The sequence below is a fragment of the Peromyscus eremicus genome, chromosome 2, assembly GCF_949786415.1.
Source record: "Peromyscus eremicus chromosome 2, PerEre_H2_v1, whole genome shotgun sequence".
NCBI lineage: Eukaryota > Metazoa > Chordata > Mammalia > Rodentia > Cricetidae > Peromyscus > Peromyscus eremicus.
In genome coordinates, this window is record NC_081417.1 from 99,163,941 (window position 1) to 99,236,029 (window position 72,089).

Here is a 72,089-nt window from a genome sequence, read left to right on the forward strand (position 1 = left end):
GGTTTTTTTTTCACCTAACTAAGCCTTTTAATATAAATTTGAATTGGCATGCGTATCCCTCTCATATTTCAAATATTTTCAGTAATGCTAGAAGAAGGCAAATGTGCCACCCACCTAGTGGCATTCCCAGCAAAAATTACCTGGGCACAGGGACACACAATATATGGTAATGGGTTATTGGCTCTGCCGCCCCCTTTGGGGCCCTGCAGGGTGATGTGTCTTTGTTTCTGGAGTGAGGTGGGGCGGGCCTCCAGATGCCAGGTTCCCACTGATAGTCTGTCTTTGAGACTCTCTTATGATGAGATGCGAAGATTTAATGGGTTAAGAGGGGAAGCTACCTGGTTTGACACACACACACACACACATTTGACACATTCCACACATTCTTGTGCTTGAATAATGCCGCCTGTAGGCTGGCAAGCCGGTGCTTTGCATTGTGGTTACCCTCTTCTTTTCAAAACCATATTGTGGAAAAGAGATCTCAGACATTTCTAAATCAAGTCTGCTGGACTCTACCTTTTGGTTAGCTGGCCCCTCCTGAGACCTTTCCTGAAGAAGATCTCGACAGTGCTTGAGAAGACTCAACTAGAAGAATTATAAATTTACAATAATAATGGTAATCATAATCATAAACTAGGCAGCATTTTGTAGGATGAGCTGTTTTCTTGGTTCCCATATCATCTTGTCTACGGCTCTCAAGCTAATCAAGTAATTCATAATAGCATTTGGAGATACATCCATTAGCTTGTGTCTTCAGACCAAAACCCATGAAGGGCATATTAAAAAAGATTCTATAGGATGATTTGAAGTTCATGTACTTTAATATATTATTGAATATAACATCCAAGTTCACAGATGGCTCCTTGCCCTTCCTGGACCACAGGCATATCTGGGTCTGTCCTCTGTGACCAGACTCTGATTTCTGAACGGAAGATCATTACCTGCTCCGGTCTACACGCACATTCAAAGTTCACTCCAAGTTCTGAGGCTTCATGAGGACTTTCAAGAGTGGTTGCTTTCCGCTAGCGTTTTTTGCTGCCTTGTCTGACTCCCGTTTCTTGTTTCTCTGGGAAAGGTTTCTTTCTTTTGGCATGGCCTTGCAGCTTTCTGTCTCTCTTTGAACACTTTTTGCCTGCTGCCTCTGTGTGCTGCTTTCCCCCTTACAACAGGCTGGAGCAAATGTTTGATATTTTTTTTCAACCAACATTTGTTCAATATCTGCTACGTCAGTCACTGGGCTAGGTGAGGTGTGGATGAGCAGTCTCCCAATCTGATCAGAGTTGAAAATAAACTGTACCACTGCAAAATCTGCTCACCCTGGTCTTTCTTGTGACACGACCAGTGTCCCTCTCGGTTACACAAGCTTATTCTTACCGTCAGTAATTTTATGCCCACGTTGAGGGGGCGACAATCACTGAAAGCAGGGCTCTGGATAGGAGCAGCGAAGAAGAATAATTACAGTTGCAGAGCTACTGTGTCCTCTAACGATCTCCTCCTTCCTCTAGGCCCTCTTGCCCTGTTTCTTTGCAGAACAAAGGGAATTTGTAAAGTACTGAGACTTTGTCTGCAGATGGCTGCATTAGACATGGATTCTTGACCCAAGGTGACCCACTGGGTCTGGAAGCACAGAGACTGTGTGAGTTGTCTCGAGAATTCGATTTGGAAAGGCAAGGGGTTCTGAATAATGAAAGCTACGTTTTGTAGTTTCCACGCCAGGCCAGGTGCGGGTTAAGGAAGGTAGCAGCACAGATCCAAACAAACAAAAATACAACAGGACAAAAGCCACCCCAAACCCCAAATTTATCTTTCTTAATTGGGTTTAAAAAGTGTCTCTTAACTCAACTAGAGTCCCCTGCCTTACTTGGTCCTGGAGTCTGAATTTATGCTATGTATGTGATTCCAGACCAAATGCCTATATGATGTCTAATTTGTTTGTATGGCATTTTATACGTTATTCCCTCAACCCAAGTAACACTAGGTCTCTCCAGATTAAGCCCTTCTGAAGACAAGCTCATTTTCCAAAATTACCAAGCGTGCTCGGAAACAACCTTTTGTGTGCATCATCAGGTAGAGGCTATAGCAGAACTAGATAGAGCCTGAACAACCCCAGTTAACAGACACATTACAATAGGAGGTTTCAATATTCTTAAAATGTTTGCAGGCATAAACTAAGGGGTCAGAAAGGTAATCAATGACTAAGATGCCATGTTTATCGGTTACTTTTCGGTTGCAGTAAAAAGACAACATGGCCAAGGCAACATATAGAGAAAAGGGTTTATCTGGCTGATGGCTCCAGAAAAGTAAGAGTCCACTATGGCTGGGAGGCATGCAGCAGGGGCAGGGACTGGATGCTCCCATCTCAATGGAGAAAATGAGCAGGAAGCAAAGAGAGCAAACTGGGAGTCATGTGAGGCTTTCAAGTCTTAAGGTCCTCAGTCATTACTGTCTCCAGCAAGGCTGTAGTCCCTGAACTTCTCTAAACAGAGCCACCAAACAGAGGCCAAGTGCTCAGATACCTTGAGCTTATAGAGGACATCCTCATTTAAAACACTATACCACGTAAAAGGAAAATACAGCTGAGATTAAAGAAGTTAAACTTTTGGATATGGTAACTATACAGTTATCAATTTTAATGGAGTAGACATGGTTAAGGAAAAAAATCCAGGGGACTGGGAGATCTAATTCTAATTCAGGTAGCATCACAGAAATAAAAACCTAAGAAACCCAAAACAGTACAGAGACCAGGAGAGTTTCAGAAGACAGGAAATGAAGAATAAATACTCTGAGAAAAAGTGGTAATTTTATAACTATTAAAATATAAAAGTATTTAGAAATCACAGAAAGCCATGAACTGAAAAAGTATAAATTCAAACTTTAAATCCATTATAATAAAATTAGAAAACCATGAAGCTAAAAAACTTCTTAAAACAACCATAGAGAAAACTTCCCCTGGAGGAAATCTGATTAGATAGGCAGAACAGTCCTCAGAAGCACTCCCAGAACCCCGAAAGTAATAAGATGATGTGTCCAAAATGCTAATAAAACCCATGTCAAACTTTTAATTCTATATCCAGCTAAAATACCACTCAACAACAACAACAACAACAAAATCAAGTTTTGTTTTCATAAAGACTTTTAGGAAGAAATCACTGAAGTATTTATTTTCAGTAGAAAAATGTTGAACCAAAAGGGAAAGAATGAGATACAAGAAGGAAAATTAAATCTGAACAAGCATTTCCTATAGGAAGTGACAATGTTGGTTATTGTTGGTTATAGAAAGTGAATGAGATATTGGGTACCAAATCAATATCATGGAGATGGGAGGAGACTGGCATTCTGAAGATTTCTAGGTGAAGAGAAATGATTGATACTTTCAAAGTCAAGATGTGTGTTAAAAATATGAGAGCACAAATATACAAATGAGGTGTTAATTACTGATTAATAGAACAAGAGAAGATGAAATAAAGAAAGCTTGGTTTGTTTTTTAAAAGTTTGGAAAAAATAAAGCGAAGTTCCTATGGTGAGGTAAACACAAAATAAGGCAATACAAATAAATCCTAGCACACATGAAATTGGACTCAGTAAACATGCATGAAAAGTTACAATTTATGTGGTTTATTAGAGATTCGCCTAAAACAGAATTACATAAAAAAGAACAAAAGCAGAAGAGTGAAAGAACCCTGTCAGACTAAGACCACAAGAAAGCTGAACACAGGGAAATTTATGCCAGATATAAGGCCAAGTTCATGATTAGGGATAAAGGCTACTTTAAAAAAAATCTAATATATACCATTATTTTGGTACAAAAGGAATTATGGTTTTGGATCGTAATTTTAAGTCATTACAACTAGGCTCAAACATATTTTTATTCATCAAAATAAGAACCATCACAGCCAACACAATTTTTCTCATGGGATATGGGATATATGTTTGTTTATTCCTGTAGCATCAAATCCATGCTTCAGGATTCGATGAAGTCTTCTTGAAAGCCTTTTCTGCATTATGTTGCTTATGGAAGCATTTTTTTTTTTTTTTTCTGAAAAAAAAACTGTTCAGCTGCTTGGGGAAGGGTTAGTCAGTTAATGAGAGGTCAGGTGGATATGTGGTGGATGAGGCGAAATTCCATAGCCTAATCCGTTCAATATTTGAAGCTCTGGTTGGTGGACATAAGGCTGGGAATTGTCATGGAGAACTGGGCCCTTCCCTGCCGGCCACTGCTAGCTACCTGCAGAGCAATCTTTGGTGCATCTCATGCCTTTGCAGAGCACACTTCTCAGATGTAATGGTTTAGCAGAGATTCAAAAAGCTGTAGAGCAGTGGTTCTCAGCCTTCCTAATGCTGAGACCCTTTAATACAGTTCCTCATGTTGTGGTGACCCCCAACCATCAAATTATCTCATTGCTACGTCATCACTGTAATTTTCTAGGGTTGTGACTCATTATGTAAATACCTGATATGCAGATGGTCTTAGGCAACCCCTTTGACCCCCAAAGGGGTGGAGACCCACAGGTTGAGAACCAGTGTTTGGAGGCTCAGACCAGCTATAGACCACCAAACAGTGGCTGTGGCTACCCCTTTCTGGTGCACATTTGGCTTTGGGAAGTACCTCGTCTTCTTCATCTAACCACAGAGCTGGTCATCACTGACTTTCATGAATTTGTTTATGGCACGTCAGTTCAGAAGTGTTTCCTAAGAAAGAATGACCGTTTGAGATAGTGGTTTTGTGTGTGTGTGTGTGTGTGTGGGAGGGTGTCTGCTCATGAGGCACTCACTTATCAAGCTTTTTCATCTTTCCAATTTGCTTCAAATGCTGAATGGCCATTGAATGGTCCATGGTGAGTTCTTTGGCAATTTCTCCTATAGTTAGAGGAGGTTCAGCTTTGAGACTGCTCTGACTTGGTCAGCTATTGCAACTCATGTCTTTAAGACTCTCGTCTCTGGTCAACACTTCCTGAATCATTGCTGGCACTACACGTTCCTCAGGAGTTCCTGGGCCAAAATGCCTTGTCGATGTGAATTGTCCGTGCTTTACAACCCATTTTGAACTCGAGTAAGGAAATTACTCAAATTTGCTTTTTGTCTAATGCCATTTCCATAGTAGCAAATAAATACAAAGTAAACAGCAAAGTAATGAGTCATTAGCCAAAGACACAAAGCAAGAAATGTGCCTTAAAACTATACACACCATAACCACGTTTATTACAAATCTATTCCAATATCAAATGACAAATCTCAACAATGTGAAAACCACAGTTACCTTTGTACCAACCTAATCATGTCACAGCACAAAGAAAGTGCACACTCAAGTCCCAGGAGGAAGTGTCAAATGGCAACCATAGTATATGCTTTAACATCTGTGTCTGTGAGGTAACGTGTGTTTAAAATGTTGTCGAGCCGGGCGGTGGTGGCGCACGCCTTTAATCCCAGCACTCGGGAGGCAGAGCCAGGCGGATCCCTGTGAGTTCAAGGCCAGCCTGGGCTACCAAGTAAGTTCCAGGAAAGGCGCAAAGCTACACAGAGAAACCCTGTCTCGAAAAACCAAAAAAAAAAACCAAAAAAAACCCCAAAATGTTGTCGAGGAAGGTACTTTGAGTACATCAGCTTATGAATGACAATGATAATTGCCCACACAGTGTTTCTGGTTGCAGCAGAGGGCTTGTTTTTGGAATTCCCTTGTTCTTGGAATTCATCTGTGAAGGTAGACTTTCCCGAGGACACTCTTCCACGGGGGAGGGAGCTGGACTCTGTGACCTTCACTCTCACCCGTGCAGGACTCAGGGAGGGGTGATCTGAGCCCGGGAATACTGCTGACTCTTAAGTAACTCAGCTATGGTTTTTCCCCCTTCTGCTTTTTAAATTGATGTGAGCTAGCATGGCCTCAAGATTCGTCGCAGAGCTGAGACAGCAGAAAGTCCCGTGCATTAGTTAGGATGCAGGCTAAACTGCTGTCACAAAGACACTGAGAAATGCCACTGTTCAGATGGGATTGTTTAGGGGAGCGGTGTAGTAGCAGGCGGGCGGCACCCGGCAGGTAGGTGGCACTGCTCCGTTAAGCCACCAGCAGCTTCCTTCTGTGTTGCTCTATCCGCCTAGAGTGTTGATCTCCTCTTGTTTTCCACACCGGCATCCAGCCCACTCAAGGGAAGGACAAACACCTTCTTTCTTTTCGAACACCTCACCTAGAATTTGCACACATGACTTTCACTGCTACGCCTCCCCTTGGAAACTGGTCACGTGGCCACTCTGAGCAGTATGGGAGTTGGGGAATACTGTTTCCCGCTGTACACCGTCTTCTTGTTTGGTATGCTTGTGCTTCTGAGGGTGGTTTGGGAGAGTTCTACTGTCAGGAGGACCAGACTGTGTGACAGAAGGAAATGAGCAGTTTCTGCCATATATTCCTAACCATAGGTCATATGGTACCTGTGAGGGACATCAGAGCCTCTCAGAACCTCAACATCGCCATCTGGAGGACTGTGTATCAGAGGTATTAGGAATAGCAACAAGATGAAGACGGCAGATACAAGGGGTAGCTGGCTTCTCTGTCAGCCCCTTTGTCCTGCGAGCCCTCCTCTGCATAGCCCAGAGGCCCCGGCCAGGCACACTAGCACTTGCAGACCACGGGTCTGAGCCGAGGTGCCCAGCAGTTGGCTCCATCTGCCTCTGGCTGCGGTTCCCGGGGTTCCCTTTCTTCCTCCTGCACCTTCTTCTCATTCCTGCACTTCTTTTGTGGAGAAACTCTGCAGATTGATGGCCTGTCACCTAGAAGACGGAGACAGACCCCAAATCCTGGGTTCTTAAAGCAGAGGATTAATGAGGCCTCGGAGTTGTCTTGGTGCCTGTTTCAGAATGGCCCGTGGCCGGCGGAGAGAGACAGGCGGCTGTGGGGCTTTGGTCGGTCACGCTGCCCTGAGTGTGACCTGTCAGGGTTTGTTTGAGATCTCCGTGCCCAGCGATGCAGGTCACAGTGATGCGGTGCTCCTCCCAGGAATCTGACTGTTTTCAGTTGTGAAGTGCAGGAGCTTGGATCTGTCCGAGCAGAGGGTTAAATCATGGAGTGTTTTACAAGAGCAGCTATAGGGAATGCCGGGTTTTCTCCTTATATGGCTATTTTTCTCAGTCCAAAATCCCAGGGTGTATTTTACGTGGCTGAAATACACAAATGGAGTCACAGTCTTAGCCAAACATGCTATGTGGCTTTAAAATTAACAAGCCTCTCTCTCCTTCTGTACCCTAAACACACCCGTGTGCACAGTTTCTGTTGAGACCGAGGAAAGACTCTTTCCTTTTTAGCAGCTAAAAAATTTTTTGTGAGGGACGAATTTCTCTAATCTCATTGCTTTGTGCATGAGGATATTTCTTTTGTGCAAGCATGTGGGGCAAATCTAAGTGTCGCAATTTCAATGAGTGGCTTCTGTGGGTGTAGCTAGGGGCGCAGTAGTAGAACGGAACACAAGCCTTAAAATACAAGGGGAGATGTTTAGGCCTTCCTAAGCTGACGCTAGTAAGGTCAGGAGCAGCATAAGGTGAGTGAACACTGAGCTTGCCCCAGGTATGAAGAGGAAGGGGGCCGTCACTGCATACTGTACCATCCTGGACAGTTTGTGGGAGACATGGAGATTGTGCTAGCTAAATTTTGTCAAGCAGGTCAGGGAGAACAGGGGAGCATTCTTGGTGCAGGGGAAAAGCCTCAGGGAAAAAAAGGCATAGAGAAGCCACCTGAGACAATTTAGAAGTCAACAAATAACCCCTGTGTCTAGAAAAAAAAATGGTGGAAGAAAAGGAACGTTCCATAGTAGACTGGAAATGTCAGGGTGACTTTAGTGCATATGACTCAGTCCCGGAAAGCCAGGCTGGAGTTAGTTGAATAGGATGATGTTCATATTTTGAAATGAAACGACTGCTTCACTTCCTCTTCCTGTTTCTTTTCTTTTTTGTTGTGTCATCGAACAGTGTCTCATGCAGTCCGTCTGGATTAGAGCTTGCTACGTAGTCGAGGCTGACTGTGAACTAATTCTTCCGCTTCTATCTCTCAAAAGCTAGGACTACAGGTTTGGGCTCCCATGCCCCGCCTCAGAGAAGATTTCTTAGTTGAGTTCTAAATCAGTCAGATAGCAAGACTTGTCTTAAATAAAACAAAACCAAATCAAGACTCCTTATTGAAGTTTCCCTATTGGTGAGAAATGCCGTTTATCGCCGAATATTCTAAAACTCATACTGCAAACCCAGGTTTTTCTGGGAAAGGTGACAAAATTATACTCTTTGTGGACAGGGGGAGAAAAGCAGGGTGACAACTTGGCCTTGGATGGAGATCATTTACAAGCGTGAATAAAAATAAAAAATGTACATTTTGAGCCATTTTGGAAATTTGTGTCTCCAAACATCTACTTTCTGGGTCTCATTATTATCTATAATCCAAGATAGAGCTGAGATTATTGTATCTACTTGGTGAAGGAACAGCTGAAGTGTTAATGACTGTCCCAGACTCACTCAGCTAGTTCGGAGAGAAGTGAGACTTTCTGGAAGCTGGAATTATCCAGCTAGTGTCTTTGGGATAGTGAGCAAGCAGTAGGCAGACTCCAATGAGCTAGAGACACAGCCTGGGCCGAGCCCATCAGAGCCTGGAAGATATGAATTGAGAGCAAGAAGGCTGGGGATGAGGCAAGAGACAGAAAGACCTGTGCAGGCCTGGAGACAAGGTGCTACCAAATTGAGTGGCCGCTCGGAAGGCCACCAAGCAGGGCCAGCTTCTGGGCAGGCCTTCCTGAGTAGTGGTGCTGAAGAGTGCAGGCGGATGGCCTCCCAGGTTCCCTGAGCAAGTCAGTTCACCTATCTGTGCTGTAATTGCTTCCAGGGGAAAAAAACAAGTGGACTACAGCTCCTGCGAGCAAGGTGTGGAGGTTGATCGAGGGGATCTGGAGAGCATGGAGCTCAGTCCCCGCTCAAATTTGGTATGGATCATGTATGGTTGCCACCAAGAACGGCCACTCAGGTGAGTGAGCAATGGAGACCTGCCCTGCCGCTTCTCTACGTGAGGCTGCTGCTGGTGATGAGGACAAAAGGCTCCCAGGGAGGGCTCCGTGGACAAAGAGTCCCTTTATCATCTCTGTGAGTGCACCTTCACTCAGTCACACACGCCAGGTAAAACGGAGAGGTTTCTTTCGGCTACAGATGCACCCTAGGTGAACAAAGCATATCAGAGAAAGTGTCTCCTGGCAGGTGTCCCCCTGTGAGCCTGACAAGGACCACTTGAGACTGCTGTGGCTTTTCCCTATTAAAAACCTCCTGAGATACACCAGGGGGCTCCCACGCTCTCAGGTTGCTTGCATGGGTGTTGAGTGAGTGTTCTAATTGGGAAGTGTGACCACCCAGATCATCTTTGGTGCACAATCAGCTCTGGAGCATTCTGAGGCCACAAACTGATGAAGCTAGAGAGATCGGAGAGAAAAATTGGGATACACGTGGGACTTTAAACTTTTTTCACTATCAAAATACCTAATATATGCAAATGTGAAAGATAATTCATTCTTGCCTCTGGAGAACAAAACCATTATTCTACGTTTCCACACTATTATGAATGCCATCAATGTGTCCTCTAGTTTTTATACCTTGCATGACTCTATAGTTAATTTATGGTGACTGTCATTGGTACTGTATTACCAACGTTTGTTTAAGGGTGTCAAAAAAGCATCAATAAATTATTTTTACAAAACCAGTCACAGACATGAGTCAGTACTGATGTATGAAGTGTAGCCAGCCCTGAGAATGGCAGCCCCTCTCTCTGCGCTATTTGCCAGTGTTCTTCCAGAGTTACATTGAGCTGATTTTTTTTTTTAACCCATACATTTTTGAGTCATGCTTCTAATAAGTGGGGCATGGGTTCATAAAGTCCCATTTCCCTATTTGTCTTGTATTGTTTTTAAATGCATACGAATTGGGGTCAGCACTGTAAGGGCCACATGAATCCGTTTTTCAAAGACCAAAACAGGATCTTTCTGAGGACAGACATTGAGCTGGCCATGCTGGAGATGTCTGAATATCAGATGTAGCTCTGTTCCTGGTGTCTCCTTTCTTGGACCCTTTCTCTAACTTTACTCCCAGAACCTCAGCTAGCTACACATCTCTTACGTGAATTTGAGGGCGCTTTCAAGGAACCAAAACAGACTCTTATAATGGAGCTATTAGGACAGCGAAGGTCTTGCTTGAGGTTTAGAGAACAATGTATTGCTCTGGAATGTAGAACTGTCCATTCTACCCATATTAACCCATGTTCCAGGGTCTAGGAAACTTGGTTAACATGGGTACACCGTGTGTGTGTGTGTGTGTGTGTGTGTGTGTGTGTATGTGTGTGTGTGTGTGTGTGTGTGTGTGTGTGTGTGTGTGTGTGTGTATGTGTGTGGAGAGAGAGAGAGAGTGGGAGCCGTTGCTCCAGGGAAAATGGTGCCATTTATTCTGAGAATGTACAGAGACAGCGTCTGATTGGGAAAAGGCCTTAGGTCATTTATCTCTCACTTGTAAAATGAGGAGATGGGTGTGCTCCCCAGTGGGCTGTCTCCCTTCTGGTCTACAACAATACACCACTTCTTTTCACAGAGAAATGTGCTTCCAACAGGGGAAGGAAGGCAGGGCTGGGAAGGAAGGGGATCAAGCGACTTTCAGTGAAGGATTCATTTTTGATTTAAATATTTTGTTCTAATCTCCAACTTCCTTTTTAACTTGGCAGAATGACCAAAAGAAAAACAATGTTCCTCCCTAGCCCAGTTTACAGTTCACCGGAGCAGAGGATCTGGTTACCGCTTTCAAATTGTATACGTTGGGTCCTTCAATATATTAGGGTTTTTTTTTTTCTTTCTTTTTAAAATCTATTGCTTGTATACACAGGGTTTTATTTTAGTGTCGTGTCAAAGTGGATACGGTGAAAAAACCCAGGAGGAAAAAAATATAGATCAAATATAGCCAGCGATTTAATACCCTTTCTTTCTTTCTTTCTTTCTTTCTTTCTTTCTTTCTTTCTTTCTTTCTTTCTTTCTTTCTTTCTGTCTCTTTCTTTCTTTCTTTCTTTCTTTCTTTCTTTCTTTCTTTCTTTCTTTCTTTCTTTCTTTCTTTCTTTCTTTTTTTCCTTCCTTTCCCTTTTTGTCTCTCTGAGCAGGTCATGGAAGTTCTCAGGAGTGATACATCCTGTAACTGTAAACAGATGTAATCCCCTGGCTGTGACACCAGCAAAAACTCCCCTTCACACTGGACCTATGTGCAGTCGTTTTGTTCTGTGGCACCAGGGTGAAGTGACAGGGAGGAGCTGCTGTGGGAGGGGACTTAGGCACGCCTTCCATGCTCTGCAATGGTTTTCACTTTTTTTTTTCAACTCCCATGCTGTCCTGGGAGTCTCTGGTTGGGAGGAAAAGAAACCAGGGTGCTGCCGCTGGAGGTTTGCCTCTGAGTGGGGCCTCCTCTGAGAGGCCCTAACTTACCACCGCTTCCAGCCTGGGGCTTCACGGTCACTTCGGGACCCAGGATGAGGATGACTGTGTCCAGATTTGGTCCCTGCTCTTTTCAGTGTTCATTACAATGTGTCCTATGAGTCGTGTGTGTTAATCTCAGCCTCTAGAGAAGGAAGCTGAAGCAGAAGGACCACAAGTTCAAGGTCAGTCTGAGCAATTTAGATGTCTCAAAATAAAAAGTAAAAAGAGGATGGGGCAGAGAGCTCAGTGATGGGTATCCTGTGAGATCCCTATCTGTTTCGTATGCAACTGGACTTTCATATTTTGTCTGCAACAATGTAAAAAGTGTATTTAGCTTCATGGTGTGGTTTTCCAGTGTCAATAGGAAATCCCAGACTAGACAATGTCTTGTTCCCATCTCCTGAGAAGCACAGACAGAGATGATGATTGGAGTGCAAGTGGCTCATTTAGGGACGGACAGTCCCAGGAGAGCACAGCAGAAGCCTGGGAACGAGACAAGGAAGGAGAGGAGGCCATTGTGGGCAACTGGGTCTCAATACTGCCAGGAGGATTTCTTGGCCTCGGCACCACTGATGTTTAGACAGAGATAATTCCTTATTGAGGGGCTGTCAGGTAAACTGTGAGAGGCTTAGCCAGCTGTTAGTCCTTAAGTGTGGGTGGTGCCCCCCTTCCTATGCCATGACAATTGAAAGTGTCTCCAGAAAGAATTCTAGGGACGGGCACCATCTTGGGTTCAGAACTACAGGAACCAGGGAGACTCTGGCACGGGCTATCTGCTGGGCATATACCACATGGCAAGGGCCACCAATGAGGCCTGGTGTGTCTACTGCATTTCCTTCTGGAGTTTGGGGAGGCCAAAGAAAGTGTTGGTTGTAGTAGCTGCTAGAATGAGGCAGGCCCCAGTTCAAACCCAGGGAAATCATTGGCTTTGGTGACTCTTCCCTATCGCCGAAAACTCCAGTTAATCTCGTGTTCTCTTACTTTTCACCCAAACGTCCATTCCAAGCAAAGTTTAGATGAGTGCAAGTCTCCCTCCCTGTACTATTTGAAAGGTCCGAGAGAACCTGACCCAGTTGAGACAAAGACAGTCTCCTCAGTGAATGCAGTGAAGTTCTTGTGAACCTATTTTCATGGCGTCTTGGTCATCATCTAGAGACAGCTCAGAGAAGCAGAGAACAGATTTGAAGACAACTTTCCCTGGACCTAGTAAGAAGAGTGGACTTTTTGCCATATGGGTTTACTCACAAAGTTGGGCAGAATGTAGGCAGAAGCATCTTTTTGGGGGATGAATGCTGGAAAAAGCTACAAACAGGCAAAAACAAAAACAAAAACAAAAACAAAACAAAACAAAAAAAAACAACAAAAAACCCCCCAAAAAAACCCAAAAAACCAAATAAGACAAAAAGAAAATAAAAAGTGCACAAACAACATGGAGTCCATTTTGTTTTGGCCAACTATACTGGGCGTGGAGCCTGCCCTGCGGAATGGTTGATATACCCAGTGACACTCCGTTGGAGAAAACTGATTTTCCCTTTGTCCGCAGGAATCAATTACAGACAGCTTCCTGGTTAGGGGTGGGACTTTGTGTTTACTTCTTCATCTCAGTGCTGGGATTTTGTCTGGTTTGTACCTGTCGGGTGTGTGGTGTCATAATCTCTGTGTGTCAGACCTGTTGTGTCTGGAAGATGCTATGTCCTTGGAGTCATTCAGTGCCTCTGACTCTTACAATCTTTCTGCCTCCTCTTCCACATAGAACCCTGAGCCTTGGGAGGCTGGGTTTGAAAAGACAGCCCATCTAAGCCTGAATGCTCCAAAGTCTCCCACTCTCTGTCCGTTGTTGTCCAGTTGTGGGTTTCTTTCTTAATTACTATCTACTGCTAGAAGAAGCTTCTCTGATGAGATCCGAGCAATGTTCTACTCTATGGGCATAGCAATATATCAATAGCAGTCATTTTATAGCTGTATTCTTTTGGCAGAATATTAGTGTTAGGTTTCCCCTAGGCCCATGACCTATCTAGTCTCAGGTTCTCGGCCACTTTAGAAGTGTCATGTATGGATCCATCGCATGGAATAGACCTTAAATTCAATCCAAATGTGGTGGCACTCCCGCAATGTTTGTGTCTTATTGTTCCTTCCAGCTATTCTTTACCATGTCCCTTCTTGTACTCTCCTTCCATCATTTATCTGTACATTTTCTCAATAAGTCCTAAACCTACCCCATTCACTGAGCTCTATCCCACCCACTTCCCACCCCTCAGGTCTCTTTCTGCCCTCAGTGTGGAACTGTCCACTATGTCCTCTTCACCACCTCTTGCCACCCTTCCATGCAGCTTGTATCTGATTAATACCATATCCTCAGAACTGGCCTCCCTGTCTCTCAGCTTCTAATTCTTCATGCCCGACCCATGGCCATGTGGCCAATCTTTTAAAAGGAATTATCATCATACTCCATTTGAAATTTCCAAAGAAGTGCCACTAATTTCATCATTCAACCAGAGATACCAAATCTGTTGTTGCTTGAGGAGTTAGAATATCAGCATGGTTGCAAATTGATCGTACTTGGATCCAAATCCTGGCCCTTCAGATAAATTATTTATCCCTGTTCAACCTCAGTGTGTAATTGGACATTTCCTGTCCTGACCACCCAGTCCCAAATAATCATTCAGAGGCTTTAATATTACTTATAAATGCTTGGTCAATAGCTCAGGCTTGTTACTAGCTAACTCTTACATTTAAATTAACCCATAATTCTTTTAGCCCCATGGCTTGGTACCTTTTCTCAGTACAACATTCTCATCTTACTTCTCTGTGTTTGCCAGCAGCTCTCTGACTCTGCCCTTTTCCTTCCGATTGTCATCCTTAGTTTGGATGCCCCGCCTATACTTCCTGCCTGGGCACTGGCCAATCAGCATTTTATTAAACCAATTCGAGTGACAAATCTTTACAGTGTACAAGAGGACTATTCCACAGCATCAGTGTCTTCAATTGTGGATTAAGATCAACAGTACCTATGCTCAACAGTTTCCCCTCACCCATGCTTTCACTTTTTGTGGTATCTGTTTCTCACAGTCAATCATGGTCCCCAAATATTCCTATAGTACAACAGAAACCAAGAGAGTTCAGAGGGAACGATTCCACTCACGAGACTCTACTACAGTTATTGCAATAATTTCTGTCATTCTTATTTATTTTGTTAATTTCATAGTTTGTTCTGCCTAGTTTATAAATTAAACTCTACCGTAGGTTTGAATGTGTAGGAATACACAGCATACACAGAGGTCAGGGCTGCCTGTGATTTCAGGCCTTCCCTGGAGTCTTGGCACATATCCCTCACAGATACCAGAGGAACTGCTGTAGTTGCATCAACTGAGTGGAGCTCATTAAGATGTCAGTAAGTGTTTTCTGCCATTATTGGAGACTGGCTTCCAGGACTGTCATGGGTATGCTGTGAGTTGGCATTTGTTGAAGAGCCCAACATACACATTTATTATCTGTTCTGGCCTGGGTAGGGGTTTGGGGCCCAGAAAGGGCTAACACATTGCCAGAACCAGCAGGTGGGTTCAGGGAACAGAACCCCAGTTGAAAGGACAGATGAAAGGTGCCCAAGAGGAGAAGGGGTACAAGGCTGTGCTGTGCTGTGCCTGATGATAAGCTCACAGGGAGCCAGACAAAGTACCAATTGATCTGTCAAGATTTGACACTGGCCGCTGAGCTCGGGTTGCTTCCTGTCTAAAACTCATGGCCCTGTCCTGCAAGCCTCCTCGGGAGCATGGTTACAGGGTGCAGAACAGGGCCTCTTAAACTTAATCCACTCAATCCTTTTGAAAATCTGATAAAATTTGTGTGTGTGTGTGTGTGTGTGTGTGTGTGTGTGTATGCATGTGTGTGCCTGTGCCTGTGGAAGCCAGAAGTTGAAGGTGGGTGTTTTTCCTGATTGCACTACATATTTTCTGAGACAGCATCTCTCATTGATCTTGGAGCTTGTTGATCCAGCTAGACTGGGTAGCCAGAAATCTGCAGGGATCCTCTGGTCTCTTCCTCCCCGGTTCTGGAATTACAGTTCCTGCTCAACTTAAACAAGGGTACAGGGGATTTGAACTCAAGTCCTTATGTTTATATGGCAAGTACTTTACCAACTGCATATCTCCTCAGCCCCTTTACCTAAGAAATTTTTATATGGTCTTGGACATAGAGCTATATAAAAGGAATATAAATCAATCATTTACTAATAATAATTTATTCTAAAATAATTCTTTGGTAGATATGTAATTTTATGATTTATTAAAGGTGAAAACAAATTTGCATATTAATGAGATGGATGTGTGCTTTGCTTATTTTTTCCATAAGAATTGAATCATGGCTGAATATTTAATCCTGTACGATCTTTGCTGTTTTTCCCAGAGTTAACTGATATTTTAATTTTATCTTTCATGCTGAGAATGCTACTTTGTACAAATACACAGAACAAAGAGAAGATGTAAGTTCAGGATCATTTCAGAAATTGCTGGAAAATTTGTCCTAATCTTCAGTCAAAATTCTTTTAATGATTTTTTTTTTAAAAAATGAAGTTCAAGTCAAGCCACTCAAATGGAAATTTTTAAAATCAAACATTCTAAGCCAAGGCAACCCAAAGATGAACTAATTTCATGTGTACATGCTGAAGAGTGATGGTAGGAAAATACTAAAAGTTTGTTTTCTATCAATTCTCCATTGCATCTCTGTGAGATTAGAAATCTTAGTATGTACAGCCAAAGCTCTTCAGTTCATCACACACAATAGCCTTATATCTGAGGCATGGCATGCCAGGCTGTGATCTTTGGCATCACTGGGATGTACAGTACGTGCATGGTCTGGAGGAGCCACGTGTTACGTGTTGAACACCGAAGGCAGCGGCAGTAAAGCGACGAAATGCAGCTCAGGTGAGCACTACTAGAATTGCTCCAGCTCTGTTATGCATTGATTGGCAGTGAACGCTTGGTCGTCACTCTTTCAGAAACTTCAGACTATGGGGAAGTCTCTCGTGACCCCACATTCACTAACCTCCTGTGGGGTTGTGCTTCATAGTTAAAGAAGCTGGGATCTAGTGCTTTCCCAGGACATGCTGCCCGAGGAATAGACTGGAGGGAATGTGCAGAGCTCTTACGTATACAGATAGTGGTTTTCACGGCACCAAGGCTGAGCAGGAAAGATGGAAGAACGGCGTATCATAACCAGTGAGTTAGTTACTGCAGGTCCTGTGATCTCATTAACAGCTGCCGCCCCACTCAGTTTCTTTATGTCCTCCTGAAACACTTTAGAGGCCATAACCATAGGTTTGAGGACAAAGTTCCCAGGATGTAAGCCTCAGTTCTGTCTCTGACTAGCCAGATAAACGGTTGTGTGTCCCTGCACCCCAGGTTCCTCCTCTGTGTTGTGGAAGGATTATAGTACCATCTTCCTTACGGGCTGCTCATCAGGACCATCAGCAAGTGAGTGATGGTACATTCAGGCCAAAGACACCTGTGGGTGCATATATACAATACTGTTTTGTTTTCACCTCATGGGGAAGGATTTTTTTTTCTCCCTGTCAGAAATGAGGCCTATTGAGCTAACCAACTGATGTGTGTTCTATATACTGCGGCTTTTCAGATTTTAAAATGAAATTTGCCTCTCAACTCCACTCTCTGAGTCACAGTATTCTTTTTGTTTGTTTTTGTTTTTTGATATTTTATTTTTCCTTTTCGAGACAGGATCTCACTGTGTAGCCCTGGCTGTCCTGGAACTCACTCTGTAGACCAGGCTGGCTTCGAACTCACAGAGATCCATCTGCCTCTGCCTCCCAAGAGCTGGGATTAAAGGTGTGCCCCACTACGCCTGGCCACAGTATTCTTGAGCTAACATTAGCTCTGGGCCCTCCACCCCCAGGACCAGGTTGCTGTGTGGACTGCTCTCCAGGGGTGTTCAGGGGCTCCAGCGCTGAAGTCAGGACCAGGTTGCTGTGTGGACTGCTCTCCAGGGATGTCCAGCGGCTCCAGCACTGAAGTCAGGACCAGGTTGCTGTGTGGACTGCTCTCCAGGGGTGTCCAGGGGCTCCATTTTTGTCACTTTCCTTTTCTTCCTCTCTCTGTTCATGCCACAAATCTTCTGTCTTTATCTGTCCCACCCACACCGCCCCGGTTACATTTTGAAAAGTCCTTAAAATCCAGAGTGAGCAAGCACATCCCATTAAAACCTCCCTTTCAAACAGAGCATGAGCCTTTCCAGACCCACTTTTCTCTCAGCTTGCTGGCCACTCAGCCACATCTAAGTCTGCCGCTGCCGACAGACAGGCCTCTGCTCTTCCTTGATACACTGTCCTGGCCAGGAACATTCTGCGCACACGCTGTTTCTGGAACAGCAACGTTTGCAGAGTCTTAACATTCCTCGTCTTGTGTCTGTGGGAATACTTCTCTACAGAGTCGTAACTGGGCAAATCCTACCCGATGAGTGCAAGTTCCTGAGGTTATAGAATTCAGGCGTGGAGGCCTCTGAGAGGTCTGGGGGCAGCTCGGCTCCAGACAGATGAGAAACCTGAAGCCAGAGACGCTGCGCCCTCAGCTTGAGCCTGGACTTGTGTCTAGACCTGCAGAGCTGACACTTGTTGCATGTCTCTCCTCCTCCTCTTCCTCCTCCTCCTCCTCCTCCTCCTCCTCCTCCTCCTCCTCCTCCTCCTCCTCCTCCTCACCCCCACAGCCTGAGAGGTTTCAGGGCGGTGGAGATTTCTGTGAGCCAGGATTGGGTAGGGTGAGGAGAAAGAGCAGAAACTGAGGCCCCCGTGGTGGTTGAGGGGAGAGAGGATGGTGACTCTACCAAGGTGGTGGAATTGGGAAAGGTAGCCTCTGGGATTTAACAACTAGTCGGGCAGGGACGATCCCAGATCTGCACCCGAGTAAGGCCGTTTTCAGACAAAGGGAAACTTGGGTTACTGCGCCTGTTTGATGGGGAGAATGGGGTAAAATTGCATTTTAGCTTTGAAATGCCTGGAGAAAAGATTCAGACAATTATACACCTCTGGAGTTCAGAGAGGTCCCAGGAAGCAGAGAGAATCTGGGGTCTTCAAGGTTATGAAACTACAGACTTGGCTGGGACAGGTCAGTTGAGGTGAGTATGGTAGGTGGTAGGGCGGGGCCCTGTCACAATGAAGGGAATTAGAGGAACCTGCAGCAGAGAAGAGAATGAGCAGTCAGTTCTGCAGAAGAGGAACCAGCAGGCAGAGGATTCTGGAAGCCTTCTGGAGGACAGTGCCAGGCGCTGTGTGGGCTCTTTGCGTGAGTTCTCCCATAAGCTACTCACAGCAGCCTTGCCAGGCTCGGGGAGTGTGGGGGAATGAAGGCCCCAAGAGGGCCTAATTCTCCAGTTTTAGCTTTTGGCAAATGAAGCCTGTAATTTCATGATGATTCTCTCATTCTGCAGCGTGTTGCTCTGCTTAGCACTGCTGTGCACATCCTGAAGTGGCAGGAGATGGGTGTTATGGTGTGTGAAGACACACATGTGGCTTCTTCCAAGTTCAAGAGCTGAGAGAGGGGAGAGCCACCACCAGGTCAGGCAGGCCCTTCCAGAGCCTGGCACTCCTGGCATGTTCCTGGTAAAAAAGTTGACGTGGAACTTCTGTGGGATGTAGCCATTTCTCCCCCCGCCCTTTAAGCTGGCAAATGCAACCAAATTACAAATTTTACCTTTAGTTTATTTTTTTTTAAATTCATCTACTCTATGTGACTAATAAGATAATGAAACACCCCACATCTCAAAAAAGAGGTTTCTGAAATGTATTGCTTGGTAGTGTTACCGACTCCTGTGAGTCTTACTCATAGGCTAGGACCCGCTTCAAAGGTAAAAAAGGCAGACTATGTAACACTGAATGTTCAATAGATCATGACTATGTTACCCTAACAAAACAAGATGCATTCAGAAAAAAAAAGTGACAAATACCATGAGCAAGCTGACAAAATATTAGTATGGCTTCCACTGGGTCATGTGGGTAACTAAGAACTGTATTTCTTTTACCCAAATGTATGTATTTTCCAGTATTTGTAATGGGGGTAGATTTTCTTTTAGAGCATTGTTGCCCAGTGGAACTCTCTACAATGATGTTAATACTTCTGTCTAATTCACTACTAGTCGCCACACGTGGATTGTGCCAAGTGTGACTGAGGAACTGGAATTTTATTTGTTCTTAACTAGCACCCTACTGACTTTTCCCTAGGATCTGTTTGGTTCTCAGTACCACTCCACCTCCTGAGGAGGACCCTCTTCTGGCCCCTGTGGGCATCTGTGCATACATGGTACTCTCTCTCTCTTCCCCTCCCTCTCTCATGCACAAATGAAAATTAAAAATTAAAATCTGAGTAGCTATTTGGGGCTAGTGACTACTGTATTTGATAAGGTAGTTTAAAAGTAATCATAAATGGCAACAGTAATTATATGTTAATAAAACTGTTAAAATAATGTAAGTATTTGAAATATGGCTTGCTCTTCCAGAGGACCCAAGCTCAAGTCCCGCCGCCTAAATGGTGGCTCACAACTCTGTAATCCCAGACCTAGGGGATCTGATGCCCTCTTCTGGCCTTTTTAAGCATTATACACATATGACGTACAAACATAAATGCAGGTAAAAATAAAACGAAAAGGGTTTTTTTGAAAAGTACTAATTATTTCAAACTTTGAAATTTTATTGTAGTGTGGTAATGTAAAAAAATTTGTAATTTTATTATAATTTAGACTTTATAATAGAGAATATAGACACAACCTAAGCAATCACTGAAGCTTTTCTTTAGCTGATTTTTCTTACATAATAATAAGTGGTCCAGCATTGGGCTTGTTCATATCTGAGTTCAGTTGTGTACTATAAAGAAACAACCTGGATGCTATCCTCATCTGTCAACTCTCACCATTACGCATGATGACTTTTTACACACATGGCCTCTGAGTCTGCGAAGGAGTTTAGAATGGGTAGTATCCCTTGAGGTAGGAACAAAGCATATTGTGGCCATTTTATAGTTGAGAAAAATGAGGTCTGTGGAGGTTCAGTTCACACAGTTGTAAAACAAGAAGCAGAAAATGAAAACCCTCTTAGTCTTGAAGTCCTGGGGGTATTGTTGACCTTTGTAACATGGGGAGAATAATTTCTGAGAGGGTTATATGAAGAGAGCTTTCTGAAGGAACTAGAAAGATGGAAAATTTGCTGATTTTGGTTCAGTCCTTTACCTAGTTCATTTTTGTGAAGATTTACTCGTTGATCTGTTTTTGTCTTCTAGAACAGTCTTAAGACTGATCCTCAGAAGGCATGATGGGTCTGCCCTTGGTTACTTAGCATCATTAGTTAGCGTCTGTATGCTGTCCACGAGAATGCCAGCCAACACCCTCCTCCATCTTTATATGAGAGCTTGCTCTAGGCTCCTTGTCTCACACATCCACCTGGTCCTTTCCTGCGTGGGGCCCCTGGCCAGGTGGAGAGTCAGCTAATGTGATTCCACATTTGAAAACCAACAGGCTCTCCATGGGCCATGTTCCCTGGTCTGCTGGGATGCACCGGACATAGCCTTAGGGAGATGGCCATGGAACAGAGTTGGTGGCCTCCCATGTGCTCTTCACCTCAGTGGCCCTGCTGGTGTGCTCAGAGCAGTGGCAGCTGGGGGGCCCTGCTGGTGTGCTTGGAACAGCAGCAGCTGCCTCTCACACCAGTGAGCCTCTGAGTGTTTTCAAATCTAAACTCTCAATTCTTTCTGATTCAAGTTCTAGGAAGAGGCTGGAGCCAGTTGTGATTTAAAAAAAAAATAAAAATAAAAATTTGGTCCACCTGTCTGTCAGTACCGCCAAGAAATATTCACACAAGTCAGCCCCTCCTGAAAAGGAGGATGGCTGCTTTCTGAGACAGATCTCTGGATCACTCCCCCCCTTGTTCAGAACCACTTCCTTTCCTCAAATCTCACTTTAAAACCTTCCTGTTTGCTTTAGCCTGTGACTGACTCAGGCCCCATTCATCTTTCTCCTCTCTCCCCATGACCACATCCTTCCACCCTCCCCTCACTGTCCACGTGAGAGCACTTGTCTACCTCCTTCATCCCTCCATTTCTCAGCCCCTTCGCCTGTCACCCTGCAGCAACAGCCTAGCACATCCTGGTCCCTTGCTGCTTGTGGGTGCTTTGTCCACAGGGGCGCCTGCTCCTCTCCCTCATTTGTAGGAGGAGGTAAGAGTCCAGTGGTATTCTTGCCTAAAGAGGCGCTTTGCAAGTTGTAGTTCACAAGTTTCAGATTCAGAAACTTGAGACATAGAACACAGAAAGACCTTGTAATAGACCCGCAAAGATTCCAATTCCCATCTGTGCTTTCCCCCGGGAATACTGCAGGTAAAGCCCAAAGGAGAGGTGCAAATAAAACACAGGTCAGGCTAGAGCTGTTGTTCACCTCCAGAATAGAGTTATAATTGTCTCAACTGAGCCTTCTTTTTCCCTGAAGTAATGAGCAAAGTAAATTCCTCCAAAAGTTCTAAGGCTGGATTGACCCTGGGAAAACAATCCCAGCGCAAGCCCAGGTCTTTGAATTCTTTGTGTTCAGGGTGCACACTCAGTACTCACTCTCAGAAGTTTGTGCTTTCAACTCCGTTCTCTGGACAGCGGACAAGCTGTGGGTTTCACCACCATGTATCACTGTGCTTCGTCCCAGGATGGAACTTTCTCCCACAGATGTGCAGGCAGGTCAGTTTGTTTCTGTCTTCTGTCTCCACAGCGTTTCACTATGAGTTAAAAAAAAAAAAAAAAAAAAAAAAAAAAAGGAAATGCTTCCAGAACTAAACAACCCAGATTTTTATCCCACGAAGTGCAAACTTGCCTCATTAAAATGCAATCTTTTTACATTTCTCTCTCTCTCTCTCTCTCTCTCTCTCTCTCTCTCTCTCTCTCTCTCTCTCTGTGTGTGTGTGTGTGTGTGTGTGTGTGTGTGTGTGTGTGTGTGCGCGCGCATGCGCGTGCCTCTTGTGGAGATGAGGGCAACTGTGAGGAGTTGATTCTCTCTTTCCATGGAAAATATGGACTGCTTCATGATTTTGTATGTCATTCTTATGCAGGGCCGTGAGGATCTCAGTGTCATTCCAATTTTAGTCTGTGTGCTCCCGAAGCTGGCAAAATCTCAGTGACAGTGATAATGTGCCATTTCTAGATCACAACAGTGATATGATATTCCTATTGGTGAGGTGAGGCACACCGGGCAATTACAACTATAATATTCCCGTTTACACACCAAGGATGAAAGTCAAAGCAGCTTTCCTCAAGTCACAGAAGTTATGAGTGGTGGGACCTGAGTTTCCATGAGTCTCCTCTGGGAACTGGGGCCAGCCACAGATACCTTGCAGATGAACTGTAGCGTTCAGCACACAGGACTTGCGTAGGGTGAGTGTAGCACTTACTCTTGCTTTCTAGTTGGATTGCGGATTTCTTGTCTGACTTTCAGTAGCAGATTCTATTTATTTCTTTGTTTGCTTGCTTTATCATGTCCGACTCATTGAAGAAGTACAAGCCAGGACTGGGAAACGGCTCAGTATGTAACAGGGTCTGCGGCATGAACCTGAGATGAGTTCAGAGCACCTGAACCCAGGTGAGAGCTGGATGTGGTGGCGTGGGGGATCTAATCCTGCTACTCCTACAGCGAGAACTGAGCAGAGACAGGGGAATCCCCTAGAAGCTTGTGGGCAGCTAGCTTGGAGTCCACAGTATAGCAACAAACAAGAGAGATGCAGGATACCTGAGGTTATCCTCTGATCTCTACATGTGCTGTGGCAAGCGGGTGCTCCCCCCCCCTCTCTCTCACACACACACACACACACACACACACACACACACACACAGATACAGATACGTGCCCAGAGACACCCCCCCCCAACATGCATGTATAAAAATGAAACTAACGATGAATCCATGCTTCCCGTGTTCACCCAAACAGGCGGCAGCGTGACAGAGCTCAGAAATATGCTTATGGCAAAGTCAACTGAGCTTCAGTGAGGTGCAATAATTCTGCTGTGCATAATACAAATAACAGCATTGTATTTTTAAAAATCTATAGTTTTCCCCTTTCCAGAGTCTGTGTTCCTCTGGAGGTTAGTGGCTGCTCCTACCCTTGTGGGTCAATGCAGATCCAGCCAATGAGATTTTTGGACAAATAAGACAGGTAATTATGGGGGCGGGGAGACAAGAGTTAATAATACGGTTCCAGGAACCGCCAGAGCCGTTTCTCAGTGGAGATGAGGAAGGGTTTTTGTGAGGTGCCTCTGTGCCACACCTGGGGACGGTGACTTTGGGACTGGCTCATGTGTTTATTTGGTGTAAGGATGGCTGTAGTTTGGAGGGCGATAACACGATCCCTACAAAGTAGAGGCCCCCATTCTGGGCTCCCCCTGCTTGCTTCCTGATCAATGAAACGTTGCTCTCAACTAGAAGGTAAATGGATTCCTTCACCCTCTGGATTGCAGCCTCTTGCTCGCCCTTCTGTGGGTCCATCGATCGCTTTATACACTTTCTTGCATTGGCTGCTTCCCTCCAAAGAAGAGGAAGGAAAACTAGATTTGATTTCTGTGTCCACCTACTAACCACCCCAACAAAGAGTTTCATGGAGAGGGAAGTTGGAGCCATATACAGAAGTTTGGGGGAAAGTTTCTACATGTAGGAACAGCTGAAAAAAGACCTGAACTTCAGAGTAGCCCACAGAAGACTACAAATTAATAATCCCAGTTCCCTTTTCAAAAGCCAACTCAAAATGAGGACATGGTTCTTTTTTTTTTTTTTTTTTTTTTTCTGCCAGCGCGGCTGCTCTTGCCACTGGGCTTAAGCCTGTCATTCTTTCATGTGTCACAGTCAGACCTAGGAAATTCCCTGGGAAGTCCCCTCTATCGCAACACCAGCGGGTTTTCTTCTTCTTCTTCTCCTTCCCATTTGAGTGTGATTCTGTTCAATCTTGAAAGTTTTTTTGATCTTTTTTGTTATCACAAAATAGATCTTCCTGGAGGGAGGAGACAGCAGGGAGCCCCAGCAGAGGAGCAGAGTGGGTCAGAGGACGGGACTCTGGGTCCTAATTTCGGTTCTATCGTCAGCAGCCAGGTGGCTTCCGACAGGCCCTGTCATTCCCCTTGCCTCAGTGGCTGTAAAGTAGGTGCTGGAAGTGAAAGCAATCCCTGTGAACTTGTTAGTCTCCAAACAGATCTTTGACCGGCCTGCCTCACTTTATCGTGTGGCCTGAGAGACTGTGCTAGAACCTCGCAAGTCCTCTCTGCATCAGCAGTGATTGTGTTGGCTGTACCTAGAAACGTACAACTAGCAGTACCTCCATGCCTCTTGCTCTATTAGGCCCCATCCAATCAGGATAGCACTGTGATTTAGAGTTGTCATTTTCCTTCTTGCTGGTCTTTTATTTATGTGTCTATTTTTGTAGATTATTTCTTTGTTTTTCCTCGTTATCATAAATTCTTTGGAAAACAAGAAAAAGTCTAGGGGGATAAAAGAATGTGCTAGCTGAAATGCAAAAAAACGACACCACACCTACTAGAAATAGTAACTAGTTTTATTAAACAGTTTATGCAAAGAACTGCGCTAAGTACTTTACAAATGTTAATTTTTTCCCCATAGCAACCTTGGAAAGCCGCTCTCTCCACCTCTATCATATAAATAATGAAGCCCAATTTGAGATAACCAGTAGCTTGTCCAAGGCCACACCACTCATGGGTGACAGAGCTGAACTACATATTGCTAATTTGTAACACTAATTTCTGTGGTGAAAATACCCTCACCACAACCCATTTCAACTAAAAAAAAAAAAAACATTTAAAAACAGCTTGGGAGAAAAAATCCTGATTATTTAACAATCTGCTCTGCAGAGCCAAGAGGAGACAAACTAGCACGTCTCTGAGAGAACTTCCATCGTTCATCTCTAGGCTGTACTGCCTCTGCTGTGGCGTGTGTTTGTTCCACATAGCTCATAGAGTCCCTACTGCTTAGCAGGACTGGCATATGTGCTTAGGGCATAGACCTGGATAGGAGGCACCGAAGTTAAAGAGCTTGAAGTGTGTTGGGGTCAGAGAGGCACATAGACCAGCAACCAGTGCCTGGTGTAATGGAGTGGCCCCTGGGAAAGATTGGGAGCAGCATTAGTTCTGTGTGCACTCCTGGCTTCCTTTCTACTTTGTAGGGGGTATTTCCTCACTGGAGGTGGAGTAACCAGCTTAGCTGTCTGCATTTTAGAGTAAAAAAAGAGCTAAGCAGAGAATCAAAGACAGGGGCAGGACTTAGATGGTGATGTGGCCAGTCAGTTCTTTGCACTAAGGAATTTATCCGAGTCTCCCCTGTCCTCTTCATACCTGTTCTGTGCTAGGCACATGGTTAGTACTGGTCAGCACGCAGGAAACTGTGTTGACTGGATGAATCATTCCTAAATAAAGATTTGGGAACCATAAACAAGTTTGTTTGAAGCAAGAGGACCAGTGGGTAGACAATAAACCATGGAAGTGATATATAAAGGATGACTGTTAGTAACGGAGAGAGTGGAAGACAGAACCTGGAATGACGTCACCTCGTGGGTGGGTAAGATGGAGCCTTGCCATGATAGTCTGTGGATGTGGAAGATCTCTGGCCCTGAGAAATGAGCAGGTGCACTTGTCTTACACCTCCAGGTGTGTTGGGTGACTTTAGGAATGCCAGGGCTTACGTAATTTGTTGTTTTCTTTTAAAGTTCCATGTGGAAGAAGCTAAGAAGTAATCGGTACAGTGAAGTTGGAGGCCAATATGGGTTCTATTCACATTTGTTCTCATCTCTTTCTTTGGATGGTCTGAGAGAAGGCTACTATTACAGAAAACCGTGGGTAGTTAAAAATTCTTCCTCGGGCCTTAGAACCTGCTGTTCCTGTGAGAAGGGCATCTACAGGCACAATTTTAATGTATCTGTCCCCGTGATGATGCCATATAGCTGTGGGTGCTTCCTGATTCCCAAAGACTTTGTCCATAATGATTGTCTCTACACCATGCTACAGTCCCTTGAGCATGTTGAAGAAGATGTAAATGTATTTATTTAACAAGGGGGAAAAGCGTAATGCAATCATTCCCCTGCCCAGGCAAATCCCAGTAGAGAAGGGCCTGAGGTGCTTCAGGGGGCGTGTTGATTTTCCCTTTCCTCTGATAATGCCAGCCTCCTATCGGGAGAAGGCCTAGCTGAGGCCGGCAAGGGTCTTTCTCACCACCTCAAAACTTTGTTTTGTAGTGAAAATCTGAAGCTGCCTGCCCCAGTTCCCCAGCCAGCTCATGACTAGATGAACGACTGCTTTACCTCTGATAGAATTAGGCCACCTCCAACCTAAATGGAGCCCATTTTCTGAGTGAGACCCCGCGTGGAGGCGGCTTGTTCCCTGAAAGGATGACAAAAGTGTGCTTTTGTGTGTATTTCACTTGATGGGCAGAAATCCCCAGTGAGGCCATTTTTTCCCCCTGAATTCTCCCAAGTCCAGAATGTATCCAAGTTTCCAAGATTATCCCGAAGAGCCATTCAGCTATGAAGATGGGCCAATTGTCTTCCAGCTCAGTAGACAGGGTGTGTGCAGGAAGGAGGTGAGGGGGTGTGAGTAGGGATGAGGGCAGAGTGAGGGAGGTGAGACAGCAGAAGGAAGACACTTGGGAAGAAAGTGTGTGCGGACAAACGTTGAGGAGCAAAAGGAGAACCCCCAGGGGCTGGTTCTGACTCTGGGGTCCCACTTGCCAGGGACGTTTTCTGTTGATTCTCTTTAGAACTTGTCAAGGGCTGTCTGGTGAACTATCAGGTCTCATCACTTGGCTGTCACTGAGGATCTTTGTGTGATCACTGTCGTGAAGAGTCCTGGCAACTGGTGACGAGTTTCCTGGGGTGCTACCTGATCTGTCGTTATTTGTCTCTTATTCATCTCATAGCGGAGTGGCTCCGCTCCTGTCAGAGGTAATGGAGACCATGCCACGAAGAAAACTGGCCGTAATTTATTTATCACTTGTTTCTGCATACCACAAAAGCAGCCTGCTACTTTACAGCTTGGTCTAAGGTATCTGAGAGGCCCCGAAGTTCATGGTTTTCCGGTATCCTAAGGTCTACTTCTGGCCTTTCCTGTATATGACACACAACACCACCCTTGTGGCTTGCAGTCGGTTCTCTTCTTTGCTTTCTTTAGTCACAAATCATCCTGAGGCATCCCTTAAGTGCATTTGTATTGTTAAGTGCACTGGCTTGATTTGGTGTTAATTCAATTTGAGTGCCCTTAATATCTTGTGGGGCCGAGGCAATGCAGGCTGCCTGTACCTTGTAAAATCGGGTCCCAGGTCTGCCTGGGAGCAAAGCACCTTTCCCAAAGCCATTTACCAAAGTTGCTGATAAAATTTTCATAAGGGAACCTTTTTAGTCTGACCCTATTGTGTTATTTCACCATTAAGTCTTGGAGAACGGAGCTGGCTTCTAGGGACAGCCTGTCACGTTCTCCATTACTGCTGCTGGCCTGGAGAGCTAACTGGCTGAGCAGGGTGAAAGCTCCCTCCCTCCCAGCCACTTCTGGCCCGTTCTGGGAAAAGCCTGCAGGCCAGCACCTAGGGGCTGATGTGAGGTCGTGTCTCTCTGGGTGCCTTTTCTCATAAGCTGGCTGCTTTCACCTCAGAGAGCTGGAGGGGCCCTGAAGGATGTTGTTGAACCTGAGGGAAAAGACCTAAGTGAGGGGCCGGCTGAAGTAGAACAAGGGTTACAAAGCACTTTACTTAAAACAACACGGAAAGTAGCAATGGCCAGTGGGATACCGCTGCCCTGGGAGTGCTGGTGAGAGGCTTAGGCTAGGCGTGTGTCTTTGGAGGGACGGCTTTCTGAACCAGGCAACAGTATTCAGTCACAAGGCTCTCCAGGTTTGGTGGTCAGGTGTGCCTGGATTTGTGTCATAGCCGAGTGGCAAACTCACGTTATGAACCTGATCAAGTTGAGTTCTGAGGTGTCAGTTTTAGCATCTGTGAAGTGGGAATGTTGCCACTGACCTGCGGTGCTCAGTGTGGTGCTTAAATAAGGCACGTATGTGAAGAGTCCCCAGAGTGGCGGGCACATTCTCGGCTTCTCTTTTGACTGTCTTAGAAACCAGGAGGTCATGGGAAGACAGCTGGGAAGCCAAGCCATTTTATGGATACCTCAAGGTGAGAAAGCAGAGAAGGATGTGGAAATTTGGTCTCAATCCACGGCTTTTTCCCTGTTCTCCACTATCTCCCCAAGGCCATCGGTGGCATGGATAGCTTAGGGTGCGTGAGGTTACTTTCTTACTTATGAGATTTCTCAGCTGTAGACTAACCTCTTCCAGGTCATCCTTCCTTGGGTGTGGGGCTACATATAAGGAATGGTCGAAGTGTGAACAGCACCTCTGCCTGTCTGCTGCGTGGGTGGGAAGGCGTGGCGGGCCTTCTGAGAAAGCCTTCTTGTCACTGTGTCAAACTGCCTGAATGATACAGCCCAAGGGAGGAATTGTTTATGTGGCTCCCATTTTCAGATAGTTCAGTATGTGTTCCATGCACTTAGGCCTAAGTGGGAGGGTGAGGCAGAGGACTCCTCATCTTACCACAGCAGACCAGGAACTAAGAGCAAGGCAGGAAGGTGCCATAAATAAGATACTCCCAAGCATCTGCTTCAAGTGACCTACTTCCTCCAGGTAGTAAATCCCATTTCTAAAGTGTCCAGAACCTCCAAAATAGTGCCACCACCTGGGGACAAAGCCTCCCACATGTGACTATTTGGGAGGGAGGCTCTCCATATTCAAACCATTCAGTGGTTTGCGAAACACAGATGAGGGACGCGCTCTCATATGAACATTTTAGGATAATTTTCAAAGCGATGCAGGTTCACCGCAGGCCTTAGAGGATCCAGAGAATACACAGATACCACAGTAAAGGAGAAAAGGTCATTGAGAGTCTGTCATCTGTCACTAGGAAATAAAGGGATCTGTGTTCTTTCTGGGTACACACGGGGCTCCTTGCTCACTGGCTTTCTCCCTGCAGCATAGTACATCTGAAAAAGGGCACAGACACTTGTACCTGTCTGGGCTCACACTCCAGCTCCTCTACTGCAGCACGTTGCTTCACGTTTCTGGCATTGCTTCTTCGTCTGTGAACGGGGGCTTCGCAGCAGCTCTTTTCCCAGTGGAGGAATTACAAGAAGCAAGTGAGTTAATCCGTGTAAAACACAGTGCTCGGTGCACAGTGACCACATGGAGGCTCTACCTTCAACCTTACTATATGTCCCATAGAAACCCGGGTTGTGCGATCTGTCCTGCGCAAAGAGCAGCTTGATGGAGATAGTTTCATGTCTGCTTATACCGAGCAGCTTCAACACTGTGCCTTCTCAAGCAGGTCGCTTGCACAGAGTCTGCAAGTGAGACTGAGCCCGGCTCATCTCGTGGTTCAACATGCCAGTACTAGGTAGGTGTTGGTAACCATTTCTTCATATTTAGGAAGGTTTGGATGAAATTAATACACGAGCCAATGCAAGCTCATTCCCACTGGGGGGGGATGTTAGACCCATTTTACAGAAGGGAGAATTAAGACCAAGTAAAGATCAAGGTAGGTGCATGAGGTCTCCAGGCAGAGGAAGTAGGCTTTGTGCTGCTGAGTAAACGTACGGTATGCGCTGTACAGGCAGCTGGACTACTCTTTGGGCTTAGAATACGCATCCGTTATAATGGAGACTTAGACCTACCCGTAGCCAGAGTAAGGAGAAAGGGCTAGTTCTCAGAAACCAACATCTCGTGAGAAAGCTTGAGTCTCTCTGTGTGTGCCCAGGTGCACCTACAAATGTACCCATGCACGTGCTGTCACTTCGAGGTTTTTTGATGCAGTCTTTTGTGGGATTCACACTGAGAGTGATAAGTGGTCTTTTCAAATCAAGCTGGTCCGGAGAAACTCAGTAACCAGGAAGACCAACTGAAGCCTAGCACTGAGTATGTATGTAGTGTGCGTGGGGTGTGTGTGTGTGTGTGACACACAGAGGTGTTGGTACGTGAACTTCACTGGAGGAGCCGATAGGGGCTGCAGAAGGGAGCTGATTTTGATGAAATATTGGATAATGCTTTGGACACCAAAGGAAAGGAGGTTCCAGTCAGGGAGGTGTGTGCCACATTAGAGTCTGTAATATATTAGCTTATCTGCCCCTTGATTTCCAGGGCTACTTGGGGAGCTGAAAACAAGGCATTTCTGCCTTGATATTCACCATGACAGGTCTGGAACTGTATTCCCAGCCTTCCCTCTGAAGCCCAAGGCAGAGCTGTTTCTGTTTACATCCCCACTTAGTTTACTTGGAGGAGGCTGACAGTGCCCAGTAATGCTGAGGTGCTTCAAAACATCACATACAAAAGAAGCCATCAGGTTCCTAAGGGGAGCCACTGTAGTCCCCTCCAAGCTGGATGTTAACACAGGAGATGACTGTCATGACCCGCCCTCTCACAGCAGGGGCACGAAAGCTACATTCTTTCTGTCTGTCTTGCCAGAGTCCCTTCTCCCTGTCCATCTGTCCGGCCCTCCCTTGCCCTTTGAGGGCTGTCCTGATGTTCTGATGAGCTGCTGCGGTCCTGATTTAAACTCCCACGAGCTGCCGCGGCTGGGAAAGAAAGGGCCGGAGGTGAAGTCTGGTTTGATGTGCGCTGGGGGGATGATTCATATAACATGAGCCCTTCAGGGTCCTTGGTTAAATCCCAGCCCAGCACCCTGCCTGAAGAGGAGCTTGGAAGTCCAGCCAAGGAGCATTACTGGTCCTGTTTCAGCAAACTGGAGAGTCTGAGGAAAAGGGCTATGGGAGGAGGGGGTAGTGATGCTGTCAATGGAAAAATTACCTGCTGTGAAGGAAGGAATCTATGATGTGTACAGCAAGAAAGTCCAGCCAGGAAGGACCTGGCTCTCACATTACAAGGCTGCTTTCAGCAGCCAGAGTGACATTTTTTATCACCTGAGAGGCCAAAGGCCTCGCTCGGTAAAGGAAGCAAGCATGGCTCTTTCCAAAGGCCTGGCGGTGGCTGGTGAGGGGCTGAGAGCCAGGGCTGTGGATGCCAGGCTGGGAGGGCCCTTGTCCTGCTTCAGATTCTCTCTTTAGGACAGGAGGGAGACAGAGCAGAGCGGAGGTGCTGTCTTGTTTTGTTCTAGCATGGTACAATGGGGCCTCCTTTTTTTTTTTTTTTGGCCTCTTGCTCTGCCTTTGCCGGGCAGTTAGCATGTGGATGGTGTGACTCTACCCCAGGTTTTTACTGCATTCCCTTATCTCACTGGCACCACTCCCAGACTCTCCGAGGACATCACATCCTCTCTTTGCTGCGGGACACTCTGGGATCGAGTGAAGCTCCTTTTCCCAACGCTTAATTAGGTAAGCCTGGGTCGGGAAACTTGAGACTTTCATCCAGGCCTGCCCAGAAAGATGGGTTGAAGGATAGGCCTGTGAGCCAAGTTGGCCTAATCAGAGCCAAACTGGAACTTCCAATGGAACTTTCCGGATAAGGAGGTACTTTTTCATCTGGAGCTGATGAGACAATAGTCAGGAGCTTCCAGGCCCATCCCTGCGAGAAAGCAGGAGGCTCTGGAAAGAGAACAAAGGGCTGGGCAGAGATGGGTTTCTGGTGGTGGTGTTTGAACACTGGGTTCCCATCTGAGGTCAGGATCTATGGCTGGACTCTCAACTATGACAGCCAAGGAAATTTCCTCTTGTCTTCATCCACTGTGACGGACGCCATCGCACTTGTGTGCTAAGTCAGTGCTTGTGTGTCTGTCTTGCATTCAGTATCTCCCCTCCTTGTTCTGGAACTATGTCTTTCCCTCAAAGTTAAGGCTCACACACCTGACCTTTCTGCCCTGCCATCACTCCCCAGACTTTCTGCTTAATCTGGTTATCAGCTCTGACCTCTCTAGGGTCCCCCGCGCCCACATTTGCATAGTTCTCCTTACACATGCACCTGTATATATTACACACATTCACCTCTGGGTAAAGCCAACACGGTCTGAAGGAGACCACTTCAACTTCCTCTTCCTCAGCAGTGGTACCTGGTGCCCATAGTTCAAAGTCAGAACTACCTCAGCAGTGGTACCTGGTGCCCATAGTCCAAAGTCAGAACTACCTCAACAGTGTTACCTGGTGCCCATAGTTCAAAGTCAGAACTACCTCAGCAGTGGTACCTGGTGCCCATAGTCCAAAGTCAGAACTACCTCAATAGTGGTACCTGGTGCCCATAGTTCAAAGTCAGAACTACCTCAACAGTGGTACCTGGTGCCCATAGTCCAAAGTCAGAACTACCTCAATAGTGGTACCTGGTGCCCATAGTTCAAAGTCAGAACTACCTCAACAGTGGTACCTGGTGCCCATAGTTCAAAGTCAGAACTACCTCAGCAGTGGTACCTGGTGCCCATAGTCCAAAGTCAGAACTACCTCAATAGTGGTACCTGGTGCCCATAGTTCAAAGTCAGAACTACCTCAACAGTGGTACCTGGTGCCCATAGTTCAAAGTCAGAACTACCTCAGCAGTGGTACCTGGTGCCCATAGTTCAAAGTCAGAACTACCTGAATAGTGGTACCTGGTGCCCATAGTTCAAAGTCAGAACTACCTCAACAGTGGTACCTGGTGCCCATAGTTCAAAGTCAGAACTACCTCAGCAGTGGTACCTGGTGCCCATAGTTCAAAGTCAGAACTACCTCAATAGTGGTACCTGGTGCCCATAGTTCAAAGTCAGAACTACCTCAGCAGTGGTACCTGGTGCCCATAGTTCAAAGTCAGAACTACCTCAGCAGTGGTACCTGGTGCCCATAGTTCAAAGTCAGAACTACTTGCCTCCTCTACTGAGTCACGCAGCAAATCTTTAACCGTCTCTGACCTCTGTTTCTTCCCCATCTACGGATGTCCTCTGGGCTGACCTGTTCTCACTTTCCTCCCTGTCCAGCGCCTATTTCAACTGCCTTTTCCCACTAGAGTTCTTCAAGGTATTTAACTTCTCCAAACACCCCCTCTATCTCACAGCGGCCTGCGGAAGCCGGATTGCCAATTGTCGCCCATATCCGTGCCCCACAAACACTGACCTTCGCCTGGTGTCAGAAGCCACGGGAGCACATTTTTGGAATATGTGTTGATTGTCAAGCTTCTTGAGGTGTAGGAAGTTAAACATTTTTAACTAGAAGATCATTTTAAGCAGTATATTAATTTTAAAACAGACTAGTTTTTTAAATATAAAGTAGGATTCAAAACTCATAAATTCTGAAGATTAAACACAGATTTCCAAGAAGTTCTGATATTGTTGAGGCTCACTTCTGACCACAGCCTAAGAGTTGTTCCAGATTTCCTTTCTCTCTGCCATGAGGAAGGATGTTTGGACAAAGCCTGGTCTCACCTCTGTAGCTAGAGTTTTCCTGCCTGGCCCACCTCAGGACAAATCTCTCTCACCTGCCAGATCCACAGCTGCTCAGACCCGACCAAGTAAACACAGAGACTTATATTGCTTACAAACTGTATGGCCGTGGCAGGCTTCTTGCTAACTGTTCTTACAGCTTAAATTAATCCATTTCTATTAATCTATACCTTGCCACATGGCTCGTGGCTTACCGGGATCTTCACATGCGGCTTGTCATGGCGGTAGCTGGCAGTGTCTCTCTCTCAGCCTTCCACTTCCCAGAATTCTTCTCCTTGTCCCGCCTATACTTCCTGCCTAGCCAATGGCCAATCAGTGATTTATTTACTGACCAATCAGCAACACACTTGACATACAGACCATCCCACAGCACTTCCCCTTTTCTTTTCTTAAAAAGGAAGGTTTTAACCTTTACATATCTCCAAAGTCAGCTTGGTATATTTGGGAATTTGGGCGTAGTTTCTCTTACTACTTCTTGCTGGAGGGGAGCGCTGTATCTTATGGGGATACAAAGAAAATTTTAGAATTATGGAATAGTCCATGAGGGTATGTCGTCTGAGCCAGTTGCCTTGAAACCATTCTGGATGTTGGATCATCAGGGCCATGGTGTCATCGGAGACCTTTCAGGGGGTCTTGGCTGGTCAAACCTGATGTATCTTAATCTTGAACAAATCCATAGCCTCTGGCTTTCTGTGGAAACAAAATCAGAGCCTCCTTTCCAAAGCAACATATCCTTACATCCAAATTTTGAAGTCAAGGTACCTTTAAAATATACATTTTGGCATAACTCAACAGCTTTTGTAATCAAATGTTTTTCTTCAGTTACGAATATCAAAGAGAACATAATCCAGATTCTCCGTGTGGTAGCCATCTTTACGTGGCTTATTTTTTTTTATATTAGCTTGAGCCTATTGCTTTAAACTGCAGCCTTCTAAGCCTGAAAAGGCGCTGGCGCTATGGCTGCTGGCTCCGCCCACTTCAGCTTCCCAACATGGCGGTAGTACGTTTTCCGCCAGCTCTGGGAGCCATCAACTCTCAGAAATAGTGGGTCTATGCTTCTATCAAAGTAGCGTGTAGCCCAGAAACCTCTTTTTTTTTTTTTTTGTACTAGCAAAGGCTAAATCCACCACACAGCTTAATGTGCCACTTGCAGAGGCCTCATTCCCACCATACTGCAGGTCGAGCATGCACGCCAGGAACCCGCCATAGTAGCTCAAACACACAGGCTGCCGCTAGCTTGAAAGAGACAACTAGGAGCTGTTTTTAGCTCCGCTTTAGAATCTTTTTACTCAGGTTTTAGGTGGAAACTCTTGCCAACACGTTGGACGCCATTTGTTGCTAGAGTTTTCCTGCCTGGCCCACCTCAGGACAAATCTCTCTCACCTGCCAGATCCACAGCTGCTCAGACCCGACCAAGTAAACACAGAGACTTATATTGCTTACAAACTGTATGGCCGTGGCAGGCTTCTTGCTAACTGTTCTTACAGCTTAAATTAACCCATTTCTATTAATCTATACCTTGCCACATGGCTCGTGGCTTACCGGGATCTTCACATGCGGCTTGTCATGGCGGTAGCTGGCAGTGTCTCTCTCTCAGCCTTCCACTTCCCAGAATTCTTCTCCTTGTCCCACCTATACTTCCTGCCTAGCCAATGGCCAATCAGTGATTTATTTACTGACCAATCAGCAACACACTTGACATACAGACCATCCCACAGCACACCTCTTCAGTTTGGGGTCTGTCTCTCTTGGTCCTACCTTTCGTCCTTTACTTTGCCTTTCACTGTATATCTGAGGGAGAGTGGGCCTGTTTCCCGAAGATCTACTTCTGGCCTTCCCCATTCTCCCATGCAGTGGCCTTAACAATTCACACCAGTCGATGGATTATACACTGCATATGAATCTTCCTTCCTGGCTCAGGGCTCTTGAGGGCACTCTCTTGTCTGGCTGTGGGATCACCCAGGCTCCATCGCATGGTGCGGTAGCTCTTTGATGACCTGGGCCTGCTGGATGCTTCATCCTCAGCTCTCCTTGACCGTGACCATCTAGCCTTTGACTTACAATTCCCAAAGCCTTGTGACAATGTTCACATGTATTTTGGTCTTCCTCATCTCTCTCTCCATCTCTCATTTTTTCCTATTGAGTCTCAGCACAAGCATAATATTCTTCTTGGCCACCTCTTTTGAGATACTATGTCCCCCAGAAAGGCCCGTGTTAGCTCTCTGCCCACCAGATTGTGAGGTCCTTAAATGGAAGATTGGACTATTTTTGTCATTCCTAACCTATTTCGTTTTTTTTTTTAAATTGAAAACTGTGTAATTTTTTCATTCAATATATTCTGATTATAGTTCCCCTCCCCCCAGATTCTCCCAGATCCTCCCCACCTCCCTACCCACCCAAATCCATACCCTTTCTTGCTCTCTTAGCAATTGGAGATAGGTTCTGGGTTAGGGATGGGTGTTTGTGTCCACTTTCCCTCTCAATGCTGGGACCCCATTTGGCTTAGACTTATGCAGGCCCTGTGCATGCTACAACAGTCTCTATGAGTTCATATTTGCATTGGTCCTACTGTGTTTAGAAGGCCTTGTTTCCTTGGTGTCTTTCATCCCTCTGGCTCTTACACTCTTCTGATTTCTCTTCCTCAGGTTCCCTGAGCCCTGAGCAGAGGAATTTGATGGAGACACCCCATTTAGGACTGAGTGCTGGTGCCCCACATTGGGTGCCAGTAACGTGAGAAATTCACGATGTCTGGGAAGAAGACTTATTTATTAAGGAATAAAATGGGGATCACACTCATGAATACAGAACAAGTGAACCCCACTGCTGATCCAGCTACCATTCTTCCCAAGGGTGATGGAGACCAACTGCAAGCTGCTCTCAGCTGCTTGATCCAGCTCTGACCAGCCAAGGAAGCACAAACCCCTCTTCCTCCACTCTTACGTGGTAGCAGATGCAGACAAGACCACGCCCTAGGGTGCCATTGGCTGAATGGATCAAATTCCCACAACTGAGTGCTCCAGGTCTCTCACTCTCTTCATCTTATCCAGCTGTGTCTGTATTTGTTCCTATTTGCTGCAGGAGGAAGCTTCTCTGATGATGGCTGAACAAGACATTGATCTAAGAATATAGCAGAATGTTGTTGAGTCGTTTTATTGCTACATTCTTTTAGCAGAATATTCTTTCAGCAGAACAGTAGTATTTGGTTTTCCCCTGGGTCTATGGGCTATCTAGTCTCAGGTTATGTCAGTTTTATTTTTTGTCAATGAGACCAAATCCTTAAAAGGGGCAACTTGAGGGAGGAAACAGTCATTTTGGTTCCTGGTTTCAGAGTCTCAGCCATGGTTGGCTGGAGCCATTGCTTTTAGGCTTTTGGCCAGACACAAACATTGTGGTGGAAGGGCGTGTTGGAGGGACTCTGCTTATCTCATGGTAGCCAGGAAGAGGAGGTCAGAAGGGAGACAGAGATAGGGAGAGAGAGAGAGAGAGAGAGAGAGAGAGAGAGAGAAAGAGAGAGAGAAGAGGTAGGATGAGAAAGAGATGGGGAAAGAGAGTGAAGTGAAGAGAGAGGAGAGAGGAGAACACAGGGAGAGGGAAAGGAAAGAGAGAAGAAAAGAACTGGGGACAAGATAAACCTTTCTAGGGCCAGCCTCCGATTGTCTACTTCCTCCAATCAGGCCTCACCTTCCACAGCTTCTACCACCCCAGACAGTCTGTACAATTATGAATCCACTGATATCCTATGTTAATTATCCCATCGATTTGGTCAGAGCTCTCATGATGCCATAAGTTCCCTTAAGTCTCAAAAGTTCTAGAAAGGAAGGGTTTATTTTGGCTTGAGCTTTGAGGTTACAGTATATCATGGGGGGAAGACTTGGAGGCAGAAGCATGATGTAGCTGGTCATGTGGCAACCGGTCAGGTGGTGTTTGCAGCCAGGAAGCGGAGAGAGATAAATGCTGGTGCTCAGTTTGCATTTTTCCCTCAGTCAGCCTGGCAGCTCAGCCCACAGGATGGTGCCACATTCGGCGAGTCCTTCCTCTTCAGTCCATCCTTTTTTGGCAACATCCCAGAGCTGCACCAGGGTAATGGTGCATCCCCACGGTTTTTCTGTCATCCGAGCTGATTAATTGTCACAATATCTAAATCACAACTATAAAATTATGAACAAGTCTGCCGATTGGACAGATTACTTTGCTTCTCTAAGCTGTGTGTTATTTTCCAATCAAATTTGTTTAATGGACACATATCTCTTTTATTAATTTCTATTATCTGATGGCCCTTGGGAGGCTATCAAACAAGGCATTTTTGATTCACTCAGCCATTTGTGCTTTCTGGGATTGAGTGTTGTCTTGTCTCCTATCTCCCCCAGTTTTATTAACACTATTTTATACATTATGAATTTGTATTTTGAGGTAACACATATACTCCAATAATGGTTATATAGCTCTTGTGCATTACTCCTAGTAGTCTTTTTCTGTTTATGTCTATTCTATTTCATTAGATATTGAAATGGACATTTTGGCTGCTAATTCATATTTTTCCTTGAATATCCTTTGTTTTTCACTTCTTCATTTAAAAAAATTTTCCCCCTACATACAACATATTGTTGATATGCAGGCAAAAGCATAGTTAGCAAACCTGTCTCTCTTGTACTATATTTATTTATACCATAGACATCTGAGATCTATCATTCATATGTCTATTCTATCATCTATGTATGTATGTATGTATGTATGTATGTATGTATGCATCTATCTATCTATCTATCTATCTATCTATCTATCTATCTACCTATCATCTATCTATCTATCTATCTATCTATCTATCTATCTACCTATCATCTATCTACCATTCATCATTTTCATCCATCCATAATGTTCCCTTGAACAAGGCAGATATTATCTCATTTTTATGTCTCCTGTGTTTCTACCCCTCTTTTGTTAATATTATTTAAAACATCTATCCGCAGGGCTGGAGAGATAGCTCAGAGGTTAAGAGCACTGACTGTTCTTCCAGAAGTCCTGAGTTCAATTTCCAGCAACCACATAGTGGCTCACAACCATCTGTAATGAGATTTGGCGCCCTCTTCTGTATACATAATGAATAAATAAATCTTAAAAAAAAAAAGAAAAGAAAGAAAGAATCTGCATCCCGAGGTTGCATGTTACTCGTGTGCATGTTAATATTTAAAAAAAAAATCTATTCGCTTCATTATTGATACCACTCTTTATTTTCAATTTATTGGCTTTTGCCTGTTTGGACAATAATAAACTGTACTAGATTATTTGAGTCCCATACTCCCCCCCCCCCGCACCCCAGGAATTAGGATTTACTTCTTTTCTGAGTTTTTTAAGTAGTTCTTAGTAGAGAAAATGTGCTAATATCTTGCACATTTGCGGTGTATCTGTGATACCTTTCTATTTAAACCATAATTCTGCTAGAAGCAGTATTCTGTATTCAAGTTGTATTTTCCTCATTGCTTTTGTGCTCATTATCTTTTTAACTTTTTTTGGATTTTACACTTCATCTTGTATTCACAGCTGTTGTCAATAATTCTAAAGTCAGTAAGGTTATTTGCTCTTTCCCTCTGGAAGTTTCTAGAATTTTTCTTCATTATTGATGTTCTTACATTTCATTTTAATATGTCAAAATATTGATTTTTCTCATTTGTCTTGTTTGAAACTTTCTAAGCTCTTTTGGTCTTTAATTATGAGAAATTGACTAATCATTGCTTTTCAAATGTATCCCTCATGGTGTCTGCTTGCCTCCCTCTTTAGATTTTTCTATCCAGGTGTTAGCATCTCTTCTAGGTTTTCTCTAATAATTTCTAGGTTTTTACATATTGGGTCTCACTCTGTAACAAAGGCTGACCTGGTACTCGCCATGCAGCTGGCTTTGAGTTCCTGGTGATCCTCCTGCCTCAGCCTTCCGAGGGCTGGGATTACATGAGTGAGCCACCGCACTCAGCTGCTTTTTTTTCTTGTCCCTGCTTACTTGTTTCCGGAGAGAGCTGCATCACTTTACATCATCATTTGACTATATCTTTCCTATTATTTTCCCGTGGTGTTCGTTATATCAACTGTTAAACTTTTCATGATTAAAATCACTGCTTTAAAAACTATCCTTTTTTGTTTACTGTTTCTTCCAGTGTTGCCAATTTTATCTATTTGAGGATATTTATTATTTTTGTTTAACTCTCTTGATCTGTCTGTTATAATAAAGCTGCTTCTTGTGATTCAAATTGTTTAGCCAGTAGTCTTTCCTTCCTGCTGGCTGAACAAGTTAGGTACTGGGTATATGGTCTGGGAACTCAGCTTCCTCCAGCAACAGCTGCTGTGCATGGTTATCTGCATTTTCAGAAGACCCCAAACTGAACTCTGAAAAGAAGGACAGGATAAACCACCAACATCAAGCTCCGAGTCCTACAGAATTATAGCCTAGATACTCAGCTTTTTGTCTTCTCCATCAGTCCACGACCATATCCAGGATCCCTCTTAAATGCTCAGAGAAAAGCAACTTGGGAAGGAAATGGTCTCTATAGATCAGTTCTTAGAACTCTGGATAGAAAGCCATTAATGGGTCATGAAGTCAACTGAGTCAGTCAGCACTTTAAAAAATTAAAAAATAAAGAAAACCCAGTGGTAGGGAAAAACAGAACAGAATAGAATAGGTTGAAAGCTACAGAGGGCATCTCCCAAGTAAACACATTGTTTCATGAAGCACTCTTTCATTCACACACAGCTGTGTGCTTGTATTGAGTCATCAGATAAAATGTAGACCTTATTATGAGTCAAGTCCAAATCAGTTTGGAGAATTCGGCTTCTGACTGTAGACTACCAATGCTGACAGTCTGCAGGCGAGGAGACATGGAGGCGGCAGAGGAGGCGGCAGAGGAGGGAAAGCTGAGGGCCAGCTGGCCAGGCTGCCATCTCCACCAGCTCTTTGCCCCGCAGGATGTTGGCATGGCTGTTTAACTCACTGCATAACTACCACCTGGCTGACGCTGCCAGCTTCTTTTGCACAAAGAGGCCAACAATTACCCTCCCAAGGTAACGTGGGCAAGAACAGGACCCAGGGCTTCTCAACCTGTCCTCCATCACTGTCCCCACATCCTGCCACAAGGCAGCAGTTCCACTGCGTATCTAAATCTAGTCTTCTATTCTCCTGGTGCTTTTCAGTCCTATGGTTGATTGTGCTGGAGGCAGCCAGAGGCCCAGACTTGTTTTCATGTTGGCAGAAGCATAAACCTTGTCTGTAACCTTACCTAGGGCCGCCATGGTCTTGTACCATGTTCTGCAGCATGCTATGTCCCTGGCAGCCTTTACCCCTGCTCCACCCACTTGCCTTCTCCCATTACCATCTTCCTGCTGGGGTTCTCACTCTTCCACCATGAACCATCTAATTGGACATCTGCCTTTACCTGTGATTATTGGAACCTCAAGTCCAGCCAACGGGGACATTCAAAGCTAATCAATGACTTGCTGAAAACCCTGACAAGTCCACCAAGGTTAATGGCTCTGAAAAGATGAGAAAGTGTGAACAAATAGCTGGCTTCATATTGTGGGCCTGGGACTCCAATGGAAAGTTTTCCTTTTCCTTTCCTCTTATTATTGTTTCAAATGCTGGTCACACTCATCGTGAATTCATTGCCTGGAGAATGGCTTGGATATTCAGATAATCATCTTCTAAATAGTTTCTTTTTTCCTCTTTCCTATTATGAGTTTTGGAATTTGGCCAATGACTATGCAACAGACAGGCAACTGACTTGGGGGAGAGAAAAAAAGTAAACGGTGCTGGGTTACATTCGTAAATTACTGTATATTAGATGCAGGTGGGATCCCTCAACTTCCCAGCCTGGTAGAAAGCTTTTAATAAAACAGCATGAGGTGGGAGGGGCTGCTTTTGACATAGTGTCATGGACTTCGGGGGTGGGGAGAAGGCCGGAGAGTTCAGTGGTCATAGTTGTAACTGCCACAGACTTCCACCAGAAAGCCAGCTGTGTGGCAGATGGGCCATTTGTGGGCAACTTGCCCCATGGAGAGATCAAATTTCTGGTCCAGGGTTTTCATCCCCTTCTGTGCTGTTACACCTGCATGACCCTGCCAAGAACTGGTGGGGGCACTCTCCCCTGCTTCTTGACTATAGGCTGGACCAAGTGATTGACTTTGACCAATGGGATATGACATGAACATAGGCTAGAACTAGTGGATATGACATGAACATAGGCTGGAACTAGAGATGGACTGCCTCCTTGTGCTTTGGTCCTAGGAAAAACACATCTTAAATAAGTGCTGACCCAGGAAGATGGGAGACATACAGAGGAGAGCTAAGCTGCAGGGTGGGGCCAAGCTCAGACAAGATCAGCCCACATCAGCAGCCCAAACCATCTTAACGCATAGACAGACACGGAGGAAAGGACAGTAAAAGCTAGTCATAGATTCCCATTGAGCTTATTTTTGTGTGTAGATTTTTGTTATGGAGAAAACCTGACTGACACTCACTTACTGGTACTGCTCTTAGATAAATAGGGGAGGAGAAACATTGTTTTTAAAATGGTTTAATTTTTAATTATGCTATATGTGTATATATATATATATACATATATGTATGTACATATGGATGTATAGGGTATGTGTATGTGTATGTGTCTCAGTGGCCATGGAGGCCTGAAGAGGGCACCACTTCTCCTGGAGCTGAAGTTTTAGGCAGTTCTGAGTATCTAATGTGGGTGCTGGGAACTGAACTCTGGGTTGATGCTTCAGCTTAAGACATATAGCTACTAAAGTGTTGTTGGTACTCAGGAAATATTGGAGTTATTGTTTTCTGTGGGAATATGGTGACAAAGGGCATCCATATGCAGTTCACAAGATGGATAAAACCTTAAATATAGTGTGATGACTATGAGCATCCTAGAATGTGCTGTTTTCTAGAGAGCAGACAGTAAGTGTTCTCACCATACACATAGAGAAAGAAAGACAGCTGTGTGAGGGGATGGATGCTAATTGGATTAATTATGATGATTATTTAATAATGCACACCAAAGCCATAATATACATCGCGACTATAAATACATTTTGGCAATTACATCTCAATAAAACTGAAAGAAAAAGACCAGTCCAAATGCAGTGCCAAGCTCTTCAAAGCATGCACCTGGCATGGGCAGTGAGAGCGATCTCTGGCAGTGGCTGAGGGGGGCAAGGAGGTTTGAGGGGTGGGCTTTAAGGAGCACAGAAGCAGTAATTCAAAATGCCACAGAAGAAGGTTAAAGTGAAGACTTTGTGTGGTTTGCATCTAACTGTGCCTAAAGTGGGAAAAGTCCTAGGCATTTTATGGTCATGAACTTTATTAGGAATGAGAAGAAAACCCATGCTTCCTGGGCCTCTGGGGCTCCTAAACCAGATCTACAAGTTGAAGTGATTTAGTCTGCGTGATACACAGCTCAAGCTTCAACACTTACCACAGTGCTAAACAAACAGGAATGCTCAGTAAATCGATCTATAATTGATAGACAATCAGGAAATTTAAAATAACCACAGCACTGTCATTAATTAATGAAGTAACCCCAGAATTAAACAACCTATTTTATTGGGTGGAAATGAGCCTGAAACAGTTCAACATCTCCAAGCTACCTAAATGTTCTGCTGACAAGCTGGATGCTGGTGGGAAGCATCTTCAGTGGTCCAGGGATAGGAGGGTATATCATTTCTCCTCAGGAACTGCTAAATTCTGAGCTTGGTTTTTTTGAAGTAAAATAATAATAATAATAATAATAATAATAATAATAATAATAATAATAAAGCAAGAATGCCAACAATCTGGGACATAGCTGAACTCTAAAGGAATCACAACTAGCCTTGACAGGAAAGCTACAGGGGGAGTAACAGTGACATTGTTCTAGGCTTTTCCTGTGTGAATTTTTGAGGCCTAATCCCTTTATTAAAAAAAAAAATCAAGCAATTGGTTGTACTCTGAATTATGTGTCAGATTCCTGATATGACAGATAATAGTGTTAGAAAAAAAACATATGTTCACCTGGTTGCATTGTAGGACTAGAGCCAACAATACCTCTGGTCAGAGGCCACCTGGCCTACTTTTGTTATGGTTTGAACTGTGTTTTCCACAAATGCCTATGTGGGTCAAGTCCTAACTGTGATACCTCAGAATGTGACTTTCTCTAGCAGCTGAAAGGAAGTCCTAATCCAATATGGCTGGTTTCCTTAGAAAGGAGGAGACGTGGAGACCAACATAGGCACAGGAGGAAGAAGCCACACAAGGATGACAGCCGAGATCAGTGTTGCTTCTGTAAGATGGCAAACAGCATGAACTGCCAGCCAGCAGCCCAGAGGGAGGCCTGGGCAGATTCCCTTCTACCCCCAGGAAGCACCAAACCTGACAATGCCTAGATTTTCAGATGTCCCATTTCTGGAACTCTGGGACTACTGCTAGAGTTTTCACACACACACACACACACACACACACACACACACACACACACACACACACGTTAGTACTTTGTAACAAGAGCTTTAGCATCTGCACACACATGGACTCACTGCCAAGGAAAACCCCACTCTCTTGTTTTAGTACCAGAGACTTCAATATCTGTTATAATTCTGGACCCAGCTCCAAACAAATTACCTCTATAACATCGTGTATTTTTTCATAAGAACACCACGAAGAGGGAGCCTGAAGTGTCTTACTTTGCAGATGAAGAAATGTAGGCACAGAAGGATTCAATAACCCACCCACCCACTGTTAACAGTTACGTGTGACAGAGCCAGCAGGGGAACCCAGGCAGATTGGTTCTGGAGCCCGTGTACTGCTTTCCATACATGTGATACAGGGCACTTCTAAAGGGGTGCCTTGCTTTTAGAGAGAGCTAGAACCTAAGGGGCCTCTTCTTTCCGTGGAATAGCACAGAGTGACTTTATTTCTAAGCCCATAGGGTGACACTTTGTCACACTTAGTTTCTAGAGTTCTGTCTTCCTCCAGCATTCCCTTATGAATGTGCCCTACTTTGTGAAAACCATCACTAACTACCATAGTATTTAAGTCAAAGTAGATCCTTGCATGTGGTCTGATTAACTGGAAAATTGAGAAGTTATCACATTTGGCGATCTACATATATTGCTTTTTTAATGTTGCATTACACTAATGATCACATATTAAAAAAAAATGTGGTCACTAAAAGACCCCATCAAAACATACAGCCATTAAGCAGGTATCCCCTTGTCTATGCAGTTGGGTTTTTTTTTTTTTTTCAGCTGAAGTAATGGACTTTGCATTTGTCCATAATTATCTTCTTTGGCTCCTCCCTTCTCAAAGCATTTTAGATTGTTAGCATTATTTAAATCTTGATTGTATAATCCCTGGCCACTTATCATCAGACAGTGGGTTTCTTTATTGGGGTTTTCTGTGAACATCTAAGCTCAGAAGTTACACCATTTCTGCTTAATTCAATGACTTAAAGCAAACATTGATCTTCAAATGTGGACATTTCGGGCAATGGTGTGTGTGTGTGTGTGTGTGTGTGTGTGTGTACCCAACCTGAGGAGTTCTAAAAGACCCTCCTCTATGATAAAACCCCTTCATTCAGCGTGAGAAAGAAGGGTTAAAGGGGTGTTCTTAGGAGTTTACAGGAAACTCGAATCATCCAATTATCTCTACACGTCTGGCCTTGTGCCCTTATCAAAGAGAAATACTGAGTCCCACAACCATCTCCAAGTCTCCTCTTCTATAATGGGCAACTTTGGGGAACATTTGGGCTTTTCTGTTGTCCTGTGGGATGTCTGCCTTTGCAGCTTGCTGCCTACTTCGGTTTGCTGCTGTGAGGAACGTCTTTGTTTCTCGTGATTATTGCAGCGCATACAACTGACCGCTATCAGGTTTTATCTGGGTATTTGGATTTCTTTGAGGCCATCTCTTTTGCAGAACTTAAAATCCATGTTTCTTGGACTAAAAGTATGTAGAGCTGTTTGGAGACATATCCTTTTCTCTTACAGGAGGCCGCGATACTACTTAAATTCTAAACACACCATCAAAGCCAAAATTATTCTCCCTATTCTTGGGGAGCTCAGTGGGTTCTAATGTACATAGTGTCAGTTGGTTTTAGTCCATGATTCCTTATTAGCTATTCAACCTCCCATCCCCAGTGCAGCCCCAATGACTCAAAGTTTATCGCGTTCTTAGTTCCAGGGATGAGTTTGATGGGTCCCAGGTTCCTGATTTCCTAGTCAATACCTCTGGAACAAAGAATTAGGGCTATTCATACTTAGTGGATCCCTGTTAACAGTAAGTACAGTGAAGACAGGGGACTTACATTGCTCAAAAAGATGGAAGAGAAGAGATTTTACTCTACAAATGGGAAAGAATTTTTTTCCTTGCTTACTGAGCATGAATAAGGACAAAATGAAGCCTTGGGTGACAGTCAGCCCACCCTCATGAAGGAGACAGCTTGAAGACAGAGCCAACACAGGCAGAAGCACCAGAGGGAGGGAAAGTTAGAGCAACAGTGTACCCACCACCCCCAGGGGAGGTAATAATCCCCCTACTGTCTGCACCTCCAAGGGTCAAACACATCTGAACCAGCACGGGTCCTGGAGACGACAGGCATCTTGTCAGGTGTGGGGGCCCCTGAGACAGGTTTGCACGGGGAAAGCCCAGCTTTTAAATGGTGAAATGTCGGCTCTGTTAGCCGAATACCACTGAAGAGTTTGCCTCTTACTGATTCTAAAAAAGAAAAGGAAACCAGAAACAGTTGTGGAGTCTCAGTTCGTCCTTCCCGCTTACCCAGTGTTCTCCCTCAAGTTTAGCCTGACGCTCCACTGATCTTTACTGCAGAGGAAGGCTGCTCATATGTTGTGCTCGCCATGTCTCCTCAGCGGGACAAACCTGCTGCTGATGTAGTAGAACTGCCTAAATTACACGGGGGAAGAAACCATTTTTTCTTTTTACATATTTTAGGCATGTATGACTAAAAAGTAAAAGTAAAAGACCTCAGGACCTTTTGTTTGTCGATGACTACTCTTAGCAAGGAAAGTATTCTCCTCAGAAACATCTGTGTCTTGGAGAACTGGTTGAATTCGACACTTTGTGCAGTATTTCTAATCAGGTACCTTATCAGCAGCAAGATTACGTCAGGCTGAACTCCTTTGATGTGGAAGGGGCTCATTCATGTCTTCTTGGTTGATGTGACCAGATTTACATTTGAGACTTTCAGTCTCTTTGCCTTCAGGGTCACCTCATTTTAGAATCCAACCCTGGGAATCCTGGCTTCTGAATCTTAATTCTCTGGCTACCATAACCTGTATCTATCAATGTTTTTGACCACAGTAGAGGATGCTTTGCTTGGCACATGCCAGGTGGGTTTGAGGGGAGCGACAATTCTTGGAAACAATAAACTTCAAAAAGCCCAAGTAGAGCTCTCAGGTTTTCTTTTAATAGGACACACACACACACACACACACACACACACACACACACACGTACGTGCACAAGAGCATTTCATAAAACGGTAACAAACAACTCAAGCTGTGGTCACCGAATGGACTGAGCATCCTCTTGCTAAGTGAGAGCTAATAAATCACCCTTCTCAGGTGAAATCTTTTATTTATGCTCTGGGATTCCAGTTTACCGAGAAAGCTTTGGTTTTCCTTTTTGGCTTTGTCTAAAGCTGTGCTTTAGTGAGCAATTCAAATCCAGTTGACATTGATTAGTGAGGACGCGGCCCGCTCTGATCTCATGCTATGGTCCAGCTGCTGGCACACCAGGGTTGCTGTGGGTGTTCCCATTTGTGATCACCTGTGTGGTGGCACAGGGTGTGGCTGCCAATGTGCTGTTTGTAAGTCAGTGGTAATTGTGAACCATTCCTATGCCTTCGGAATTAGCTATCGGGGGTCTTGTTTTGTCGTTTCAAGAAGTTACAACCTAAAATCTGAGCAAGCAGAAGGGGCTACCATAGCCAGGAATACAACAAGACTGTGGTAGTGGGTTCTGTGCTGAGAACATTCACATTTTCCAAGACATTTTCCCACTCATAGGAACACAGGCTCACAGAACACACGTGTCTCATTCTTAAAGCAGAGCAACGCAAGATTTCAGGGTTTCCCCAAAGTCACTAAGTTAAAATGTGGTCAGTCCTGCAGCCGAATTCCACTGGGTTCCGCTCTCTCCACCACGGAAGATCCAGTTTTAAACTCTAAGATCATGTCTTTCACTCTTGACATTGACTTTTATTTTCTTATTTTTACTTTAAAAATTTAATTTAACTTATTTTATTGTGTGTAAGGGCCATCTCACTAGCCTGACACTGACTTTTAAAGATAGATTGTGGAGATTCTGCATAACTTGTTCTGATAGAAATTGGTACTAGTTGCTGGGGGTCTACATTGACTTTTGAAGACAGACTTTGGAGATTCGCATAGCTTGTTCTGATAGAAACTGGTACTAGTTGCTGGGGGTCTTGGGTGGTATGCCTCTTAAATCCTTCTTAGCAGAATGGTGAAGATCATTCTGGAAAGAACTCCCATTTCTCTCTGTTTTCAGAGGTCCACAGATTCATATCCTCTCAGGGTGGAGTCTCTTTAGGGTCAGATCTGACAGGAGTTTGTGATGTTACTACCTGTCACACGGAGGAGGAGTTTAAATGCTTCAAGGCTCTTTCTGCATCTAAGAAATAGCTTGTCCTGATAACCACATCTCCTGGGATTCTCCCTTGGGATTTCTACAAGTCCTTCAGTTGACAATCTTTTGAGTGTTTATTCTGTGCTGGCAGGGCTCCACCCCAACTTCGGTGGTCTCACCATGTTTTTCTTATTTACAGACTGTGTTTGGGAACAAACAGTCAATTTTGCCGAAAACTAAGAGACGGAAGAGGCTGAGGCTCTGCTTGCCTCCCTGAGTTACGCTGCTCTTACCGACGGTTCCATGGAGTGAACGCTGGGCACAGGTGGTTCCTTTTAAACTCCAATCAATACGTTGTAGAAGTCATGCTATTAGCATTGGAAATCTGTAAAGCAGAATGCAAAGGACCCAGCCCCAAAGAACAGCAACAACTCCCACCTCACACCCCATGCTGCTGCAAAACGAACAAACAAACAAAAACGAAACAAAACAAACCAACAGATTGCTCTTTGCTCCACTGGGGAAAGATCACGTTCTATTCAGTACTGTTTTGTCTCCAACTGAAGATCCCCTCTTGGTGGCTGTGGTGGTTTGAGAGAAAATGGCCCCCAAAGGGAGTGACACTATTAGGAGGTGTGACTTTGTTGAAGGAAGTGTGTCACTGTGGGGTCTTTGGACTTTGAGGTCTCCTGTGCTTAAGCTACTCCCAGTGACACAGGGAAGTTCCTGTTGCCTGCAAGGTGTAGGACTCTCAGCTCCTTCTCCAGCACCATGTCTGCCTGCACGCTACCATGTCCCACCATGATGATAATGGATTGAACCTCTGGAACTGTAAGCCAGCCACTCTGATTCAATGTTTTTCCCTTATGAGAGTTGCCGTGGTCATGGTGTCTCTTCACAGCAGTGGGAACTCTAACCAAGACAGTGGCTCCATGCTTACTGACTCCTCTTGGCCACTGGCTCCCGCTTCTATCTTTCTTGTGTATTGGGGGTATTCTATAAATTTCTTTAGAGATGTGGACCTTGCTGCCCTTCCCATTTCCTCTCCCTACTTGGTGTCCTTAGTCCTTCTCCCCAGAGTTTCTCGCTGCCTTCTCTGTTCATTTCACATCCATGGTTTGGCTTAAGGACAACTGTACCAGCAATTGATGAAGCCACTGTGTTTTTGAGGTTTACATGCTCTGAACTAGCACTACACAGCTAGCAAATGGAGCGTTTGCAAACCACGTTGCTTGTCTTCTTCCTAATTTCCTATGTGGTTCCTCACATTTCTCACTGCCTGGGCCATTCATAATAAACCTGTGCATCGTCAAGGTTGCCTTGGACTTCTGCCGGCTGGCCCAAGGCAGACTCTTTTCTTTGACAGTCACAGATGTGGACTAATGTTGGGTACTGACTAACCCACTTCTTTCATTTCATACACGGCAGTGAGAGGCTATAGGGCTGGCAAAGTAAGGTGAAATGTCACAGAAGAATGAACAGTGATTCATAAAAGTCCAGAGCTCAAGTTCAAACTGGTAAGGAACTGAAGTCTTTGACCAAATCTCTCAACCTCTTTGAACATCAGTTTCATTTGCTCTAATATAACAATCAGAACTCCTACAACGTTATGCAGGTGTAGGGCCTACCTGATGCGGGTTTGTTAATGGATGTCTATTGTCATTAGGATTGGGCTAGGCAGTAGACTAGTCACCTTGTGTGGACAGAGAGTGGGCACTATGAAGCTAGAGAGCAGCAGGTTAGATATGCCAGGGAAGGTGCTGATGTGCTCCCATCCCTCTCAGTAATCTCTCCATTCCAATGGCTTTCATTGTCAGAGCTTGGGCAGGGATACAGAAGCAGCTCTGAGTATTAGTCAATGCAGAGACATGGAGCCTTGTAACGTGGAAGGGCTGAGGAGCTGGGGTCCGGAGCTCCCACCGCTAATTTGGCTACTCTCAGCACTGCAGTTCCCTAATCAAGGTGTCACTGTGGATTTTAAGATTCCACGGGAAGCCAATACCACAAGCCAACAGTTCCAGGGACGGTGACTCACTGAGACATGCCTGGAAACCCCTGTGGCTGCCCACTGTACAACGATGCTGACGCTGGAGAACACTGCCTTCAAATCCTGTGCAAGGGCTCTGAGCCATAGTCCAGCTCACACCACGCTGAGAGGACTTGTGGGAAACGTGACTCCAAGACCCTCCCTTGTGACGCAGAATGTAACAGGAGGTGGCTTTGGGATTGAGTTACCAGCTGACAATGAAGAACATGGCCTGTGTGTATCTTTTAAAATATTTGCTTATCTTTCCCACATTCCATATACTATGACAACGAAGAACACGTGAGACCAGGTTTCCATGAGGATAGCAATAGATTGACCGTATGACCACCAATGCTAACTAGAAAGTTGCTTGTGTTCATGCTTTTTGAAATATTATTATTTTGTGGGGGAGCTGGAGAGATGGTTCAGCAGTTAAGAGCACTGGCTGCTCTTCAGGAGGACTGGGATTTGGTTCCCAGCACCCATATGGAGGCTCATAACTGTGTGTTAACTCCATTTCCAGGAGATTCAACATCCTTTTCTGGCCTCTGAGGGCACAAGGCAGAACATAGTACACACACACACACACACACACACACACACACACACACACGCATGTGTGTGGTGGTGGGGGGGCAAAACACACAGGCAAAATAAAATAAAAAAATTAAATTAATCTTTGGAAAAAAAAGACATTAAAAAGGAAAGCAGTAAAGATGAAGATAGCTACTCTTCTCTTTCTGGTCCCTACTTTCGAGGGAGCAAGTCTTAAAATTCCAGTTAACTGGTCCTGAGACAGCCAGGTGGAAAGCTCTGTTCTCATGTAAAGAGAGGGATCCCTAAACCAACCAACAGTTCCCAGATATTTAGGGCAGTAAATTACTCCTAGGAGATTGAGGCAATGGAGAAAAATCCCCCCCCTTTTTTTAAGTAAAAAAAGGATGGGCAGGACAATAGAAAAATATCTCTTAAAATAGTTTTATCTGGATCCTCATCCTTATCTTTCTTTTTTAACCCTAATTTTCTTTTTATCATTTTCTCAATATCTAGCCCCCCCTTTCTATCCTCATAATTGTGCAATTTCTCTCCCTTTTCCTTGGCCCCCACCCATGGGAGATTGGCCACAGCTGGTGGTGACCCTCTCCTTTATTGCCTGTTTGCATGTAAATCATGAACAGATAGTGTGAGTAGTTTGGGGAATTCCCCCTCCTCCCAGGATCCTCCTCCACCACATACATCTTCATCACTGGGATTTAAAATTCAGATAATGTACAGGAAGAGATAAGAACCATTTTTTTCCCAGCATCCTTCCTCCCATCGAAGCCTCGCCATTCCACCCAATGGGAAAGGAATGAGATAATTAGGATTTCTTTCCCCCTCACAAAGTGTACATATGGAGGCCCAAGGGGTAGAGCACGCCAGATGTTGTAAGAGCGTGACTGCTCAGTCCCTTTGGCCACACATGCTGAAGTCAGGAGGTTGGGAAACCTGACTCAGGAGTCACCATCCAGTGCGGCTGCTGACAAAGCAGTGACTGTCCTGGGTCAATGAGCAACCCAGCCAATCCCTCACTCAAGTCCGGCTGACCATGTTCTTGAGTAGGGGTCAGTCAGAGGGGACTACAGAGTTAGGATTGTTTCCAGCTAGTCTAGAAAACACTGAGAGGCTAAGGGTTCTCGGCAGTGGGGGCCTTGTCTGCAGATACAGAAGAAGGTCTGGTGAATCTGTTGTTCCCTGAGCATCTGACATCGATCCTGCGTGAATGGTGGTACCTGGGATGCACATTTCTGAAATGAATAAGAGGAAGCTTAAAATGAGAGGAAACAAGGAAGGGTATGGTTCTGTTTTCTGTGACATCTTTATGGACATTACAATGTGAATTAGTCACTGCTTTCTATAAAAATGAACTGAGACATAAGAGGGAACAAGATTTTTAAAGAGAGTCTCCAGGCTCAGCTTGTTCCTCGCTGAGGCCAGTTACAACCAGTTCCTGCTCTGCCCTATGCTCTGGTTCCTGACCTAAGTGGTGCATTTTCACATTTACACCAAGCATTAAAAAATAAAATAAGATTCAGAGGATTAAGTTCTATGCTCCTTGCCTTTGCTCTTGACACACCTTTGCAAAACGACAGCATCCTGTCTCCCGACTCTACTAACAGTCCTGGAACAGTGCGGCGCTGCCTTCATCCCCTAGAGACAGGAATACGCATCCTCTTGGGCTCTGGTAGAGTGCCAGTGCCAGGGACCTTGACTACAAAAACTGACTTCTCCTTGATAGCCTAGTCCTCAAGCAGGTTTGGCTGCAATCACCCAGGAACCTTGTTGTCAATGCAGACTCGGAGCTCCCAGCTCCTCGAACCCAGGTGAGACCACGTACTTTCAGCGAGTTTCCAGGTGAGGCAGCCAGTGGCTAAGTCACGAAGCTGCCCAAAACAGCTGCATGGGAACGCCTTCTGCAGTCCGCTTCTGCATGGCTTCCTCCCCGCTTCCCCTACTCAGCAGGTGCAGACATTTGCTAACAGAAGTCCTTTGCTGCACGGCAGAGTGTTTTTACAGCTAGCTTTCTGCAGAACCGTAAAAAACAAAAGAGATGAACTTAAATATAGCCAAACAATTTTTACCAGAGCAGTAAAGTCATTTCCTTATTGAGCTCTGCTCTGGGGCAGATCTGAGAGGCTCTGTTCATTCTGGACTATTAGGCAAGTTCAGCCTCCACCTAATTCTTCTTCAAGATTTACCCTGCAAGAGACCTGAGCCACCAGGTGAGAGCTAGTGTCCCTGGCATTCTTCAGACCTGAGTCCCCAGGGTTGGGAGGCGACTGGCTGAGAGCCCAGTGCCCAGTTGCCTTTATGATGTGTTGCCTGGTAGTTTTCCCAGCTCTACAACATGGGTGGTCTGCATGCTGGCAAAGCCCAAGGCGGCGGGAGTTCACGGTCCCCTCTGGGGAACATGACGAATGGCCGCGCTGACAAAAACGTGGTCTGCTTTCCATCTCAGAGCCTTGAAGGGTTTCGTTTTCAAAGCAGGGAAACAAACCACAGGAACCAGACACAACACATGCAGGCCACAAACGATACAGCCATTTTCTCATCTCAAACAAGGGACCCGCAAAGGTGAAAGAAGAAACGGCTTTGTTAGAATTCTTTGATGAAAATCAAATATGCAGAACCCACAGTGTTGTAATGAGACCCGGTTCGCCTTCCATCACGGTCCTTCCCCTGACCCCACGGACTCAGGCTCTGGTGGGATGGCCTACCTGATGCTGGTCTTTTCCAAGATTTGGAATTGTACTTCCTGCCTGGAGTCTCCCAGGGAGCCCAGGCAGTTGAGTGGGGTAGAGACTGGAGGACAATGCTCTCTGCTCCCTGCATCCATCTACCCTGCTCTAGCCAACCCATTATGTAGTTCCACTGAAATCTCTTTAAAATGTTGATGGCTAAAGAACATTCTAGATACCCCAGTCTACTCTGATCTCACATGCATCCTATTGGGTGGTTCCAGGGAAGAAAGGAAGGGGAAACAGTATTTATCAGGAAGTATTGATTTCCACACTTTTCCTCTCTCTGGTGTTGCCCACTATTTCTCTCCATAGCCACGTGGCCCTTCCTTTAAGGGCGTGCCTGGTATCTTGATCTCAACTTAGAAAGAACTTGTAAAGATTTATATTTCTCTGTGTTGTCAATGGCAAGACAAGCCTGTCAGGAACTATAGCAATGAGTGTGCCACCTGCCTCTTCCAGTTGGCCAGCAAGTCTTTCAGATGTCCGGTTTCTATACTGGGTTCTTATAACAGTACAGGAAATGGAGCAGATAACTTGTGATGAGGGATGTGGAGCTGCCTGACTAATAATGGCACACTGTTCTGTGTCCCTAAGTGCATGCTCCCTGATAGCTGTGTGCGATTACAAGCAATGCTGTATCCCTTGCCAGGGCGGAGTCAAGCCGGGCTCTTGACAATGGTGAGGAGCTTGGAATCAGGAAGACGAGAAATTACGGTGAGAGGCAGGCAGTCAGCACTGTGGACAGAGAGGACTCCATGAGCAATCGGGGGAGGGCATTCATAGATGTAGAAGGCATGGTGGGCTGGAGGGGCACCTGGAAACAAGGGGCACCTGTTGTCTGAGGCTAAGATATTTGCAACATTCTTTTAACATTTGAAATCCATTAGAGGGGCCATAGAGAAGGTAGACAGTTGAGATCTAGGGTTTATAATGTGAATTCTGGGGACCCAGCAAAGGCAGATGAACAATAGGGAGACACGTGAGTCTCCCTCAAAATGGGTCATTAGAAAAACATCTGTGAAATGGTATTCACTGTGTGTCACAGGAAAGGGGGTAAGAGCTCAAACTATGGCAGTCACTGTAAGAAAGGAAGGGGCCTCCCATGTGGACCTCCTGGGTCTGAGGGCTGTCTTGATGTTAATGTGAGGTCGATTCAGGAGGTGGGGATTAGTTAGTGCACAAAGGACCTGGAAGAGCACTGTTCTCAAGATGTGTCCTAGGGAGAGAAGCTTCATGGTGTATGTGGGGATGTGTGTAGATGTGAGTTTTCTCCTTAAATACTGGGACAGTCCTAGCATTCACGGGAATTTGGGGAGGCTGAACAGAACCATATCCTCTACATAACTACTGTTTGGGGGGGATGTGGCTCAACTGGTAGAATGTTTAGGATACACAGGGCTCTGGATTTGATCCTCAGCATAGCATAAACTGAGTATGGTGGTGTACATGATGAGCCAGAACTCAAGTAAAAGCAGGGGAGCAGAAGGTTAAGGATATGTCTGGCTTTACAGTTTAAAGCCGGCCTGAGCTAGAGACTGTTTTAAAAAAATGAACTTATAATCTGAATTGCTAAACAGTCTTATTAATAAAAAACCCAGAGCCAGATATGGGGTGAAAGCTGAAAGATCAGAGGAACAGAACAAGTCAGCCACATTCTTACCTCTAAAATATCCTCAGCCTCAAGAGAGAGACTTCCTGTTTACTCATACCTTATATCCCTTTCTGTGCCCTGCCATCTTACTTCCTTCCTGGTGTTGGGATTAAAGGCATGTGCCACCATGCCTGGCTCTGTTCCCAGTGTGGCCTTGAACTCACACAGATGGATCTCTGCCCCCTGAATGCTAGGATTAAAGGCATGTGCTGCCACTGCCTGACCTTTATGTTTAATATAGTGGCTGGCTTTGTCCTCTGATCTCCAGGTAAGCTTTATTGGGGTATACAGTAGATCACCACATGAACTAATTAAGTAAATAAATACATAAATAACTTAAAAAGAAGAAAAAACCCTACTGTTCAGGCAGATGGATGACAGGAGCAATTGGGAAGCACCAAGCAGGTTATCAAAGAAACCCACGTTTGAGGAGCAGGACCAGGCAATGGTCTCCCTCAGTGAATACGGGACTCTTTGGAGAACTCAGATAAGCACCAAGCCCATTGAAAATTGTGAGCCCAGCTGATATGTGTAGTGGGTAGCTGTTCCAGCTTTGACCTGGAAGTACTACCCCCATAGAGGCTTCTGTAACTGTCATGCCTACAAGGTGGGGCTGAGACAAGAGCCCTTAAGACCTGAGATCTGGATGTGCTGGCTCTCTTGGTTCCTGGATCCTAGACGCTGGAAGTAGATTGAGCAGAGTTCTCCAGAGAACACTGCTGGACTGCGCTACACCTTTCCTGGACCCTGTAACCTATCCTTTTACTTGTAAGTTACCCCACAAAATAAACCTCCCTTTTAACTACGTGGAGTTGCCTTAAAACTTCCACCAATAGCTATGGAGAAAGATGCTTAGGGCAGAGGGTTTTTCCTTTTCTTTCCTTTCTTCTTCCTTCTGTTTTTCCTTCCTTCCTTTCTCCCTCTCTCCCTTTCTTCTTTCTTTCTTTCTTTCTTTCTTTCTTTCTTTCTCTCTCTCTCTCTCTCTCTCTCTCTCTCTCTCTCTCTCTCTCTCTCTGTCCCTCTCTCTCTCTCTGTCTCTCTCTTTCTGTGTGTGTATGTCTGTCTCTCTTACACACATACACACATACACACACACACACACGTGTGTATGTGTGTGTGTGTGTGTTAAAATGTAGAAAATTCTGTGAGCTCTTATTAAAGCCTTTTGCACTACTCATTTTTCCAAAGGAGTGACAGAGTGACCCAGTGGTGAGAAACTGGAAAGATCAGGGGTTTGGGTACCAGACAAACTTGATATTAAACTGTCCACATTTGCAGATGTTACCCAGGTGAGGTGATGGTTGTATTGCTCTGGGCACAATTTCCTGAAAACTGTGCAGGGCTATTTGACTGTTGGGAGTGACATATTTAAATATGGAGTGCTCAGTGGGCATTTGATCATTAGTACTGTGAAGTCTGGAGTGTGCGACTGTGCCCCGAAGCTTCCCACTTCATCCCTCATCCTGGTAAACAACGGGCCCAGCACATCCTCCAACAGGTGAAATTCTCTAGAAAGAAAACTTTAGCAAATATCAGTGTGGAATTTATTCATGTTTTATTTAATTACTCGGGGCATTTAATGAAAGAATGAATTATTAAATGAGAACATTGATTGTTCCCTGTGTATAGCAAGATGATCTCCTGTGTATGCTTAAAAATAGCTCCATAAAATATAGAGCAGGCCACTGTAAATTAAAGAAAGGAAGGAAAATGGAGTGAGGATTGAAAATACAATTTAGTCTGTAAGTCTGCATGAATTGACAGCCACACCCCCAGGATGCTATGTCCAGGCCTTGCAGCTGTCTAGACCAGTGGTGAGTGCTGACCCAGCAAAGATTAGATGCTGCTGCAGAAGCTGAAGGCATGTAGTGCTGAGTGAGTGGGCCAAAGGAAGGCACACTCTTTCATTAGCGGATGCTCTGGGTCTTTGTGCCTGGCTTTCCCCTGCGCTAAGCCCCACCCCTGCTCTTTAACACTCACAGAATTTGTCCAGTAGAGATGCTATAAAGGGATGAAAAGAACAGAGGACAGAGGATTCCTGTCATCCCGGGCCTTTCAGCTGAGGCTACTGCCCCTTTACCAGGGAGTCTCTCCATGACTCATTCCTCCCAGCTTCTGAAAACCTGTCTCCTTACCCCTTTTAGTCAAGAGCAGTAACACTTCTCATGTTTCCAGACTAAAAAGCTGCACCATCCTCCTGTGATTCACCCCACTCTTGGTTGACAAATAGGCTTGTAGTGAGTCTTTCTCTGTCCCTTCAGCAAGCTCCCAAATAATGACACAGAGACTTCTTATTAATTATGAAAGCTTGGCCTATAGCTTAGGCTTGTTTCTAGCCAGTTCTTACAACTCAAATTAACCCATTTCTATTAATCTACATCCTGCTATGTGACTCGTGGCTGTTACATCTCCGCCTACATGTTCTGCTTCTCTGTGTCTGGCTGGCAACTCCTCCTTCTTCTTCCCAGCATTCTCTCTGCCCTCTAAATCCTGCCTACCTGTTGGCCATTCAGCTTTTTATTAAGACAATCTGAGCGACACATCTTCACAGTTATACAAAAAGATCATTCTACAACGTGGACCTTTTTTTTTATTAAATCCTCCTGGAGTTCTAGTTTGTGTGTGTCATCTGTCCTTGTCAAGACCTTCACTGAGATGGTTGGCATTAATGTGAGCAAAATATCTGTTATTAAAGGCTGAGAGCACTGGAGGAAAGGAGTCCAAAAGGGAAGATGGAAAACCAGAAAGGAGGGCCTGCAAGGGTTTCTGAGTGGCAGTGTTGGGTAGAATGGAGATGGCCAGATGCAAATCACCATGATAAAATCAAAAGAGTGGATAAGTGGTGCAGAAGGAGAACCAGACACAGCCTGGGCCTGTGGGCCTGGCTAAGACACTGCAGCCCTGGAGTGTTTCCAGTGGCTAGGACGACCGTGGTGTTTAGGGCTGGGGTGAACTGAGCTCCACTATATCAGAGAGCTCCTGCACTTCACTGTATTGAGACGGTGGTATCAGTCTATGTAGGCCAGTGTGTAGATGATAAAGTTATTAATAAGTCATATGCCACAGATTCCCAAAGAGAAAGCTTCGCTACAGACCCAGGCTTCACTCAGAGTGCTGGGAAATAGAATAGTGCAGATCCATTTTATACAGTGAGCAGTCATGTTCACCAAAATCAAGTAATTTGCCTGAAGCAGTAGCACTCTGTGTTTGAGGAGGAGAAGCTGAGCCCAGCTTTTCTGACGTCATTGAACATCCTGGTTAGTGTTTTGTCAACTCAACACAAGCTAGAGTCATTTGGGAAGAAGGAACCTCGGTTGAGAAAATGGCTTCCATCGCTGGCCTGTAGGCAAACCTGTAGGGCATTTTCTTGATGAATGACTGATGTAGGAGGGTCCAACCCACTGTGGGCAGTGCCACCTCAGGGCCAGTGGCCCTGGGTTGTATAAGAGAGTAAACTGAGTAAGCCATGGGAGCAAGCCAGTAAGCAGTAACAGTCCATGGCGGCTACTTCAGTTCCTGCTTCAGGTTCCTGCCTTGAGTTCCTGCCCTGTCTTCCCTCAGTGATGGAGTGGGACCTGAGAGTTGTAACCTGAAATGAGCCCTTTTCCCTGCCACATTGCTTTTCTTCATGGTGCTTTATCACATCAATAAAAACCTACACAAAGACACTGAACAATAATTCTGTTTCTGAAAAGGAATCCTCTTCTGGAATGATTCGTGAGCATGTCCAATAGTTGAAGTGTGGTCGTATACTTTTGTGTTCTGTTCCTTTTTCTGGGACAAACCTTACCAAACTGCACCTCCCACCAGGAGGCTGACTAGAACAGAGGAGAGTGCCCCCTCTCAGAGGCCCAGATCTGAGTGAGAACCCAGGGGTGGGACAAGGAGCTACAAAGAAATAATAGTCCCCACCATTCTTACTGCTGTCATCATCAATGACACCGTAGCCCAGATGCAAGAATATTCAAGAAGAAGGTATTCATTCTAAACAGTGTGCCTGAAAAGGAACATAAGGAAGCTGGCTGGGGTCTCCTCCAAGGTCTCAGTAGGCCCCTCGCTTGTCTGAGCTTCGGTCTGGGCACATGCACAGCAGGATTGATACTGCGTCCACTCCTCAGCAAGGCTGGTGAGGAAGCAGAGGAAGAGGAGCCTCGTCCCTTAGACCATGGACATGCCAGGTGGCAAGAGTCTCTCTTTTTTTTAATTGAATATTTTTCATGCAATATATTTTGATCATATTCTTTCTCCCTCCCGAACTCCTCCCAGATCCTCCTCCCTCCCTATACCCCCAACTTCTTCACGTTTTCATGTTCTGTCTCTCCCCTCTTCCATCTCCCCCTTCTCTCAAACACACACACACACACACACACACACACACACACACAAAATGAAAATCAAAACAAGCAAACAACCCCTCCCCCAAAAGACAGAAAATACTAAGCCAGAGCAAAACCCAGGGAGTCTGCTTTGTGTGGGCCGACTACTTCTGGGCGGGGCCTGCCCCGGGGCGTAGCTAATATACTCAGTGATACTCAATTGAAGAACACTAATTTTCCCTTTCCTAGCAGGTACACTTGCAGATAGCTTCTTTCAGACAACATCCCGTCCCATAGAAGGGGAAGTGGACCTAGAGTCTCCTAACTTTTAGTGCCATTAATTAGTCTCCTGCCCCCTTGAGTGCTGTCTCGGTGGCCATATTCCAGAGCCAACGCACTAACATTCTCAATGCCCATCCCCACCCTGGGAAGAACAGTCACACATGTTAGCCAGAGGCAGGGATAGTGCTGTAGGCTGTTCCTTCCAGTTCCACGCTCTGCTTCTGTTCCTGCTTCCAGGTTCCTGCCCTGCTCGAGTTCCTGCCTTGGCGTTCCTCGATGGTGGGCTGTGATGTGGAGTTGTAAGCTGAAATACCCACCCTCCACCCCAAGTTGCTTTTGGTCGTGGTGTCCATCCACAGAGGAGTAAAGTAGGACAGCAGGCACAGGGACCCCAGCACCACAGGAGGAAAAAGAATTTGTCTCTTGCTGGCTGTAGATTTAGGGAAACAAAGCACCATAGACTGCTGGCATTCCTTAGACAGCTAACGTCGGCATACCTTCTAGAAGGAGCTATCTTGCTGATAGGGGCACACCCTGCACTCATTCTCATCCCTCAGTCTCATTCTTTAGTGTTTCATTTTCATACAAAGAGGGAAGGGGCAGCAGAGCCTTCAGACAAGATGAGTGGGTAGAAAAGCCATTTGCATGGACTTCCCAGAAGGCTCTGTTGAGTAGGTAGCTGCAAAGTCAAGACTTGTCTAAAAAATAAAAAGCAAAAGACTGGGTGATGGCACTCTTGTTCAAGATTCATGAGGCCCTAGGTTCTGTGCCTAGTAACATACACACACACACACACACACACACACACACACACACACACACGATAACAAGCAAAGGATGCAAGTTGGGTTATAGGTCAGTAGTGAAGGAAGCATTCGCCTAGCATATGTGAGGCCCCAAGATCCATCCTCAGTACCACAATGAGAAAGGCGCCATGTTTTTAGAGCTAGATGTAGTAGCACATAATTCCAGTACTCAGGAGGTGGGGGTGGTAGGGTCAGTTCAAGGTTACCCTTAGCTACAAAATGAGTTGGTGTCTAGACTGGGCTACATGAAACCTTGTCTCAAAAAATACAAATCAGAGAGAAAGAAAGAGCTAGAGGCAGAGAAAAGTTCAGGTAGACCCTCTTTTGTAAGCAGTTAGGGAACTCAGAACAGACAGGGGACAACTTAGTGTGTGGTGTCTGCTGAATGTGGTGATGGGAAGAAGACCTACCCATCCTCTAGTGGCCATTATGTGGCCATGGAAAAGGCTAGCCGGCGGCAAGCTAGACTGAGGAAGGGTGGGTCTGTGAAAATAGCATTCAGGATAAAACACAAACCTGACTAAGCCCTGCCTTGCAACACGTCCACCAGTGTGTGTAACACCAGCACAAACCCAGCTTTCTGTAAATCAGAAGACAATGGACGCATTGTCTGAACCCACCAAATGGCCCTTCGCTCCTGCAGCACAGATCTATCTCATCCATGTGCAGCGAAACTCAGCCCAATCTTATCGAACTAAATTGATTTATGAGAGGAAAAAACCTAAAAAGGGAAGCAGTAAAATAATGATATTAATTCTAATAATGCATTGACTGGTGCTTATATAAATCACTCTCTCCACTCAGATTGATTTCATAAGAGTATAAAGTCCACGCACAAACCCATCTCCAGCCGCCCAGACAGCCGCCAGGGCCTGCTTGTGCCGCTAGAGCTCAGGGGAAGAGTGGGGGGTCTGCTGGAAGTTCATCTGAATCCTGCCTGGGAAAAGCCTGTGGGATCAGCCCAGAGGTGCTGTGGAATTGGCCACACACGCAAACGCTGCCGCATCTGAACACTTTTGGCAACTCATAAAAGCCTCTTTCCTAGAGGCCACTCGAGTGTCCAAACAAAAGGGGATTTTTGTTAGCGAAAGCTGGAAAGAATAGCCCATCCCAGGATCAGGCTAATAGGGCCTGGCCTGTTCAAAGGCAGCGCTGAGCTGGCCAGGGTTGGAAGTGTTGCTGGCAGGGACCTGGAGTAGCGTGAGGGGAGCCAAGCATGGCTCACAAGGCTAACCGCCGGCTGAGGGCTGCTTCCTTCGTCTGAAGAGCCCGTGTGGCCCACCTCGAGGCCAGAGCTGCTGCTGAATCTTCCACACAGGACGGATGGAGAGAGCCAGGGTTTGTTTCTACCTCTCCCGAGCCCCTTTTCTCCTCTCCCGACTCCACGCCCCACCCACAAAGCTAGGGCTGGCCTGGGAACAGCCATCACTCTGGTGAGTTTGCCGGGTGTTGACAAGCCTGGGCCAGGGAGCTTGAGAGGGAAGCGGAGAGGGCCATGCTGTGGAAACGAGGCCATGGAGGCCTTCTTTATCGCCCCGGGGCTGTTGCCTGAACAAAGTGCTTCAGCTGTCTGCTTCACAGAAGTGCCTTGTATCCCTGCAGGATCCCGCCAGTCTGTGCTGGGGCAGAGGACTGCAGACCCTGATCCAGGGCACCAAGAATGCCCAGTGATTTGAATTTCAGATAAACAATGGGTGATAGTTTAATATGTTTGTCTTAACAATTGTATAGAAAGTAATTGTTCTAAAAGATCCATCATTTTCCAACTGAGATTTGAATTGAACTAAGCAGTCGCTGCTTCTTAGGCTAAGCATAGCTCTTAGATCTTCCCCTTCTTCCTTCATTACTTCCTTCAGAGAAGGGCAAATGGGACCTGTGACTACGAAGCCACATTATTACCTTACATCACATGATGCTATGGGTAGACTCTGAAATGGCCCCGCAAGCTAGTGTTGGGGACACTAGGTCCCCAGCTTGATAGCGCTATTTGGAGAGGCTGTGGAAACTTTAGGAGGTGGGGCCTATCTGGAAGAAGTAGGTCACTAGGCATAGGTCCTTAGGGGTGCATTAGTCCTGGCCACTTCCTGTCTTACTCTGATTCCCGGCTTGCTGGGAGATGAACTGAAATGCCCCACCATGCCTTTCCCGCCATGATAGGCTCCTCCTGAGCCAAAATAAGCTTGTTCTCCTAAATCATCTGGGGTGGGTATTTTCAACACAGTGACAACAGGTCACAACTACACGGGGCAAAGAAGGTGGTTTGCAAATGTAATTAAGGCTACCAACCAGCTGCGTTTGAGTTCATCAGAAGGAGATTATCTTGGGGCCCTAACCTAACCACATCAGCTTTATAAATCTGCATCCAGAGACCAGAAATAGAACAAGCCAAGGGCTCCAAGAATTCGAGAATTGTTCTGGGGCCTTAGAGTCACAGGCTGCTGTGTTATGGCAAAGCCACAGGGCGGGGAATGGTGGTCAGCCTCTACCAGCTGAGAACTACCCCTAATGAACAGTCAGGTACTGAGGTCCCACCTCAAAATGGGGTGGATTCTGTCAACAACCTGCAAGAGCCTGAAAGAGGACCCTGAACCCAGAAAAGCAGTTAGATACAGGTCTGGCTTCCACTTTGAGTTCATCTTTGGGGGAGCCCAAGCAGAGCACTCATCCAGACCACGGTGGACTCCTACACCTGGAAACAGGTCTAGACAATGTGTGTCTAAGCTGCTAAATCTGTGTTAACATCTAATACTATAGTATTAATTAACACGTTTGCCAAATGTATTCCTCCATCTGTATCCTGTGGTTTTCAAAACACTTTTAGGGGTTCCTGGATTAGGTCATCAGCATGGAAAAGGAAATGGAGGGACACAGGGACCAAGATACAATAGATAAATTCATGGCAACCAAAAGCAAGGTTGGGGGCATCATCATATGATCTGCTGTATGGCTTGTGCCTTGACACCTTAGCTAGACGTATGGGCTGGCTACACCCTCTGTTTCTGTCTCTGTCCCCTCTGTGTGTGTGTGTGTGTGTGTGTGTGTCTGTCTGTCTGTCTGTCTGTCATCTCTCTCTTATGTACTTTCCTTTCTAGGAAACAGTGGGAAGGAGAAGCCCATCACGTTTCAGAGACAAGTACAACTACTCTGTTAGTAAGTAAACATGATATCAGCCAGAGTCTGACTGACACGAAGCCATGAGAACGGGAGTATTCCGTGCAGGAGACACATGTGTGTGCAGGCCTGAGTTAGGGGTTGGCATGAATGTAAGCAGAGATGCTGAGCCTGCCAGCCTGGACCCTCCCTGGGCATAGATTCAGCTTTTGTTCTGGTGATGTAAATAAGCCTTTGGAGTGAAAAGAAGTCTGGCTGTGTTCTGAGAGGGTCAGAAGACCTTCCGGTAGTTTTCAGGTCTCCAAATCTCCAAATGTTCCTTCGCTTATCGATTCCCCTCAACTCTCCTCCAGTGACTTCTTACATCCCTCTGGCCTTGCACTGCTCTTGAAAGTGGCCAAAGAAAACTCTTAGGTGTCAGCCAGTCAACGTGGAGAGGTTCTCTTTCATCCCCTGAGTGTCTGGAGATGGGAGTTTAATGAGAGGCATCGACCTTTAAATTATACAAATGGACCTCTTTAGCAATCACCTCCCTCCTCAGTCCCCACCCACCCTCAGCTTTTAATCTTCTCAATTATATTTCCTTTTCATTGATTACTACTTTGCCAACTTTCAGGCTGAGCATGCAGTAAAACCTCAGCTGCACAGGTAATGCAATTTCTCTTCAAGCCTGACGCCTGCATATCACCTCCTCAGGGGCCCACAGCCCCCACTCTGACTCTTTTGGGTCTTGGCAGGTCCATTGGCCTTCAATTGATTTTGCAAGATGGCTCCTTCTTCCCTCCAAAGATCTGCTCTCGTGGTTAGGAAGACTTGAGCTGCAAGTCTCAAAGCTGAAGGAGATCTGCTCCTGGCAGGTGTGGGTGCGGCACTCAGGACCTCTGGCGCTGACAGCCAGGCCTGGGAGTGGGGAGGTGGTGCTCCTGGGAGCAGGGAGCCCTTCCTTGGTTCCTTTCTCAACTCTGCTCTGACATTTCCAGCGACCTTCACTGAACCACTTAACTTTCTGTGCTTTTCTTTGGTGCCATCTGTAAGGGCGAAGACAATGGCACTTGTCTGTGAAAAACGCTTTGAGGGATAGTGCATAAAAGACGCAATGTAAAAGCAAGAGATGAGCGCGGCTTCCCATAAAATAGCCCCTTGTTTTCATCTGCAAGAGGCTGTATTTGAAGGCTAAGACTAGAAATTGAGAAGTTTCCTTGATATCTGAGGCCAGGCGGAGGACGTGGCTCAGGACCAGTGAGAAATCCTTTCTGTGGCTGGGGGCTCCTGGGAGGCTGCCGGGATGTGAGCTCAGCAAGGGGCATGCTGGGAATTGGCTGGCAGAACAAACAGCTCTGGGGTCTCTGCACCCAGGAGCACCGAGGGCCAGTATCTGGACTAGCCAAGCGGCCTGACAAGAAGCAAGGGCGTGTGGGAGCGGTTATAGGAGGATGGGGTTGTGGGGGTGTGTGTGGGCGCCTCCCTGTGATTTACCGGCATTGACGTGGGGACTCGGGAAGAGGAGGGAGAGTCAGAGAAGTTTGGGGACATTTTCAAAACTGGAGGTCGTTCAGAGGAAATTACTCAATAAAAACCAGGTTTCTTTAACTGAATAGATCAATTTACAGCTCATAAGGTGGAAAAGTCTGGGACTTCAAGATTCTGGCTGGGTGGGTCTCCTACGGTTTCCTCCCTTGGCAAAGGCGCTGTGGCTTTGGCTCTCCCACCCTGGGTACCCCTGCAGCAGCCTGCGGGGCCAGCATTTTTCTCTCATCTTGTTTCCTTCTCACTCTGCTACTTACTTTTTTTCTGGTTAAGATTCTTCCCCTCCGGTCTCCCTCCTCCAGGCTCGCCCCTCGCAGCTCCCACCTCCCGCAGCCCACTCCGAGAGGGCCTATCAGCTTTGCTCTCCTGATGACATGGATTCCTTTGGTTCCCCCTCAGCTGCCTCCCGCCCCACTGCTGAGCTCAGCATTCCTCTCCCCTCTGGTTTCCCTCCAGGTCCCTAAAGCCTTTCCTCCCCTCTGCCCATGATTGCTTTTCTTTGTACCCCCAGCACCTCTTTCCCCCCCCTCTGTCTCTTGCCCTCCGGACTTCCTCCCGGGCTCTTGTGGCCTGTCTCATCCGTTCGTGCTCTGATTCTTCAGAAGCTTCCGTAACACAGACACCTAGAGACTGGACTTCTTTAACTTGGATGCTAACCATGTAGATGTCAGGAGGCAAGACCAGGGGAAGATGCGCAGGCCCAAGTGGACCATTCATCCATTCATGGTATCCCTCATCTATTCACCCACCCTTCCATCTCTCCTTTTACCTACCCATCCATCCACCTCTCTAGCCATGTATTCATGTAGCCGTTCACTGGTGGCAATCAAAACCAGGCATAGTTTTGATCTACAGAGCTCAGTGGGAGAGGCAGAACATAAACACTCACACATTAAAATGCAGGTCTATGGCAGCAGCTAAGGAGAAGTATATGGTGCCCAGAGATCGTTCCATTTGGGATTTGGCTTACTTAGGACTGGGGAATTAAATGGAGACCCGAAGGCTTTGAGGGAATTCTGCCCAGAGACTTCTTAGTAAAGATTACCCTGAGTACCCCTAACAAATCTTCTCTCAGGGCTATTAGGCCACAGACTTTATATATATATATATAATGAAAAAATAATAGTGACTTATAATATTCAGAGTCTGGTATTAGAGGCATCAATTCTTCTTTGGGCACAGACCTCATAGAGAAGTGGTTCTCAACCTTCCTAGGGCTGAGACCCTTTAATACAGTTCCTCATGTTGTGGCGACCCCCAACCATCCAATTATTTTGTTGCTACTCCATAACTCTAATTTTGCTACTGTTATGAACCATAATGTAAATATCTGATATGTACGATATCTGATATATGACTCCCAAAGGGGCCATGACCCACAGGTTGAGAACCACTATTGTAGAGGCTAGACGGAAACATTTAGCATCTGGAGGGGAAGGTGTGAGGAAGTCTTACCCTTGGGAAGAGCAGCATCTTACACACCACCAGGAGGTCTCTAAGGGCTTGGGAACACAGTGCATGCCCTGCAGTCCAGTGCTTCAGTGTCGCCTGACTGGCCCGGAAAGCTGCCCCTTTTTCCCTGGGAGTTCAGGGCCTCCGTAAACTCAGGAGACCAGACAGCTGTGGAAACCTATCGCCTCTCTTTCCCCTCTCCCTTGCATCAGTCACAAATCCAAGGCAGCCCCTGGGTTTCATGGTTTGATGGCCTCGTAATTGTTATTGGAACTTGCCTTGGATGGATTTATGGTAATGAACTCACCTAACAGCAAAGCCACCACATGACTCTTTGCAGCAGGATCTTTCTTGAGTGAAGATACTAGAAAACCACTCTGTTAAAGGAAAAGCAATACCCGCTTGTGACTTTAAGTTTAGGACAAACACTGTTTGGGATTTGCTGTTGGGCTCTAACTTTAAATGCTACATTGGCCTGTTGCTAGCCTACAAGGATTTTGGCCAAGGCTTTGTTTATTTTGGCATCAAATATATGTATCACAAGCAGTTTGTGTATCTCTGGGCATGTGTGTATGAGCCTGTATATGTTATAAACTCCAGAACTTTTGAACACAAGGTTTCATGCTCTTTTAACAGATTCTTCTGGCCCAGAATACTGGCAACTGGCAGGCAGGGCAGCCATGTGCATTGACGAATTGCTTTCAAGCCACCCCGCCCATTACAGCCACTCTTTGGCTTGGTCAAACTTGGCGTTCAGTTCTCTGGCCTCCCTGGATTCCTGTCCTATTGAGTTATGGGCGAGGGAGGTGGCTCCTGCCCAGGAAAGGGGGCTCTAGGGACAGTGGGTACTTTCTGTGGCACCCCCATCTTTAGGCAAATCCTCAAGAACTTAGGATAGGGAGTTAGCTTCTAGCAGGGCAGGAAGGCTCCATGTTTCTGTGGCTTGGCATTAAGCAAACAACTGCTTTTTTGTTCTCTCCCCAAATGATTTGCCCAAACAAAAGGCAGCTGTCATGGGGAGAGAAGCACAATTTTTCCAGAGTTCGCCCCTTTCAGAGCCCCGTCACACAGCGTGCTTTCTGACCGTGCATTTTCACAACTCAGGGTCCGATTCCCTGCCTAGAAGGCAGGGCTTGCTGCTTTGGGAGGTAGAAGCCACCTTTTGTCTCTCTTAAGAATGTCCTTAACAAGGCACCATCAGAGCTAAAGGTAAAGTTTACAGGCTAGCACCATCCCTCTCCCAAATCCCGAGGGGTTTCCCACCCTATGCGCCATGAGCCCAGCAACTGTCCTGGCATTGCCCTGAACTCTGAAGTTGGCTCCCCGAAACTTCCATCTCTTTAGAAAGTTTAGTAGTCAGATTTTCTGTGTAACAAAGGATTGTTGCTGAATTGAACGTCGTCTTTTAGAAAAGACATGGCTTATCAATTTGTATCTTATTAAAATATGGTAAAATATGCTAAACAATAAAATTAAATGATATGGAATTTAATCCTCCTTGGAAGCTTGTCAGGATTAGGCCATGTCCTTATCTAAGGAGCACACTCGCCACAATCTGCAGGCTTGGGTCAAATGTCAGCTTCCGGGTTGGGGATGGCGTGCCACCTGGCCTGGGCTGCGGTACTCAGCCCTGCAACACTGGGCCTGCCTGTCTGCCCTCTGGCAGTCTCCTCAGGGCTCACACACACCAGGGTCTCATGTTTGCAGTTTGGATTCTGAATGCATTTCATAATTTCAGAAAAGTTGCAACAAGGGTACAGTGGCCTCCTCTGTACCAGCAGTTCTCAACACTTCCGGGCATTTGTAGGCATTTTCCTTTATAATTGTCTTCTGAGATGAAATTTCAACATCAGACATACTGAATACTTGCTATAAATTCTAGGTATAGTTGAACTTCATAGGCAAACTGGGCAAGAATTTTCCACTCCCAGAGCGGCTTTCAGTCCCTGGAGTGTGATGGTACTCCTAGAGAATGCTGTGTTTCCTTTATACACAATTACCACAGCTGCTGGATTTTCCTCTCTCAACGTATTTGTGTATAGAACTCATATATATACACATATCAATGTAAATTCATAAGTATATGTATTGTGTATATAACATCCATACATATCTATAATTATTCTGAACCATTTGAGAAAAAATACGATACTTTTTTTATCCTTTAATACTTTTTTAAAAAGTATTTCCTATAAGTAACAATTCTCCTTACAAAAATACTTTAAAATTTCAAATACAGCCGGGCGGTGGTGGCGCGCGCCTTTAATCACAGCACTCAGGAGGCAGAGCCAGGTGGATCTCTGTGAGTTCGAGGCCAGCCTGGGCTACCAAGTGAGTTCCAGGAAAGGCGCAAAGCTACACAGAGAAACCCTGTCTCGAAAAACCAAAAAAAAAAAAAAAAAATTTCAAATACTACATGGTTGTAGGTTCTCAAGATCAGGAAGTTAGGTTTTAAGCATCTTTGAAGACTGAGTATCAGAAGAGAGTCTAACATATAATATAAGCTACTATCAAAGAATAAAGTACAAAATAATATTGCATATGTCATGCATTTATTATGTTTTATTTCCACATAAGATATATATGTATACATACACAGTGCACTGTGAATAATAATACAAAATAAGTTGTCACTGGCAAGTTAACGAAAATTTGCAGGTTGGCTATATGTGACTCAATCACAAATGGTTCTCTTCTCATTTTTAGTAGACTAAAAAGAATTGGGTAGAAAATGTGTAGACCTTGGAGATTGCTTCAAAAAATAGTAAAAAACAACAAAAACCAAAACCAAATGACTACGAACTTGATGCTATTTTTGTGAATAGAAAATATCTTTGCTCATCTTTCCAATGTGTTGGTCACAGTTTACCACTCTGGTCTGCCTGTCTATGCTGTTTGCTAAGAGTCAGGAAGATGTTTTAACGCAAGCATTTTTTTCTTTTAGGATTTGATCACAAATATGTATTGGTAACCTTCCCTTTGATAAGTAAACATTAGAACCTTATGATTTTTGTATTCCTTATTTTCTATGTGCTAAAAACTAAGTTAACTAACCCCCATTTTTACTTGGTTTCTTGATTGAAAAATGATTGCCACATTCCCTGAGAAGCTTCACAAGTCACTAGTTAATATGTATATGTTTGGGACGGATTGTTTTGTGGGTTGCAGAATGACAGATATAGATGAAGATTCCAGGAACTGGAATAACCTAAATTGGACTCCTTCAGGGACTGGAGAGCATGTGTATGAATATGCTCAGTATGAATAAATCCCCATTCCAAAAGACTGATGATGTATATGTTTATGTTACAGGTTAATTGACTTTTTGATAAACAATTTTGCTGAAGTAAATTCACCAACAACAGCAGAATGCCTTTTGATTGTCCTGAGCATACAGGAAGGAAAACCGCTGGGCATTCTGAACATTATTTCAACCTTTTCTTGACCTTCTTGTAGATGGTCAGACCCTGTTCTGTCCCTGTTAAGACTGTTTATCTCCCCACTGGCTTTGGAAGCAGCCCCTCACCAGGATATCCCAGGCATCGTGGTCCATGGGAGGCTGCTGGAATATGGAGGGGAGCAGCTGAGAAGAGCACTGTGAGAATTGGTGGAAAGAGTGGAAAAGACTGCTAGCAATTAATTTTGTCTAGATCACAGTGTTCACAATTGGTTTCCACGCTTTGTGCTGACAAGGGACAATTCACGGGAGGGCTGGAGCAAGTGTCAGGTACAAGGCCTGGCCCCACTGAATCCAAGGCTGTGAGGGACACCAGGGTAATGCTTCATCCCACAGCTGAGCACATGCTTAAAGACCCTGGGAAAGAAGGGATATGTTAAAGTCTCAGAGCAAGTTAGAGGCACAACTAAGATCCATGCTCAGCTTCTACTTTGAGAAGTAGGATCCTGTTGTTTTTACTGCTTTATTGGGAAGTTTGAGGATTAATGGGACAAGACTATGTTTTGTTTCTACTTCTTCAAAAGAATCGTTTGCATAAATTTAAATATTTTACATGCCATTATTTGAGATGATCAAAGGGTCCAATTAAGAATCACATTAATCTCGAGAGGCTAAGACACAGAATAGGTGTCTTTCTCCATTTTTCATTTTCACACTTTTCAGACAGGTAACACAGGATCTGGCTAAAGGTGATGTTGTCACTGCATGCTCTCCTTGAGGTTCTGCAGAGCTATGGCAAGAACTGATTTCCTAAGTCAGACGCCTGGCCGGAGAAGCTTCTGTTAAACCAAACCGATCCTCGATGGTTAGCAGGCAGCCTGAGTAGGGGAGCTTGATTTTTACCTTCCTCTTAGGTTTCCAAGACCTGCAAGTGCTGAGCTCTGGTTTCCCTTCATTCCCTACAAATAGGATAACAATGATGCCCCCCACCCTAGACTTTTTGGAACATCTCCATTGAGATCCATCTGTCCCTTTGTCCAACTCTGTAGTAGTCCCATTCCTCTGCTTTGGCAACGTGGCTTCCCATAGATTCAGTATAAAAGTCTGTACCAATGGGAGAGATAGGTGACATGTTAATCTCTTAATGCAATGCTGTAACTAACTTACTTAATACACACATGGCTTTAAAACTGACCCCTTCCGTGTGGCAAGCTTAAATTTCTTAAATTCAATCAAATATAGAAGATATAGCAAAAAGGATAAGATCCAAGATAGTCAGATAATCATCATCATCAACATAATATTTTTCCATTTGAGGGAAGACACAGTAGTCATTTATGGGTAGATACAATTATCTAGAGAGAAAACGTCTGAACCGTGAGGGTCTAGTCAGTGTTAGGGCTGCTTTGCCTGAAGTGAGTGGTAACAGCCAGGGGAATGAGAAGCCAAAGCACTAGGCAAAAGATATGCAACAGGTCACATCAAGAGTGATTATGGGGGCTGGAGAGATGGCTCAGAGGTTAAGAGCACTGGTTGCTCTTTCAGAGGTCCTGAGTTCAATTCCCAGCAACCACATGGTGGCTCACAACCACCTGTAATGAGATCTGGTGCCCTCTTCTGGCGTGCAGGCATACATGCAGGCAGAACACTGTATACATAATAAATAAATAAATAAATAATTTTTTTTTTTTTTTTTAAAAAAAGAGTGATTATGGTTCCTGGCTGGACAATTTCTTAGCACAATAAGGCCTAAACCAGCAG

At 45.3% G+C, this 72,089-nt stretch overlaps 1 non-coding gene across 1 annotated transcript; it reads right to left on the reverse strand.

The window, feature by feature from the left end:
- Window positions 1–22,491: 22,491 nt before the first annotated feature.
- On the reverse strand, window positions 22,492–22,594 carry LOC131905405 (U6 spliceosomal RNA). Its single transcript, XR_009377920.1, has one exon. It is a non-coding gene; the product is annotated as a U6 spliceosomal RNA (small nuclear RNA).
- Between the last annotated feature and the right edge of the window lie 49,495 nt (window positions 22,595–72,089).